Genomic DNA, 56,100 nt, shown 5'->3' with positions numbered 1-56,100 from the left:
CTGTTAAGTAGAGAGGTTATGAGTCTGAGGTAAAGACTGAAGAAGGTAATGATTATGGATTAGAGTCAAAGGGTTATGAGGTCAGGAGAGAATGAGAGGTAGAGAGAGCGTGGGGCCTTGAAGCAAAGGTTTGGTCATCAGTTGAAGGGAAGTAATTTGAGAGGTGTGAGACAGGGAGGGAGGTAAGCGAGGAAGACAAGAAACAGGTTGTTGTTTCAGGTCAAAGCCTCTATGACAGATGGCCTCATAGCTACGGTGGCCTCTGGTATACTGAACTCATTGTTTATTGATAAGCCTGTCAGAACCCTTCTTTTTATCTCAGCTTTCCATCCAGTGTGTGTATGTGTATTTACTATTTATATTTATTATTTGTGCTTGCACGATCGAGCTATTAGTTCTTGGACCCTGCCTTTCTAACCGTCAGTTATCTAATGTACTCTCTCCCGACCTATTTTTTTTTCTAGCATATCTACTACATATATTTCTTCCTAATGGACAAACACACACATACACCTATGGAAGAATTTTTTGGTGCCGTTATGGTGATGATTTTTTTGGTTAATCCTTGACCAAAGAGCCAAAGCTCAACCCCCGCAAGCACAAATAGGTGAGTACATCCCCAGGGATGCAGCCCGCAGCAGTTTACTAACTGCCAGGCACCTGTTTCCTGCTACATCAACACAGGCATCAGGTGAAGAAACACTATCTATTTGTTTCTGCCCTGACCAGGAGTCGAACTTGGGCCCTTAAAGCAAACATTCTTTTGTCTAGCTTGCTCTCACCCTTGGGGTGTGTGTGCGTGTGTCTACATCTTGCCCAACACCCTAGGTTGACCCAGCCATACCTTGACCCCAGCCTCCCCATTTCCACCCAGCTAACCCCCCACATTACCCTGTCTCACACTAAACCCCGCCTTTATCCACCCCTCGCCTCAATCCCCACCCCCTTCTCTCATTCACCCTACGCCACATGCTCCCCCCTTTTCTCATTCACCCCACGCCACATACTCCCCCCTCCCTCATTCACGCCACACCACATACCCCCCCCCCCCCTTCCCTCACGCCACCTCCCTTTACCTACCTTCCAACCTTCCTCCAAGCCTACGCGCTTTATCTTTCCGTCAATGATCCATTATCTCTTTTTTTTTCCCTGCTCCTCCGCACCCCACATCTTCAATTATTCTCAAATTTTCCCCCCTCTTTATCCCACATTTCATCCCTCTCTCCCTCTACTATTCCTCCACCCAGCAATCTCCATCACCACTACCTTCAATAGCTTGCCCCGCCTCCTTTCACATTTTTGACTTTCCTAAATTCGCCGTCATGTCAAAAATTGATTGTGTACGTGCAATTTTCCTTTCATCGTGCAGTGAATGTTTAGTAATTTTTTTAATAAAGATTTCTTCAGCCATTTTTTTTTTTGACTGGTCGATTGGCAGGAGAGTTATTGGCAGTCAGCTGACAGTATATTTTGTATCAAATAGGCTGAGGGTAAGTATGTTTCTTTAAAGTGTGGATTACAGTCTGGTAAATGATTGACAGGCATATTTGGTGCACCCTACTTCGCTCTCTGGTGAACCTGACAGCTCCCATGAGTCAAACATCCAGACTCAAATGGCACCCAAATTTAACTGTCAATTTCAATGTTAGTAATGTGTCGCACTTTTGGAGGCTGTATATAGGCACCTGCACGCCAGCCCCCTCACCCGTCCGTCACCTGCCATACCTTCCACTCCCGTGACACGTGTCATATCTGCCACACCTTCTACAGCAGTGACGTTTGCCACATCTGCCACTCCCGTAACATTTGCACACTAAATATTTACCAAAAAACTATAAGATCTATAATCATACGAATAAAAAAACGAGTAAATGACAGACTACCCATTAATATTAATAGGACAATGTCACGCAGAAGACACCAAACACGGCAAACTGTCAAGGATAAAACTCTACAACCCATCAGTCGCCTTATCCCACATTTATAGAGGTTTGTTTAGTGTGTGTTTGGTTATGTAAACCACATCCCATAAGCTACTGCTGACTGTCGCCGGCACCTGCGTTCACTCGGTCATGTTGGGGGAAGAGCAACGAATATTAATGGGTATCTCTACCTCTTTTATAACTTATATATGAGCACAATCCAGGTAACATCTACAGTCAACATCATCATCATCACAGTCATCAATAGTGCCATCATCATCAGTATCATCATTGTAGCCATCATCATTATCACCATTATCGTAACACACCGTATCGTCAGACCCAGCACAGTGACTGTTTTATTATCATCTCTCATACCATCATATGATCATTGCATTAATCACTCACTATCATCATCATCATAGAAACCATCATCATGAGCGTGTCAACGCACTCTTGGAGAATCTCATCTCACTCTGCTGACCTCTTGTTCTTTGTCTCAGTCTCTTTCTCACATTTACATAATTCGAGATTCAGGCAGTATGTTTTTAATTCTTTCTCCGAAACGCGATATAAATTGTTTATTTTCAATTTCGACGGCATACGATATATAGGGCAGTGAATTCCCTGACTAACAACCGGAGGCCTCAGATTAGTCAAATTACCTCAGAAGTCTGACATATTTCAGGCTTCTGAAATACATATTTCATATATATATATATATATATATATATATATATATATATATATATATATATATATATATATATATATATATATATATATATATATATATATATATATATATATGCTTGTTCGTCAGAAAATGCTCACCAAATTGATGGCTTCTTCAATAACGAATTGCAAAAACAATTATAACAGGAATATTATTGAATCTGCTTTAATACAGATTACAACAGAAAGTAATTTGAACATCAGCAGTGGTTTATATAACTTAGATTCATTTTTGATAGATCAATTAAAGGGCGATTTGAGTAGGATCATTGATACACATTTGTCTCACTAATTCTTTGTAAATACTTACTATCTTATGCTATTATTATCCATATGTGGGCCTGTTGGTGGGTATGAATAGGAGCTGCATCGTATGGGCCAATAGGCCTTCTGCAGTTCTTATGCGGCTCTTATTTGTATCCACCTAATTCCCATTCATTTTTTCATTGTACCTCACCTCACTTCACCTTTCTCTCCTGCCTATATATGTCCTATACTTGACCTGTAAATCATTCCTTCTGAAGATGTATTAATATACGAAAGTACTTAAGGAAATTCCTGTTTCAATTCTTCCTCCGTGGTCTGAAACTGTCATATATATATATATATATATATATATATATATATATATATATATATATATATATATATATATATATATATATATATATATATATATATATATATATATATATATACACACACACACACACACGCACGCAGTCATTATATTAACCATCAAAATGCTCGAAAGACTGGAGCTAAGAACTGACGTTCGGCCTTACAAGTACATTTACGTAAGTACATACTGTATATACAAACAAATACACACGAGAATGACCAGTCGGACAGTACACAATAAAGGGCAACTGCCTTCTTGTAACGACTAGAGAAAAATTCCTGGGCGTAGATATAACATCAAACCTAATTTCGGAGGCTCATGTAAATAGGATAACCTCAGCAGTATGTTTCACACTAGCAGAAACTCAGAACATCTTTCAGGAACCTAAACAAAGAGGCATTGCGCCCCCTGTACACTGCCTACGTGAGACCAGTCTCAGAGTATGCTACCTATCATGAAACCTAATCTCATAAACACACAAGAAAACAATAAATGCTTCAGAGGTTTGCTACGAGACTCCTCCCAGAATTACCTAAGGGATGGGTGACGAAGACTAAAAGAAGTAGACCAGACGTCTCTAGAAAAGATGAGAGAGGGAAATAATAGAGACGTCTACGGATTTTAAGGAGAATTGACAGAATGGAAAGAAAGACATGTTCGCAAAAAAATAATAGAGCAAGAGAGCATGGATGGAAAGTTGAGAAATAGACAAGTCGTAGAGATGTTAGAAAGTTTTCTTTTAGGTGTAAGAGTAGTGGTAACAGACAATCAGAGACATAAAAAGACATAAAATGGGAAGGAGAGAGAGAGAGAGAGAGAGAGAGAGAGAGAGAGAGAGAGAGAGAGAGAGAGAGAGAGAGAGAGAGAGAGAGAGAGACAGAGACATAGAGCTGATGTAGGATAACAGCTCTTGCTTTTAGTTTCACTAGGTACATCAAAGACCGTCCTAATGAACCCCTAGCCTTAGTTAAAGATAGAGAGAACACAAATATATAAATAATAAATTCATCACTACTTCCTCCCTCTCTCGGTGCGTAAAGGTTTACTGCTTCATCTTTCACCTCCCTCCCCTCCCTCCACCCCCTCTCATCTTCACCCACCCACCAGCTCTCCCTCCACCCCACCAACAACCTCTCCCTCCACCCCACCAACAACCTCTCCCTCCACCCCACCAACAACCTCTCCCTCCACCCCACCAACAACCTCTCCCTCCACCCCACCAACAACCTCTCCTTCCACCCCACCCCACTCAATTTCCATACTTGACATCCCTTCACCCGACCTACTCAATCTCCATTTTTGCCATCCCCCTCACCCACTCCACTCATTGCCTCATTCCCTCTCCAGTCATTCCCCTTTCCTACCTCATCGTGGTCGCCCACTCTGCTCATCATGCTCACCTCCCCTTTAGTCATCTTCCTTCTCCTTCCCCTCGTTGTCTCCCCTTCCCGATCCCACATTCCCCACCCCTCGTTCTCCTTCCTCCTATTATCCGCAATACCAAACTTTCTTCCTGTTCCTTCCCCCCTCTGTCTCCTCTCTCACCCTCTCCCTTCTCTCTTCCCCTGACTCGCCCTCACCTGTCTTTCTTCCCCTCCCCGCCCTCTCCCCTTTACTCGGCTCCAGCCAGGCGATGGAACCTTTAGCCATTTTTATAAAGAAAAAATTGCGTTGGTGGTGACTTTGTTCCCCAGCCACCATCTCTCAGTAATGGGCGGCCGGGTAGAGGAGCTGCAGGAGAAGCGGCCAGGGGAGCTGGTAGAGGAGCTGGTGGAGGAGCTGGTAGAGGAGCTGGTAGAGGAGCTGGTGGAGGAGCGGGCAGGGGAGCTGGTAGAGGAGCTGGTGGAGGAGCCGGTAGTGGAGCTGGTAGAGGAGCTGCAGGAGAAGCGGGCAGGGGAGCTGGTAGAGGAGCTGGTGGAGGAGGTGGTAATGGAGCTGGTAGAGGAGCTGTAGGAGAAGCGGGCAGGGGAGCTGGTAGAGGAGCTGGAGGAGGAGCTGGTAGTGGAGCTGGTAGAGGAGCTGGTAGAGGAGCTGTAGGAGAAGCGGGCAGGGGAGCTGGTAGAGGAGCTGGTGGAGGAGCTGGTAGAGGAGCTGTAGGAGAAGCGGGCAGGGGAGCTGGTAGAGGAGCTGGTGGAGGAGCCTGTAGTGGAGCTGGTAGAGGAGCTGCAGGAGAAGCGGGCAGGGGAGCTGGTAGAGGAGCTGGTGGAGGAGGTGGTAATGGAGCTGGTAGAGGAGCTGTAGGAGAAGCGGGCAGGGGAGCTGGTAGAGGAGCTGGTGGAGGAGCTGGTAGAAGAGCTGGTAGAGGAGCTGGTAGAAGAGCTGGTAGAGGAGCTGATAGAGGAGCTGGTAGAGGAACTGGTAGAGGAGCTGCAGGAGAAGCGGGCAGGGGAGCTGGTAGAGGAGCTGCAGGAGAAGCGGGTAGAGGAGCTGGTAGAGGAGCTGCAGGAGAAGCGGGTAGAGGAGCTGCAGGAGAAGCGGGCAGGGGAGCTTGTAGAGGAGCTGGTAGAGGAGCTGCAGGAGAAGCGGGTAGAGGAGCTGCAGGAGAAGCGGGCAGGGGAGCTGGTAGAGGAGCTGGTAAAGGAGCTGGTAGAGGAGCTGCAGGAGAAGCGGGCAGGGGAGCCGGTAGAGGAGCTGGTAAAGGAGAGGGAAGAAGAGTGAATACAGGAGTATAGAGAGGAACAAATATACTGGTGAATATAGGAGATGATAGAACAGAAGAGAGCATGTGAGGGAGAGGCTATGAATGTGGATGGATAAAGGGAGTGATGAATATCAGAGCAGACAGAGAAAGGGAATGAATGGGGCGAGGATGGAAGGTCAGTGAACATAAAGAAAGCGAGGGGTAGTGACGAACCTCGCGGACAGTAGAGTTGCAAACACGAAGATGGAACAGGAATATAGAGGAAATTTTAAAATAATAACAATAAAGCTTGGCTTTAAGTTTGGTGCTGGGCCAGAAGCCTATCAGTCTCAGAAATGATATTACGGCCTCCACTATTTGCTGACAGAACAACCAGCCAGAATACATTAGTCCTGAACATTGTCCAGGACTAAACCAAACTCTGTATATATATATATATATATATATATATATATATATATATATATATATATATATATATATATATATACACTGAGATGCTAGGTACACCTATCGGTGTGTATATATCACGTTGTTTAAAGCTTTTAGAACTAACGCTTCTAGATATGACTACTGGTACCTTATTGACCTTTTGGTGGGGCTAAATCCTTGCTACTCATGACTCCAAGAGCCCTTCACTATTTTTAATTAATTTTGTGCCTCTTTAAGTCGTCTCGCAACGATTCTGCGCCTTCATCTAAGTTTGTTATCCGACATAATTTTCTACGCCATTTGAGCTCTGTAATGTTGAAGCTTGTGTGCTCCACTTGGGTGGAGAGAGAGAGAGAGAGAGAGAGAGAGAGAGAGAGAGAGAGAGAGAGAGAGAGAGAGAGAGAGAGAGAGAGAGAGAGAGAGAGAGAGAGAGAGAGAGAGAGAGAGAGAGAGAGAGAGAGAGAGAGAGAGAGAGAGAGAGAGAGAGAGAGAGAGAGAGAGAGAGAGACAGACAGAGAGAGAACAGATGAAATCCTACATGGGGGTTCGAATAAAATATAAAAATTTGGGTGGTAGAGTTTTCCCATGAGCGGCGTTCAGCGAAGAATAGAGCTTGATGTTTACGAGCTGTAAGCCGTAAGGGAAGGTCTCAGGCTGTGATTACGAACGGGGAATTTTAATTAGGTCAGGTAATTAGGGGGAGAGATTAACAGCAGGTGACAGGTGCGGTGTTATTAACTGGTGAAGGGAGTTGAACCACGTTGTTAGAGGCTGATAGAGAAACCTTATTTGCAAAGGGGTTAGACGGAGCGGAAAAAGAAAACAAGTCTACCTGCATGATATAATTATTGGATGGGGGGGGGGGCGGTGAGTTAAATTATCTGTTTATAAAGACGATTCACAACATGATATAATTAGTGGATGGGTTAGTTAAATAATTATATATTTCAAAGATGATTCACAAATTATTTTAAAGAACTATTGTTTACAGAATAAAAAACTTTGTAGTTGTCAACGCATCCGTAGACGCAATCAATCGGCTAATTAAAGATGCGTTGAGAGAGAGAGAGAGAGAGAGAGAGAGAGAGAGAGAGAGAGAGAGAGAGAGAGAGAGAGAGAGAGAGAGAGAGAGAGAGAGAGAGAGAGAGACGAAGAGAGAGAGAGAGAGAGAGAGAGAGAGAGAGAGAGAGAGAGAGAGAGAGAGAGAGAGAGAGAGAGAGAGAGAGAGAGAGAGAGAGAGAGAGAGAGAGACGAAGAGAGAGAGAGAGAGAGAGAGAGAGAGAGAGAGAGAGAGAGAGAGAGAGAGACAGACAGAGAGGTCGTGAGGAATGATAACAGAACGAGTGGAGGTAAAAATATCAACTTAATGGGTACCAATCCTTAACTGTTCGCTCCAGTACGCCCAGCGGTGATTGCGAATCTGGTTGTAATTCACTTGGCGGATCAAGAAACCACGTAGAGTAAATCTTAAAATGAGTCGCGGGATTTATGTTAACTTGTTAACATAAATCAGAAGTACTGTTCTCCTGTACCCTCCAAGGTCAACATTAGTCAGAAGTCATCTCCTGTACCCGCCAGGGTTAAGAGTCACAGGTCATCTCCTGTGGGCTCCTCCAGGGTAAGATAAGACAGACACGGAGGAGGGGGGGAAGACATCACTTCCCGTTGAGACGTGGCAGCATCAACAACAGAACGCGATCTTGTCAACTCAAAGTCAAGAACGTCTGACGTCACAGTAACTGCTTGACCTGCCTGAAACGCTACGGGTTTTAGTGGTTTTACAGCAATGTAAAAACATCAATGCTATGTTCTCTCATAAACCCAATGTACATTTTAGTATATAAATAAATAAACGAAATAAATAAAATAAATAAATATATATATATATATATATATATATATATATATATATATATATATATATATATATATATATATATATATATATATATAAATAAAATAAATAAATTGTCCTCCTCAGTAAAATAACGCGCTAATTTACCAGTCTGTGAATGACAAACTATAACATACCTACATTTAAGATCACACTTCATTGTAAGATAATCATCAGGAAAGTACATAGAGAGTATAATCAGCTACGGTAAACTCTATAACACGTGATAGGTAAACTAGATTATTCTCGATTGTTTACGATATTCAACAAATTCTGAGCTTACTCTTAGTGGGTCAGGCTCTCTATCCTCAACACCTTGGACGATGTATGGGATGGCTATCCCTATGTATGGGCTAGCCATCACTATGTATGGGCTGGCTATCACTACGTATGGGCTGGCCATCCCTATGAACTATGTAACTGTTCCAACAATTAGATAACAAGTGGTAATAATATTATGACTGAAGGTCTCCTGCTATACATCTTCAATAAGTTGTGAACGTTAAATTAACTCAATATACATTTGGACATTAACTAAGAGACAGCAGAGTCGCAAGTAAAAATTTTAGACACTTGGCTTATGTTCTCTTTTCGACGATATGAGAAGGTAAGAGCATTGTTCTTAACTGCTGCGAGGATGAGTTACTTATTGACTCACTAGACAGTAAAATGTAGACAGACATATATCAACATAAAACATGCATACAAAAAATATATACAGGCATAATAAAAATCGACATACAACATAGGCATAAAACATTTATACATAAATATAAGACATAAAACATTTATACAAATACATAATACGTAAAACATTTATACAAATACATAATACGTAAAACATTTATACAAATACATAATACGTAAAACATTTATACAAATACATAATACGTAAAACATTTATACAAGGGGTCAAAAGTCATAAACATTTGATGTCAGATAAAAATGTATGCCATAGATATGAAGCATTTAGATATTAAATACACACACACACACACACACACACACAGGAAGGAAGGACTGGAGTTTTGATGAGATGGAAATTCCGGGCTGAGACGGATTCAGAGATTACATAACAGGAACTATAACAATGGGTGGACCTAAGATAATAGTGACAGTCATTTACAACCCTCCCCTAAATGACAGAAGACCTAGACAGGAGTTTGATAGGAACAACATGGCAACTATTAATATAATAGAGAGAGCAGCTTCAGTTGCCTGCAGGAATGGCTCAAGACTCTTAATCATGGGTGATTTCAACCATGGAAAGATAGACTGGGAGAATGGGGACCCACATGGTGGTGCAGATACGTGGCGAGCTAAACTCTTGGAAGTGGCAACAAGGAATTTTCTGAGCCAGCATGTCAAGGAACCCACAAGAATGAGAGGCAATGATGAACTAGCTAGACTCGACTTAATATTCACCCTAAATGAGTCAGAAATAAGGGAAGTCAAAGTTGAAGCCCCCATAGGAATGAGTGACCACAGTGTACTGACCTTTGAGTACTTGGTGGAGGTAGGGATAACCTATCCAAGGATGGGAGTGGAGGGGAAAAGACTGAATTACCGAAGAGGAAAATATGACGAGATGAGGAACTTCCTAATGGGAATACCATGGGAAACAGAACTTAGAGACAAGAATGTGCAGGTCATGATGGATATTGTCACCCAAAAGTGCCAGGAAGCTGCAGACAGGTTTATCCCCGTCCAAAAGGAGAAAAACGAAAAACAACAGAAAAACCCATGGTTCAACCAGGAATGTAAGGTAGCGAAACAACTGAGTAAAAGAACATAGAGAAACTACAGAAATAACAGAACACCAGAGAGCAGGGAGAGGTACCAGAGGGCCAGAAATGAGTACATCAGAGTGAGGAGGGAAGCAGAGAGACAGTTTGAAAATGACATCGCGAGTAAAGCCAAGACCCAACCAAAGCTGCTCCACAGCCATATCAGGAGGAAAACAGCAGTGAAGGAACAAGTGATGAAGCTGCGGAAAGGGGAGAACAGATACACAGAGAATGACAAGGAGGTGTGTGAAGAACTCAACAAGAGATTCCAGGAGGTCTTCACAATAGAACAAGGAGAAGCCCCTGCACTAAATGAGGAGGCGGCAACCTTGGAAACCTTGGAGGAATTTGACCTCACCAGTGATGAGGTCAAAAGGTGTCTGCTGGAGCTAGATGTGACAAAGGCTGTTGGGCCTGATAGAATCTCACCATGGATACTAAAGGAAGGTGCAGAAGCACTAAGTGTGCCACTCTCTATGGTGTATAACAGGTCACTGGAAACAGGAGACTTACCAGAAAGTTGGAAGACAGCTAACGTGGTCCCAATATACAAAAAGGGTGACAGGCAAGAGGCACTGAATTACAGGCCAGTTTCCTTAACTTGTATACCATGCAAGGTGCTGGAGAAGATCGTGAGGAAAAGGCTCGTAGAGCATCTGGAGGGAAATAACTTTGTAACGCACCACCAACATGGGTTCAGAGATGGTAAATCGTGCCTCACAGGGTTAATAGAATTTTATGACCAGGCAACGAAAATTAGGCAGGAAAGAGAAGGGTGGGCCGACTGCATTTTCCTGGATTGCCAAAAAGCCTTCGACACAGTACCCCATAAAAGGCTGTTAAAAAAGTTGGAGCAACAGGCAGGAGTAAAAGGGAAGGTGCTCCAGTGGATAAGGGAGTACTTAAGCAACAGGAAACAGCGAGTAACGGTGAGGGGGAAGACATCAGAGTGGCGAGATGTCACCAGCGGAGTCCCACAGGGCTCAGTACTTGGACCCATCCTGTTTCTAATATATGTGAACGATCTTCCAGAGGGTATAGACTCATTCCTCTCGATGTTTGCTGATGATGCAAAAATTATGAGAAGAATCAAGACGGATGAAGATAGACAGAGACTACAGGATGACCTGGATAAACTGGAGGAATGGTCTAGAAAATGGCTGCTGAAGTTCAACTCTGGAAAGTGTAAGGTGATGAAATTAGGCGAAGGGAGCAGGAGGCTGAACACAAGGTATCATCTGGGAGGGGAAATCCTGCAAGAATCAAATAGAGAGAAGGATCTGGGGGTTGATATCACACCGAACCTGTCCCCAGAGGCCCACATCAAAAGAATATCATCAGCGGCATATGCTAGACTGGCCAACATAAGAACTGCCTTCAGAAACTTGTGTAAGGAATCTTTCAGAACCCTGTATACCACTTATGTAAGACCAATCCTGGAGTATGCAGCTCCAGCCTGGAGTCCATACCTAGTTAAACACAAGACAAAGTTAGAGAAGATTCAGCGGTATGCCACCAGGCTCGTCCCGGAACTGAGAGGATTGAGCTACGAGGAAAGGCTAAAGGAGCTGAACCTCACATCCCTGGAAAACAGAAGAGTAAGGGGAGACATGATAACCACCTACAAAATTCTCAGGGGAATTGACAGGGTGGACAAAGACAAACTCTTCAGCACGGGTGGGACACGAACAAGGGGACACAGGTGGAAACTTAGTACCCAGATGAGCCACAGAGACGTTAGAAAGAATTTTTTCAGTGTCAGAGTAGTTAATAAATGGAATGCACTAGGAAGTGATGTGGTGGAGGCTGACTCCATACACAGTTTCAAATGTAGGTATGATAGAGCCCAGTAGGCTCAGGAATCTGTACACCAGTTGATTGACAGTTGAGAGGCGGGACCAAAGAGCCAAAGCTCAACCCCCGCAAGCACAATTAGGTGAGTACACACACACACACACACACACACACACACACACACACACACACACACATACACACACACACACACACACACACACACACACATACACACACACACACACACATATATATATATATATATATATATATATATATATATATATATATATATATATATACATATATATATATATACATATATATATATAAATATATATATATATATATATATATATATATATATATATATATATATATATATATATATATATATATAATATATATACACAAATCCAACATTCACAGAAAGAAAACCAAACCGCGAGACAAAGATATACAAAGGAAAACAAAATATTCAAAAACACAATTCGCGAGAGAAATATAAAAAAGAAACAAAGACAGGAACACAATATCAGGAACGACGTAATTTGCGAACACGTTTCTGTCCGGTCATGTGACCCCGGTTCTCTCCTGTCTGATCGCAATGCCTGTCTCCCGTTCTCGCTTAGGTGTGCTCCAAGTGTATGTGTCCCCCGTTTTCTATCCTGTATGCTCCCACTGCATGTTTCTTCCGTTTTCTCTCCACAATACTCAACTGCATATGTCCCGCATTTTTGCCATTTATATAGTCCCCATTGTCAGACCTACTGACTTCCATGCGAAGGAAAATGTTCCTAAAGAAAAGGAAAATTCTCCTTAACACACGGAACAATATCCTTAAGACAAGGATCAGTCCCCTTAACTACTCGTTAAATCTTTACATGTAAAAGTCAGCAGAGCATAAAATAAATACAGTTCTTTACCAACCAAACATAAGCACGGAAGTGAGACGCAGCTTACGCTATTAAAGTACACATGTGGGGAACAGGGTCTGTAAATTTGCATACGAATGGCAACAGTGAAGAGATTGCTCCGTGCAGGCCTTAGGTGTGAGCGGCTTACCAAAGGGGATTTTGCCAAAGCTCGCCTGAATGTCAAATTTATATATTCATTTGTCTCTGAGTGTGGAATGTGTGTGCAGCTGTGATGACGCTGCAGCAATTTGCAAAATGTGCCAGAGAAGACGAGAGAAGCATTTGACTAGAAGTGCGCTCGACGCTGGAGCCGCATTCTCCAGGATTGGTCTGACATACAAGACCAATATTCACTATACAAGGTATACTAGATTTCGAATAATTATTTTCACAAGTTCTATAGGCAGTTCTTATGTTGGCCAACCTTGCATATGCCCTTGATGATATTTTTTTGATGAGGCTTCGGAGGGGGGGGGGGGGAGGGGGGTCAGGTTCGGTGTGATATCTACCCCCAGATTTTTCTACCTGATTCTTGAAGGATATCACTTCCCAGTTGGTATCTTGTGCCCGGCCTTCTACTCCCTATACATATTTTTATTGCCCAGCACCACCCAGAATCTTTCACCACCCAACAATCTTCACCGTCTAGCACCTTCACCACCCAACAATCTTCACCATCTAACACCTTCACCACCCAACAATCTTCACCATCTAGCACCTTCACCACCCAACAATCTTCACCATCTAGCACCTTCACCACCCAGCACCTTCACTACTCAGCACCTTCACCACCCAGCACCTTCACCACCCAGCACCCTTCACCATCCAACACCCCTTCACCAAACAGGATCGTCACCATCTCCCTAGTTCTCCTTTCAGTAAATAATTTCATAAAACTGTGGTCATCGATGTGTTTTTCGTCGCGATTACGACCCCAAATAACACGTCCAGACTTGACCAGGCGTCACCTTCCGCTAACTATGCGACTAATCGTCTGCGCTAATTGGTAGTTACACTGGCTAATTACACCATCGCCCTGGCTTGCGTCGCTCGACTGCCACGCCTTCCATTATTAATTACGCGATAAATAATATTCCAAAATGTTAATTAAATCTTGGGAACAACACGAACTTGCATCCGCCTTCTGTTCGTATCCCCAGCTCTCACCCTCTCTCTCTCTCTCTCTCTCTCTCTCTCTCTCTCTCTCTCTCTCTCTCTCTCTCTCTCTCTCACACACACACACACAATAAAAGTATGAAACTAAGAAATTTACAAAAGTCAGTTCGACAAAGGAATCTGGAAGTAGACATGACAGCGAACCTGTCTCCCAAGGCACATTAATAGAATCATATTTAGCAATATAAGCTAAATTGAGGAACATCAAGACAGCTTCACGAATCAAGACAGTGATGCTTTCAAAACGCTATATATATCGTATGTCCGAACGTTGCTAGAGTATGCAAAGATAACGACGGATCCCCACTTCTAAAAACACAAAACGAAAATTGAAAAGCACAGAAGTTTGATGCAAGATTATTCCCAGAACTGTGAGACTGGGCAACATAGACAGACTGAGGGAATTGAACCCTCAATTCCTTATGGATGGATATGATTCAGACGTACAAAAATACTTAAGATCAATAAATTAAACACAGACAATGTGTAAGCCATTGTGGAACGAAATAGAACGGGGGAAATAGTAGAACCGAATTCTGTCCACGGTTTTCAAGCCAGATATACCATGAGTCAAATTAGTCGAGTCATATGTTTAGACGGCTGACAGTTGGAAAGACAAGGCCCAGGAGCTGAAGCTCAATCCTGCAAATTCTGTTAGATATGAGGTAAAAACACACACGCGTGGAGGCAGACTCTATACACAGTTTCAAATGTATACAGAATAGATCCCAGTAGGCTCAGGAATCTGTTCATCAGTAGATTGACAGTTGAGAGGCGGGACCAAAGAGCCAGAGCGCTACCCCCGCATGCACAACTAGGTGAATAGAACTAGGTGAGTACACACACAACACGAGCAATCGCAAGGGATGAAGGACGTCTTAGCTCAGGAAGCTCAACTCTAAAGTTATTTTAAGTCATGACGGCAAAAATAATCCGGAAACGTCCAAAAGTCTGAACAAATATTAAAATCTGAAAAATCCCAAGGCAATGATCTCTGGGAATAAACTTTCCAAACGAACGTGTTCGTAGAAGGAACATCCCAAGACCAAGTTTTCAGATAAGAAATGTACCAAACCGGTGCTTGGGAAATAGACATCCCAAGCCAAAGTGTTTGGGAAACTATTCCAAGCAAATTTTTTTTTGTGGGGGGGGGGGGGGAATATACACGTTTCGGCCACGTGTAAATGATTTAGTTACGCAACATCCGGACCCGAAACGTTCAGAGGCGTAATCGGACTTTGTTGAAAAGCCAATAATTCTAAGTCTTAATCGTTAGCATGCTTAAGTGTTAGTGAGCTTCGATAGGGTAAAACTTTCGGGAGGCTAAAATCTTTGAACAAAACGAATAGGTCGAATAGTTAGTGAGACAAAACATTATGACAGAAATACTTTCAACGCCGAAACGATTAGTGGTTCGAGAGATTTAAAAGCCCGAAATGAGAGAAACAAAATTTAGAGACAGAAATGTTTGTGAGTCTAAACGTTCTGTTATATATAAACGTGTATTTGCTGGAAAAAAAAACCGGTCAGCAATATCAAGGCTTTATCGGATTCCAGGGAGAATCAGCAAGCATCGGCAGCTATCAACGGAAGCAACGGACATGGGTTAATACCCGTTGATAATCTTACTTCCGTCGACGTCTCTTCCCCCCTTCATCAACACCGATACATTAATTAACGACAATTAAATAATAAAATATGACTAATAATTAAAATGAATGTAATAATCTTACAGCGGCAATAACTGTGCTTTGATTAACCAGCCTGTTATTATCTGGCGTGTTCAAGGTAGCAATAATCGCCCTCCGATCAATACAGCTCTCTCATAAATAATTTAATGAGGAGGCCCACAATAAATAATTGTCAGGTTGGTATAATGAGTTTGTGGGGGATTATGTTGTCGGTTTGCGGTCAATTTGGCTGCCTCCAGTCAGATGGTAGTTGATGGTGAGGTAGTCGACCAGCCAGACGGTCGTTGATGGTGAGGTAGTCGACCAGCCAGACGGTAGTTGATGGTGAGGTAGTCGACCAGCCAGACGGTCGTTGATGGTGAGGTAGTCGACCAGCCAGACGGTAGTTGATGGTAAGGTAGTCGACCAGCCAGACGGTAGTTGATGGTGAGGTAGTCGACCAGCCAGACGGTAGTTGATGGTACGGTAGTCGACCAGCCAGACGGTAGTTGATGGTGAGGTAGTCGACCAGCCAGACGGTAGTTGATGGTACGGTAGTCGACCAGCCAGACGGTAGTTGATGGTGAGGTAGTCGACCAGCCAGATGGTAGTTGATGGTGAGGTAGTCGACCAGCCAGATGGTAGTTGATGGTGAGGTAGTCGACCAGCCAGACGGTAGTTGATGGTGAGGTAGTCGACCAGCCAGACGGTAGTTGATGGTGAGGTAGTCGACCAGCCAGACGGTAGTTGATGGTGAGGTAGTCGACCAGCCAGATAGATGGTAGTTGATGGTGAGGTAGTCGACCAGTCAGACGGTAGTTGATGGTGAGGTAGTCGACCAGTCAGACGGTAGTTGATGGTAAGGTAGTCGACCAGCCAGACGGTCGTTGATGGTGAGGTAGTCGACCAGCCAGACGGTAGTTGATGGTAAGGTAGTCGACCAGCCAGACGGTCGTTGATGGTGAGGTAGTCGACCAGCCAGACGGTAGTTCATGGTGAGGTAGTCGACCAGCCAGACGGTAGTTCATGGTGAGGTAGTCGACCAGCCAGACGGTCGTTGATGGTGAGGTAGTCGACCAGCCAGACGGTAGTTGATGGTGAGGTAGTCGACCAGCCAGACGGTAGTTGATGGTGAGGTAGTCGACCAGCCAGACGGTAGTTGATGATGAGGTAGTCGACCAGCCAGACGGTAGTTGATGGTGAGGTAGTCGACCAGCCAGACGGTAGTTGATGGTGAGGTAGTCGACCAGCCAGACGGTAGTTGATGATGAGGTAGTCGACCAGCCAGACGGTAGTTGATGGTGAGGTAGTCGACCAGCCAGACGGTAGTTGATGGTGAGGTAGTCGACCAGCCAGACGGTAGTTGATGGTGAGGTAGTCGACCAGCCAGACGGTAGTTCATGGTGAGGTAGTCGACCAGCCAGACGGTAGTTGATGGTGAGGTAGTCGACCAGCCAGACGGTAGTTGATGGTGAGGTAGTCGACCAGCCAGACGGTAGTTGATGGTGAGGTAGTCGACCAGCCAGACGGTAGTTGATGATGAGGTAGTCGACCAGCCAGACGGTAGTTGATGATGAGGTAGTCGACCAGCCAGACGGTAGTTGATGGTGAGGTAGTCGACCAGCCAGACAGTAGTTGATGGTGAGGTAGTCGACCAGCCAGACGGTAGTTGATGATGAGGTAGTCGACCAGCCAGACAGTAGTTGATGGTGAGGTAGTCGACCAGCCAGACGGTAGTTCATGGTGAGGTAGTCGACCAGCCAGACGGTAGTTCATGGTGAGGTAGTCGACCAGCCAGACGGTAGTTGATGGTGAGGTAGTCGACCAGCCAGACGGTAGTTGATGGTGAGGTAGTCGACCAGCCAGACGGTAGTTGATGATGAGGTAGTCGACCAGCCAGACGGTAGTTGATGGTGAAGTAGTCGACCAGCCAGACGGTAGTTGATGATGAGGTAGTCGACCAGCCAGACGGTAGTTGATGGTGAGGTAGTCGACCAGCCAGACGGTAGTTGATGATGAGGTAGTCGACCAGCCAGACGGTAGTTGATGGTGAGGTAGTCGACCAGCCAGACGGTAGTTGATGATGAGGTAGTCGACCAGCCAGACGGTAGTTGATGGTGAGGTAGTCGACCAGCCAGACGGTAGTTGATGGTGAGGTAGTCGACCAGCCAGACGGTAGTTGATGATGAGGTAGTCGACCAGCCAGACGGTAGTTGATGGTGAGGTAGTCGACCAGCCAGACGGTAGTTGATGGTGAGGTAGTCGACCAGCCAGACGGTAGTTGATGATGAGGTAGTCGACCAGCCAAACGGTAGTTGATGGTGAGGTAGTCGACCAGCCAGACGGTAGTTGATGGTGAGGTAGTCGACCAGCCAGACGGTAGTTGATGGTGAGGTAGTCGACCAGCCAGACGGTAGTTGATGGTGAGGTAGTCGACCAGCCAGACGGTAGTTGATGATGAGGTAGTCGACCAGCCAGACGGTAGTTGATGGTGAGGTAGTCGACCAGCCAGACGGTAGTTGATGATGAGGTAGTCGACCAGCCAGACGGTAGTTGATGGTGAGGTAGTCGACCAGCCAGACGGTAGTTGATGGTGAGGTAGTCGACCAGCCAGACGGTAGTTGATGGTGAGGTAGTCGACCAGTCAGACGGTCGTTGATGGTGAAGTAGTCGACCAGCCAGACGGTAGTTGATGGTGAGGTAGTCGACCAGCCAGACGGTAGTTGATGGTGAGGTAGTCGACCAGCCAAACGGTAGTTGATGGTGAGGTAGTCGACCAGCCAGACGGTAGTTGATGGTGAGGTAGTCGACCAGCCAAACGGTAGTTGATGGTGAGGTAGTCGACCAGCCAGACGGTAGTTGATGGTGAGGTAGTCGACCAGCCAAACGGTAGTTGATGGTGAGGTAGTCGACCAGCCAGACGGTAGTTGATGGTGAGGTAGTCGACCAGCCAAACGGTAGTTGATGGTGAGGTAGTCGACCAGCCAGACGGTAGTTGATGATGAGGTAGTCGACCAGCCAGACGGTAGTTGATGGTGAGGTAGTCGACCAGCCAGACGGTAGTTGATGGTGAGGTAGTCGACCAGCCAGACGGTCGTTTATTATCAACGAAGCTAATTTTATCAAGTAAAAATCCAAGAAAAAAGTAGTATGCAAATGATCAACAAAATGTGGTAAGACGAGCACCTCGCCCGAAGACTCTGGTCTGTGGGAGCCACTGAGGCGACTGACACGATGACACTGAGTGACACATTAACACATTGCCTCACACACTGACACGCAAGCATACACTGGCACAACACAAATACAATGACTGACATTCATAACATCATGTCAGGCAGACACACACAATGTCATTGACTCGAATTCTAACTGACTGACACACACACTCACACACACACACACACACACACACACACACACACACACACACACACACGCACACTTTGCGGGCCCAAAGAGCCAGAGCTCAACCCCCGTAAGCACAATTAGGTGAGTACACACACACACACATACACACACACACACACACACACACACACACACACACACACACACACACACACACACTTACACACACACATACATCGATTATGAATGGAAGCGAAACTTTTCCTCGTGTTAATGCCTAATTTCAGGAAATAGTATACAATAGTTACTGAGAATTTTGCCAGATTTAACAAAATCTAATCAGAAAATATAACCGATATATGTATCGGTTTGTCATCAAAATAACAGTCACAGATATTCACAAGCTAGGGCGATAGCAGACTCAGACGCTGGGGGCGATAGCAGACTCAGACGCTGGGGGCTATAGCAGACTCAGACGCTGGGGGCGATAGCAGACTCAGACGCTGGGGGCTATAGCAGACTCAGACGCTGGGGGCGATAGCAGACTCAGACGCTGGGGGCGATAGCAGACTCAGACGCTGGGGGCTATAGCAGACTCAGACGCTGGGGGCGATAGCAGACTCAGACGCTGGGGGCGATAGCAGACTCAGACGCTGGGGGCGATAGCAGACTCAGACGCTGGGGGCGATAGCAGACTCAGACGCTGGGGGCGATAGCAGACTCAGACGCTGGGGGCGATAATAATAATAATACTCACAAACGTTCAAACGCTGGACAGATAACACTCACAAACGTTCAAACGCTGGACAGATAACACTAACAAACGTTCAAACGCTGGACAGATAACACTCACAAACGTTCAGACGCTGGACCGATAACACACAGACAGATAAAACAGTCATATTTGCCATGTTCGTGTTGTTCAACGCGGGGAACACATATTTGTATTCCACTCTCAAAGTCAAGTTTCTTTTACCACTTAATTTGTTCTGCTTATTCTATCAGTAACATATTCCCGCCAGCAGGGGCAAGACCTTGGGAAAGAGAACGCGTAACGAGGAAAATATACGAGCCAATACCGCCGTGTTTGGAGGTGTCATTTTCGCGGGTGGCACGCCTGTTTATGCTGTAATTCCACGCACCGCGCCTGATAACACACACACACGCAACCAGCATATAATTATATCATTATGAAGAGGATCACACGTGCTAGGAAGCGAGAGTGATGTTTCATGTACTGTTAGCTGGGTGGTATATGTTAACTTGAGTGTACAGGTCAAGTTGCTAGCACAATCTTGACAGTTCTGGTCAGGTTGAGAGAACAAACTTGACAGTACAGGTCAGGTTGAGAGAACAAACTTGACAGTTCAGGTGAGGTTGAGAGAACAAACTTGACAGTACAGGTCAGGTTGAGAGAACAAACTTGACAGTTCAGGTGAGGTTGAGAGAACAAACTTGACAGTACAGGTCAGGTTGAGAGAACAAACTTGACAGTTCAGGTGAGGTTGAGAGAACAAACTTGACAGTACAGGTGAGGTTGAGAGAACAAACTTGACAGTTCAGGTGAGGTTGAGAGAACAAACTTGACAGTACAGGTCAGGTTGAGAAAGCAAGACACAGAAGAGGACAGTATTATACAGAAGATCCACAAGTCTCAGCCCCGCTCCTGTGCCAGGTAAGTCCACTACGGGCTCACCATAGCCCGTGCTACTTGGAACTTGTTCAGAGTAGCTGAATCTATAACAACAACAACAACAACCCACAAGTATAGACGGCACTAGCGACCAGCCTCGCGGTACACACCACATTATAACTCTTCATATTACTGTGGTAGCCTGACCCACCTGGCGGAAGATATCAAATACACTTGAATGTAAATGAACACCAGGCTGCAATAGCTGTTATCATTATTATTGTTTCAACTATAATTACATTTTGAATCACCACCAAAGCGCCTGGGCAGAACGACTGTATGTGTCATGTATATGTATGACGGGGGGAGGGGGGGGGGAGAGGTCTGAGGGGACCACGCCTGTATCCACTAACAACGATTTACGAAACATGAACAAGGCGTTACGACCAAAACAGCTGACTTCTCTCCATTCACAAAGCAAGATAAGTAGTCGAGTAAAGTACAACATATCGACACTTAAAAGAAGTGGACACATTCAGTGAAAGGCAGAACAAGATAATAAATACCGAGGGACGGATATAAACTGGACGAAGGGTGTATAAAATCTCATTAATGTGGAAATGGAACTCATTAGAATAAAATACTGCAGATGTATTTGTTCCAGGCGAGTGTGAGCAAATCTGGCTGGATAAATGTATTTTGAACCTGGGCTTCCCAACGCTGCCATAAATCAGGGAGAGGGGGAATTTTACACGTAAAAAAATGTGTTCGATACAAGAATGATTAAAATAGTGTACATGGCAAGGAACGTGGGAGCTGCTGGGTTATATGGTTATATTCCCGGACCAGTGTTGAATGTCGATATACTTTGTCCCAGCATGAATACTGGTATACTTTGTACTGTCATCAATATTGGTATACCCTGTACTGGAATGAATGACGGTATAACTGGTCCTCAAATGAAGGTTGAAATACCTTGTCATCAAATGAGTGATGGTATACCTGGTCCAGAAATGAATGTTGGTATGTCTTGTTAAAAATGAAAGTATACCAACCCATTGACTTCCAAGAGAATCCCAATAATCTTCCCTGTAACCCCGAGGCCATCTTCGAGCGGTGGAGGTGATATCCACCAAGATTCAAATGGATCCATCAATTCAACAAGCTATGCCGATAAATTATGAGATAAAACACCCTCATAGCTGGCTGCATAAAGTGAATATCCGGCTGAGTCACGTCAACACCCGGCTGAGTCACGTCAACACCCAGCTGAGTCACGTCAACACCCGGCTGAGTCACGTCAACACCCGGCTGGGGTCACGTCAACACCCGGCTGGGTCACGTCAACACCCGGCTGAGTCACGTCAACACCCAGCTGAGTCACGTCAACACCCGGCTGAGTCACGTCAACACCCGGCTGAGTCACGTCAACACCCAGCTGAGTCACGTCAACACCCGGCTGAGTCACGTCAACACCCGGCTGGGTCACGTCAACACCCAGCTGAGTCACGTCAACACCCGGCTGGGTCACGTCAACACCCGGCTGAGTCACGTCAACACCCAGCTGAGTCACGTCAACACCCAGCTGAGTCACGTCAACACCCGGCTGAGTCACGTCAACACCCGGCTGAGTCACGTCAACACCCAGCTGAGTCACGTCGACACCCGGCTGGGTCACGTCAACACCCAGCTGAGTCACGTCAACACCCAGCTGAGTCACGTCAACACCCAGCTGAGTCACGTCAACACCCGGCTGAGTCACGTCAACATCCGGCTGAGTCACGTCAACACCCGGCTGAGTCACGTCAACACCCAGCTGAGTCACGTCAACACCCAGCTGAGTCACGTCAACACCCAGCTGAGTCACGTCAACACCCGGCTGAGTCACGTCAACACCCAGCTGAGTCACGTCAACACCCGGCTGAGTCACGTCAACACCCGGCTGAGTCACGTCAACACCCGGCTGAGTCACGTCAACACCCGGCTGAGTCACGTCAACACCCGGCTGAGTCACGTCAACACCCGGCTGGGTCACGTCAACACCCGGCTGAGTCACGTCAACACCCAGCTGAGTCACGTCAACACCCAGCTGAGTCACGTCAACACCCGGCTGAGTCACGTCAACACCCGGCTGAGTCACGTCAACACCCAGCTGTATAACTAAACAACAAAGCCTGGTGAGTTTAGGAGAGAAAATTCGCAATTAGCCCAAAAATATCGGCAGGAATGGCCTCAGGAAAACGAAGGTGATGAAAAGAATAATCAAATTAGGGCGTGAGGAGGGTGAGGAGAATGATTGTGGGACGAGAGCCGAGAGTTGTCAAGGGCGGCCAACTTTGTCGGGACTAACGAAGACTAATGGCAGGGAAAACAAGCGCCAACCCTTAACTGTAGCTGACAAGTTGGCATCGTCAGGCTACGGGTTCCATGGTACAGCAGGTTGGGGGGGGATGGGGTCCATGGTAATGCAGCAAGAGGGTGCAAGTCCCATGGTAATACAGCAAGAGTGTGCAAGTCCCATGGTAATACAGCAAGAGTGTGCAAGTCCCATGGTAATGCAGCAAGAGGGTGCAAGTCCCATGGTAATGCAGCAAGAGGGTGCAAGTCCCATGGTAATGCAGCAAGAGGGTGCAAGTCCCATGGTAATGCAGCAAGAGGGTGCAAGTCCCATGGTAATACAGCAAGAGGGTGCAAGTCCCATGGTAATACAGCAAGAGTGTGCAAGTCCCATGGTAATACAGCAAGAGTGTGCAAGTCCCATGGTAATGCAGCAAGAGGGTGCAAGTCCCATGGTAATGCAGCAAGAGGGTGCAAGTCCCATGGTAATGCAGCAAGAGGGTGCAAGTCCCATGGTAATGCAGCAAGAGGGTGCAAGTCCCATGGTAATACAGCAAGAGGGTGCAAGTCCCATGGTAATACAGCAAGAGGGTGCAAGTCCCATGGTAATGCAGCAAGAGGGTGCAAGTCCCATGGTAATGCAGCAAGAGGGTGCAAGTCCCATGGTAATGCAGCAAGAGGGTGCAAGTCCCATGGTAATGCAGCAAGAGGGTGCAAGTCCCATGGTAATGCAGCAAGAGGATGCAAGTCCCATGGTAATGCAGCAAGAGGGTGCAAGTCCCATGGTAATGCAGCAAGAGGGTGCAAGTCCCATGGTAATGCAGCAAGAGGATGCAAGTCCCATGGTAATGCTGTACTATACACGAATATATGCACAAATTGACTTAAAACAATGAGGGAGAAGATGGTTGCGCTGGCCAGGATGGGAGGCGGTGTAAATATTAATGAAAGAGGTGAAGCGTGGGAGGGCTGGCCAGAATATTAACACGTTAGGCAACCCGGTAAAAGACGCCTCTGCCACACCTGAATAATAATCTTACCTTGATATGGGCCAACAAGGGCTGTTGACCCCGCCGCCTATACCAGCACATCCCACAGTACAACATTATCCTCGCCTCCTATACCCCCGCATCCCACAGTACAACATTATCCTCGCCTCCTATACCCCCGCATCCCACAGTACAACATTATCCTCGCCTCCTATACCCCCGCATCCCACAGTACAGCATTATCCTCGCCTCCTATACCTCCGCATCCCACAGTACAATATTATCCTCGCCTCCTATACCCCCGCATCCCACAGTACAACATTATCCTCGCCTCCTATACCCCCGCATCCCACAGTACAGCATTATCCTCGCCTCCTATACCTCCGCATCCCACAGTACAACATTATCCTCGCCTCCTATACCCCCGCATCCCACAGTACAGCATTATCCTCGCCTCCTATACCCCCGCATCCCACAGTACAATATTATCCTCGCCTCCTATACCCCCGCATCCCACAGTACAATATTATCCTCGCCTCCTATACCCCCGCATCCCACAGTACAATATTATCCTCGCCTCCTATACCCCCGCATCCCACAGTACAACATTATCCTCGCCTCCTATACCCCCGCATCCCACAGTACAGCATTATCCTCGCCTCCTATACCTCCGCATCCCACAGTACAATATTATCCTCGCCTCCTATACCCCCGCATCCCACAGTACAACATTATCCTCGCCTCCTATACCCCCGCATCCCACAGTACAATATTATCCTCGCCTCCTATACCCCCGCATCCCACAGTACAGCATTATCCTCGCCTCCTATACCTCCGCATCCCACAGTACAATATTATCCTCGCCTCCTATACCCCCGCATCCCACAGTACAACATTATCCTCGCCTCCTATACCCCCGCATCCCACAGTACAACATTATGGCATATAATTTTGAAAAATATAAATCCATTAATTCTTCCTCTCCTTATCTCTTGCTGAGCGACGACAAGTCTTTCTATATACACAAATTACATAATGTTCAACAAAATTATAAGCAATACGAGATATACATGTGTATATTCATAAAAAATAAATGTATACCTCAAATTACTTAAAATTCTTAAAGTTATTAAAGAATGTTTGAACTCGCCTGACCAACTCACCTTTCACACCAAAATACTAAATGTGTATTAACTGAAATTCATTGTGAAATTTAATGTATTTTTGACAATTGTTGTTAACTAAATTGAAAATCTGTGATACTGTTCATTATGCAGACTGATTATTGGATGATTCAAAGTTCCCGTTAATTTGAAATCGTTATCTCTACATGCATATATTTATACATTTTGAAGGATTTATATCCTTCTGGAGATGTATTATTAAATACGAAAGTACTTAAGGAAATTCCTGTTCCAATTCTTCCTTCGTGGTCTGACACTGTCACATTTTTCATCACGTGTTAATTTTGGTAATTTACACAAATATTTATACATATATGTTCTACCTAATAGGCCGAGTTGCCTAACAAACTCAGTTTTCTTGAGATTGTATATATTTTTTTTCGAATGATAAAGTTTTCCATTGTTACATATGATTTAATTTGTGTTAATTTGAATTAAAACTAATAGAAACTTGATCAAACCTTGCCCAATCTACCTTACCCAACCAAACCTAATCTATCCTAACCTAACATAACTAAGTCAGTAATTTATGTTCATAATATAATATAATATTACGAACAGAAATCACAATAGCGTGCTGCATCAAATGAACAAATCCACAAGGGCCGTGATGAGGGTTCGAACCTACGTCGGAGAGGATCCCAGACGCGGTTCGAAGTCTCGTCACGGCCCTTGTGGATTTGTTCATAATATAATTTTAATTGAAATCAAGCCATTTGTAAAATAAATATTTGAAAATAACGAAAATCACTCTGCCTGTCAGGCTAATCAGCCTTCCATACTATGCAAAGTAATTCAGTAGGAATATATGAATATATATATATATATATATATATATATATATATATATATATATATATATATATATATATATATATATATATATATATATATATATATATATAAATGCATTCATTCTTCAATATATATAATGTATCCATATCTTTCACGTGTTCTACGAGATAAATATTGCTATAGAGAATGCAAGCATTAACGTATGCTGGTAATAAGAGAAAGCCCTTATTCCCCGTGGTAATGAAAGACTACCGTAAATTTAGAAGGAGAGTTTCCACAGTACTCGCAGGAGCTGGTGCAGCGTTGAAGACTTACCCCGACCCTCTTGTGTTGAGGCGGCTGGCCGCTGAATATTTAATACTCTGTAAAAGGTTTTAACATTACACACCACCACTGTGTACAGGTATCTCTTTGTAAACGAGATGGGAAGGAAAGATTCTCTCTCTCTCTCTCTCTCTCTCTCTCTCTCTCTCTCTCTCTCTCTCTCTCTCTATCTCTCTCTCTCTCTCTCTCTCTCTCTCTCTCTCTCTCTCACTGCCCAGTGTTACCTCAGTGGTCCAGCTAACATAGTGTTACCTTAATGGTCGTGCTGACTGTTACTGAAATGGTCTTGAATACAAAGACAGCCGGTAGTGTTTAATACCATGTATTCCTCCAACTGCCCTGCACACCCCGATGATCCAATACCCGTAAGAGCTGACCGAACATGCTGTATTTAAGCAGACTTTGACACCATTTTCACAAAACACAGAAGCAAAATTCTGAAAGATCAACAAAATGTTGATTTTGTGGAAATAAGGCCCGTTAGGAGATGGGTGGAAGTCTATCAGTATCTATCAAACAAGGATACGGTATTTCTGAAGAATTCTGACATATCCAGTTAACCAACAATTCTGCAGAACATAGCAATATTTTGCACCATAACAATTTGTGTACAAAGTTAACTAACATCACCAATATTTACAAAACGTTCAGTACCACATAATTCCACTCAGTATGTCCCTCCAAGCTGTTTCTCATCTCTGCAACACCCAAGAAGTTTCTTCTCTGTAGCATCCAATAAGTTTCACATTCATGCAACACCCAAGAAGTTTTTTCTCTGTAGCATCCAATAAGTTTCACATTCATGCAACATCCAAGAAATTCCACATTCCTGCCACGCCTACAAATATTTCTGCAACACACACAGACTGCATTTTTGCACCAACCACCAGCATTTCTACAACGACTTCATCCCCCCTCCCCCACCCACCCCAACCACCGACACGGAAATTTACCATATATACAATTTCCTCCAGCCTGGTCTGAAGCAAGTCCATTCCCCCAGCGCGAATTATTGCTATCTAGCCACTTCCTCCCGGTAATAGAACGTAATATCTGCATTTTTACATTCTCAGTCAAAATTCCTCTTCATTGCATATACCTTTGTCTCTTCGAATTCAGAGACACGCTTTCTCCAAGCATAGATTATATATATAGATTATATATAAGTTACACATATAAGCATATCCACAATTAGGTTGGTAGATAGGTATCCAAATCTAAAGATTTTACCTGTGTAATAAAGCGTACTAATACACTATTACGCTTTAAATTAAAAGCTTCTTTGATTACAGAGATAAATCTTTAAATTTGCATACTTATCTGCAAATCTACTTGTTGATATATTAATATATCTAACTTGTATGATATATTATATATACTGGTTATGACTGATGCATATATATCTACCTATGTTCGTATCTATTGTATATATATCTACCTGCCAATCAACTGACTCTTTGTACTATCTCCTCACCAGGAATAAACAGTTTCTTCCCTTCCAAGAGTGATGTTCTCAGGCAGAGAAGCGACTTAAACGCGCACAAGAACACCTCCTTTGAGGTGTTCTATTAAGTCTATTAAGAGGCGAAGTCTATTAAGACTTCAATTCAGTCTTAAAGAGCTCAGTATTGTAATCACGTTGTGTCGAAACTGCGTGTTGAAAAAGGTCCAACCATGAGGTCATCTTGACGTCGCACATACCCAACCATGAGGTCATCTTGACGTCGCACATGTCCAACCATGAGGTCATCTTGACGTTGCACATGCCCAACCATGAGGTTATCTTGACGTCGCACATGTCCAACCATGAGGTTATCTTGACGTCGCACATGTCCAACCATGAGGTCATCTTGACGTCGCACATGCCCAACCATGAGGTTATCTTGACGTCGCACATGTCCAACCATGAGGTCATCTTGACGTCGCACATGCCCAACCATGAGGTTATCTTGACGTCGCACATGCCCAACCATGAGGTTATCTTGACGTCGCACATGCCCAACCATGAAGTCATCTTGACGTCGCACATGCCCAACCATGAAGTCATCTTGACGTCGCACATGCCCAACCATGAAGTCATCTTGACGTCGCACATGCCCAACCATGAGGTTATCTTGACGTCGCACATGCCCAACCATGAGGTTATCTTGACGTCGCACATGCCCAACCATGAGGTTATCTTGACGTCGCACATGCCCAACCATGAAGTCATCTTGACGTCGCACATGCCCAACCATGAAGTCATCTTGACGTCGCACATGCCCAACCATGAGGTCATCTTGACGTCGCACATGCCCAACCATGAGGTTATCTTGACGTCGCACATGCCCAACCATGAGGTTATCTTGACGTCGCACATGCCCAACCATGAAGTCATCTTGACGTCGCACATGCCCAACCATGAAGTCATCTTGACGTCGCACATGCCCAACCATGAGGTCATCTTGACGTCGCACATGCCCAACCATGAGGTTATCTTGACGTCGCACATGCCCAACCATGAGGTTATCTTGACGTCGCACATGCCCAACCATGAGGTCATCTTGACGTCGCACATGCCCAACCATGAGGTTATCTTGACGTCGCACATGCCCAACCATGAGGTTATCTTGACGTCGCACATGCCCAACCATGAGGTCATCTTGACGTCGCACATGCCCAACCATGAGGTTATCTTGACGTCGCACATGCCCAACCATGAGGTCATCTTGACGTCGCACATGCCCAACCATGAGGTTATCTTGACGTCGCACATGCCCAACCATGAGGTTATCTTGACGTCGCACATGCCCAACCATGAAGTCATCTTGACGTCGCACATGCCCAACCATGAGGTTATCTTGACGACGCACATGACCAACCATGAGGTCATCTTGACGTCGCACATGCCCAACCATGAGGTCATCTTGACGTCGCACATGCCCAACCATGAGGTTATCTTGACGTCGCACATGCCCAACCATGAAGTCATCTTGACGTCGCACATGCCCAACCATGAGGTTATCTTGACGTCGCACATGCCCAACCATGAGGTTATCTTGACGTCGCACATGCCCAACCATGAGGTTATCTTGACGTCGCACATGCCCAACACGTTCATGAAGTCTTGTGTTATGTGATTGTTGCTGGTGTTATCGACGCGGCAGGCATGCTTCTCTTCATAAACCCTCACAGCTAACATTTTGGATTTTTCCCCTCCGAATATATACTTTGTGTATAACTTGTATACATAGCATATATATATACACATATATACCATGTGTGCGTTGTGTAAAACGCATACATAGCAATCAGACATACGTTTTTACTGGATTTTTATTTTATGTAATTATATATATAAAACTAAATAAAAAAATTGCATGAAAATGCGCTTTTACTGAGCAAGTTTTTTTGTCGAGCGAAGCGGCATAATATTGAGGAACACAACCTGACGTGTAGATGTGTGGGCGACCAAGAGAGCACTGAGGACGGGGAGAAGGGGGCTATGGAACAATGTCAAGAGGGAATATTCCACCTCAAGATCACACTAAATAACTTCGTGCGTAATGCGCACTTTTATTGCTTCTGTTATGATGCAAGGTCCTCTGTGGGACCTGCATGCCTGCGATATAAGCAGGAAGACAAATAAAAGAAGACATCATCAAATATGCTTGATGATGTCTTACCAATATTCAAAAAGTCGATTTGTTTTGGTCTTGAATGGGAATCAAACCCGGGTCCGTGGACTGGGAATCCAGAACGCTGTCCGTTTGGCCGCGAGATCCTCGGTATGTGTGTGTACTTACCTAGTTGTGCTTGCGGGGGTTGAGCTCTGGCTCTTTCGTCCCGCCTCTCAACTGTCAATCAACTGATGTACAGATTCCCGAGTCTACTGGGCTCTATCATATCTACATTTGAAACTGTGTATGAAGTCAGCCTCCACCACATCATTACTTAATGCATTCCATTTGTTAACTACTCTGACACTGAAAAAATTCTAATGTCTCTGTGGCTCATCTGGGTACTAAGTTTCCACCTGTGTCCCCTTGTGCGTGAACTCACCTAGTTGTGCTTGAGGGGGTTGAGATCTAGCTCTTTGGTGTGTGTGTGTGTGTGTGTACTCACCTAGTTGTGCTTGCGGAGGTTGAGCTTCGGCTCTTTGGTCCCGCCTCTCACTGTCAAATTCATTAGATCATTAACTTAATTTTCTACATAATAATAATTAAAAAAAACTTTAAAATTTAAGAGAAAGAATAATTGAAAATAATTGCAGTAATTCTGTGTGCACTAGAGTGCTAGTCCAAACCAGCAGAAGAGGATAGCGTGACCCGCGGCTCGTTTATCATAGCCGGGCTCAAGGTCGTCTGACGCCGCCTCGGCAACAATACTGTTCTGCCAAAACATGTGAATTACCGGAATACGTTTCCTTGGATGACCCGGGTGGTGGATAAGCCCCCCCGAGGGAATCTTTACACCCGAACATGCAAATACCAGCCTTAGATATCGCCTATCTCCGTTGTCAGCTGCCTCTACCATGACTCTCTTGCTGTGAAGTTCCTCTAACATCGCCTCTACGACACAACACAACACCGGAGACACGTAACAGACTAGGGCAAAGGTTTATTATTATTATTATTATTATTATCTATTTCAGACGTCAACCTGCATATATACATTTTCTTCCGTCCTCCATGGATAGTGTTAGAGATCTGTTAAACATATAATTCAGTGATTTACTGAACAATCGGACGTGGCAGCACAACTCCACTAGGAAGTGGAAGGGGCTGGCTGGGAGGGGAGGGAAGGGGCTGGCTGGGAGGGGTGGGAAGGGGCTGGCTGGGAGGGGTGGGAATGGGGCGGGAGAGGGCGGAAGGGGGCCAACACGATTTAGAGCTGTGCTCCAGCAAAAGTATCGCGACAATAAATCGCGAAGGACTGTAGTGATAAACTGCAGGTAATGCTACGTCTGTGTGCTCGGGCCTCGGCTTTGATACATTGTCATAACTTAGGAAATACAACTGAAGGTACATCCCTCGAATGATTCAGACACGCGATACACCACAAGCGCAGCAGCCAACACCAGGGGCAGTAACTACTGTCCCGCCAACACCAGGGGCAGTAACTACTGTCCCGCCAACACCAGGGGCAGTAACTACTGTCCCGCCAACACCAGGGGCAGTAACTACTGTCCCGCCAACACCAGGGGCAGTAACTACTGTCCCGCCAACACCAGGGGCAGTAACTACTGTCCCGCCAACACCAGGGGCAGTAACTACTGTCCCACCAACACCAGGGGCAGTAACTACTGTCCCGCCAACACCAGGGGCAGTAACTACTGTCCCCACCAACACCAGGGGCAGTAACTACTGTCCCACCAACACCAGGGGCAGTAACTACTGTCCCCACCAACACCAGGAGCAGTAACTACTGTCCCCACCAACATCAGGGGCAGTAACTACTGTCCCACCAACACCAGGGGCAGTACCTACTGTCCCACCAACACCAGGGACAGTACCTACTGTCCCACCAACACCAGGGGCAGTAACTACTGTCCTACCAACACCAGGGGCAGTAACTACTGTCCCTCCAACACCAGGGGCAGTAACTACTGTCCCCACCAACACCAGGAGCAGTAACTACTGTCCTACCAACACCAGGGGCAGTAACTACTGTCCCACCAACACCAGGGGCAGTACCTACTGTCCCACCAACACCAGGGGCAGTAACTACTGTCCCACCAACACCTGGGGCAGTAACTACTGTCCCACCAACACCAGGGGCAGTACCTACTGTCCCACCAACACCAGGGGCAGTAACTACTGTCCCACCAACACCAGGGGCAGTACCTACTGTCCCACCAACACCAGGGGCAGTAACTACTGTCCCACCAACACCAGGAACAGTAACTACTGTCCCACCAACACCAGGGGCAGTGACTACTGTCCCCAACACCAGGAACAGTAACTACCGTCCCTCCAACACCAGGGGCAGTAACTACTGTCCCACCAACACCAGGAGCAGTAACTACTGTCCCACCAGCACCAGGGACAGTAACTACTGTCCCACCAACACCAGGGGCAGTAACTACTGTCCCACCAACACCAGGGGCAGTAACTACTGTCCCACCAACACCAGGAGCAGTAACTACTGTCCCACCAGCACCAGGGACAGTAACTACTGTCCCATCAACACCAGGGGTAGTAACTACTGTCCCACCAACACCAGGAGCAGTAACTACTGTCCTACCTTCACCAGGGACAGTAACTACTGTCCCACCAACACCAGGGGCAGTAACTACTGTCCCACCAACACCAGGGGCAGTACCTACTGTCCTACCAACACCAGGGGCAGTAACTACTGTCCCACCAACACCAGGAACAGTAACTACTGTCCCACCAACACCAGGGGCAGTAACTACTGTCCCACCAACACCAGGAGCAGTGACTACTGTCACCAACACCAGGGGCAGTGACTACTGTCCCCAACACCAGGGGCAGTAACTACTGTCCCTCCAACACCAGGGGCAGTATCTACTGTCCCACCAACACCAGGGGCAGTACCTACTGTCCTACCAACACCAGGGGCAGTAACTACTGTCCCACCAACACCAGGAACAGTAACTACTGTCCCACCAACACCAGGAACAGTGACTACTGTCCCCAACACCAGGGGCAGTGACTACTGCCCCCAACACCAGGGGCAGTAACTACTGTCCCTCCAACACCAGGGGCAGTATCTACTGTCCCACCAACACCAGGGGCAGTACCTACTGTCCTACCAACACCAGGGGCAGTAACTACTGTCCCACCAACACCAGGAACAGTAACTACTGTCCCACCAACACCAGGAACAGTAACTACTGTCCTACCAACACCAGGGGCAGTAACTACTGTCCCACCAACACCAGGAACAGTAACTACTGTCCCACCAAGACCAGGGGCAGTAACTATACTGTCCCACCAACACCAGGAGCAGTGACTACTGTCCCCAACACCAGGGGCAGTGACTACTGCCCCCAACACCAGGGGCAGTAACTACTGTCCTACCAACACCAGGGGCAGTAACTACTGTCCCACCAACACCAGGAACAGTAACTACTGTCCCACCAACACCAGGGGCAGTAACTACTGTCCCACCAACACCAGGAGCAGTGACTACTGTCCCCAACACCAGGGGCAGTGACTACTGCCCCCAACACCAGGGGCAGTAACTACTGTCCCTCCAACACCAGGGGCAGTATCTACTGTCCCACCAACACCAGGAGCAGTGACTACTGTCCCCAACACCAGGGGCAGTGACTACTGTCCCCAACACCAGGGGCAGTAACTACTGTCCCTCCAACACCAGGGGCAGTAACTACTGTCCCACCAACACCAGGAGCAGTGACTACTGTCCCCAACACCAGGGGCAGTGACTACTGTCCCCAACACCAGGGGCAGTAACTACTGTCCCTCCAACACCAGGGGCAGTATCTACTGTCCCACCAACACAAGGGGCAGTAACTACTGTCCCACCAACACCAGGGGCAGTAACTACTGTCCCGCCAACACCAGGGGCAGTAACTACTGTCCCACCAACACCAGGGGCAGTAACTACTGTCCCACCAACACCAGGAGCAGTGACTACTGTCCCCAACACCAGGGGCAGTAACTACTGTCCCCAACACCAGAAGCAGTAACTACTGTCCCACCAACACCAGGGGCAGTAACTACTGTCCCACCAACACCAGGGGCAGTAACTACTGTCCCACCAACACCAGGGGCAGTAACTACTGTCCCACCAACACCAGGGGCAGTAACTACTGTCCCACCAACACCAGGAGCAGTAACTACTGTCTCACCAACACCAGGGGCAGTAACTACTGTCTCACCAACACCAGGGGCAGTAACTACTGTCTCACCAACACCAGGGGCAGTAACTACTGTCCCTCCAACACCAGGGGCAGTAACTACTGTCCCACCAACACCAGGGGCAGTAACTACTGTCCCACCAACACCAGGGGCAGTAACTACTGTCCCACCAACACCAGGAGCAGTAACTACTGTCTCACCAACACCAGGGGCAGTAACTACTGTCTCACCAACACCAGGGGCAGTAACTACTGTCCCTCCAACACCAGGGGCAGTAACTACTGTCCCACCAACACCAGGGGCAGTAACTACTGTCCCACCAACACCAGGGGCAGTAACTACTGTCCCACCAACACCAGGGGCAGTAACTACTGTCCCACCAACACCAGGAGCAGTAACTACTGTCCCACCAACACCAGGGGCAGTAACTACTGTCCCACCAACACCAGGAGCAGTAACTACTGTCCCACCAACACCAGGGGCAGTAACTACTGTCCCATCAACACCAGGACCAAGAGCTAAAGTATATCATGTATGAAACATGACCTCAGGTGCGGCCTGAACCTTCATGCATTTATTAACAGTTCTTCACTGTATTAGTCAGGCGTCACCTTTTCTTCCCCTCTTCTTCCTTTATCTCTTCCTATTGCAATTCTTCCTCCCCTTCTTACTGTGTTCCTTTCTCCTCTTCGAAACTGTAAAAAAGGCAGATTCACACGGGAGGATTATAGTTTGTTTCTGATGTCGAAGAATCACGGGAAAAAGAGTAATTAAAATTCAATTTTTGGTTTGAAGCAAGAAATACAATTTTGGATTCGTGACGCTAAAAGCGTGAGATAAAGATCTGGGTCCGTTAACCTGGGGCGGGATTCATCAAGCAGTTGCGCAAGTATTTACCAACCTGTATATCTTTCCTCAATCTTTGGCGGCTTTGTTTACATTTATTTAAGTTTACAAGCATTACAACTTCACATTCAAATGATGTTATCGTTATAAACAGACTCCTGGTGCTTCAGGGCTCATAAACTATTTAATAAATAGAAACACCCGTCAAAGATAAATAAAATAGACGAACAGGTTGGTAATTACTTGCGAAATTACTTGATGAATCCAGGTACTGGTTATCATGACATAACGGCCAACCATACAGCGTGCATCAGGTCTCCCTACTCACTGATGTCTGTCGGAGCTCCTCATTGTCCATCTTAACCTTGATATCATTTGATATCAAGTTACATTCTAAATGGACTAGAGATAATTCTGCATATGTCTGAAGTAAGGTATCTTCGATAGCTTGAACAATGTATCTGTGAACATCTGCGTAAATCTTACCGTAGAGGTTTGTCTTCGTTTGTGTTGTGTGCCTAGGTTGGTTGCGTGTTTGTACACAACGCTTAGGCAGGTTACGTACACTACTATACGTGATCGCCGGAACGAAGAGTCACCCACTCACTCACAGCGATTGTACTCACTTCCAGTCCTTCCTTGCATCACCTTAACGGCTTGGAATCCATTCATATTGTTAGAATGACTCAAGCCGAACAACGCAAGAGTCGTCGACTCCGTTGTTTACACATAAATATCCAACCAATTGTCACGAATAACTGTCAAATGTTCGTTAATACTGCCGCGACCCCGCCCGCTGATGACTGAAGAACATATTACACAAGGCTGGGCATGCTCTGACTTTTCTTGAACAGTGTTTCGTTCTCTTCCCGTGTTCCATACGCACCTCCTTAAATGTTCAACTCACAGAACCAAAATACCTAATCTGGATGATGTATGGGGGGGGGGGTCATCGATAAGCCTAACTGGTTTCTTATTCCAGACACAGGTAAATGTACGACCAGGCTAGAGTCGTGTCTTCATACACAGGACTGACGAGAGGCTGTATACAGCATCAGCATGAAGGCATTCACTCATCTGCTACATTGAATACTCATGTGTTTCAAGCGGCGATAATAAAGGTTTCCCAGGCTGGCTCTATCTTCCTCTTCCTCAAAAGCTGATAATTATATATATATTATATATATATATATTATATATATATTATATATATATATTATATATATATTATATATATATATATTATATATATAATATATATACGCATATTATATATATATATATATATATATATATATATATATATATATATATTATATATATATATATATATATATATATATATATATATATATATATATATATATATATATATATATGTCGTACCTAGTAGCCAGAACGCACTTCTCAGCCTACTATGCAATGCCCGATTTGCCTAATAAGCCAAGTTTTCCTGAATTAATAAAATTTCTCAATTTTTTTTCTTATGAAATGATGAAGCTACCCATTTCATTATGTATGAGGTCAATTTTTTTTTATTGGAGTTAAAACTAATGTATATATATGACCGAACCTAACCAACCCTACCTAACCTAACCTATCTTTATAGGTTAGGTTAGGTTAGGTAGCCGAAAAAGTTAGGTTAGGTTAGGTTAGGTTGGTTAGGTAGTCGAAAAACAATTAATTCATGAAAACTTGGCCTATTAGGCAAATCGTGCCTTGCATAGTAGGCTGAGAAGTGCGTTCTGGCTACTAGGTACGACATATATATATATATATATATATATATATATATATATATATATATATATATATATATATATATATATATATATATATATATATATATATATATTTATATATATATATTACTCCAGTACGCACACAAGTCCAATTATCAAAGGAAAGTAAAGCTTTTGATGATGAAATATTGCTTTCCTCTTGAATATGTGTGTGGCCGCAACTCTGTGCTCGCTCTGTCAACGTCACACAGAGCGGGGGATACTGAGCGCTTCTAAAGGCTTCTCGCTCCTATTCTCACAACAACGCTCTCCATATTATCTTTTTGGGATTCCCGTGTTGCTTCTATTTCATCACACTCTATTTACAATTAGCATTACAAATATTTGTAATGTTACCCAATACTAATGTTATTTTATTTGCTTTATATGTCTGACGCTTGAACGCGTTTCGTAATAACTTATTATATTTTCAAAGACTTTAGTTTACACACACAACTGTAACCTGTAAACACACATAATACATCCATACTTATACTCGCTTTGGGTGAGGTGATATGGTACAAAAGTTTTGGGTGAGGTGATTGACATTGGCACATGATAGAACACGTACCAATGGGTATAAAAACATAAGAATGGAAGTAACTGCAGAAGGCCTATTGGCCCATACTTCCTCTTGATGCTTCTATATTGGTTCGGGGTCTTGAAGTGGGTAGAATATAGTTGTTCATTAATTGGCTGTTGATTGCTGGTGTTGACTCTTTGATGTCTAGTGCCTCGCTGATGTCGAGCCTACTGCTGTCGCTGTATCTATCGATGATTTCTGTGTTGTTAAGATTTCTCTGGTGATGGTCTGGTTATGAGAAGAAAATATGTTCCTTGATAAAGTCCTGTTGTTTATGCATTGTTAATCGCCTGGAAAGAGACGTTGTTGTCATGCCTATATGCTGAGTTCTTTGGGGCTTACGGTCCCCAAGTGGGCATTTGAAGGCATAGACGACGTTGGTTTCCTTCAAGGCGTTCTGCTTCGTGTCTGGAGAGTTTTTGATGAGTAGTTTGGCCGTTTTTTTGGTTTTATAGTATATTGTCAATTGTATTTTCTGATTTTTGTCTGTAGGGATAACGTTCCTATCAACAATATCTTTCAGGACCCTTTCCTCCGTTTTATGAGCCGTCGAAAAGAAGTTCCTGTAAAATAGTCTAATAGGGGGTAGATGTGTTGCGTTAGTTGACTCTTCAGAAGAGTCAACTAACACAACACATCTAGCTGGAGAGGTCAGCAGGCCACATGAAGACAATTGCAGGCTACAGGCTTTCAACAAATTATAATTCTAAATAACGAAATCACTTATTAGTCTCGGATAACGCATTATCTAGCACATTTATAATAAATAATTCCCTGAAACATTTAGGTGGACACGGCCACTACAAGACTGCCAGGCCAGACAAAGAACATCAAATATTGTCATCAAATTTAACATCGAATGAACAATTTAAAGTTTAACAGTAAACATATGTTTAGTTTCTAATCTTTCATTAACATTATTGGGTTTTGTTATTTCAGTGAAGTACAAGTGGAATGAAGAAACCAGATGGTTATAATCTCCGGTCTCTGCTACCTGGATGAACAATAGTAATATATATCAAGTGCAATTACCAATGTTCCACCTGTCCTTCGCGCTTCCGTCCCCATCTTGTCCGTCATGCAAACTCTCTACACTCGAACCGCGACCTTCCACCCAGTTGTCGAGCACCGAAAATAATTCAGCTGACAAGAACAAAAAATATCCGAGAATTATCCTCACTACATGCGGACCAGGAAAAAGCGAAGCCTTACTGACCAGAATTTGTGCTGATTCTCGTGAGAAAGAACCTGAGCATTATCGTGAATCGATGCAGAATGGTACATGTTAAGGGATGTTGGAGAGGTCTGGCTCACAGTGTGACGGTGTCTGTACCGGATGTTAAGGGATGCTGGAGAGGTCTGGCATACAGTGTGAAGGTGTCTGTACCGGATGTTAAGGGATGCTGGAGAGGTCTGGCTCACAGTGTGAAGGTGTCTGTACCGGATGTTAAGGGATGCTGGAGAGGTCTGGCTCACAGTGTGACGGTGTCTGTACCGGATGTTAAGGGATGCTGGAGAGGTCTGGCTCACAGTGTGACGGTGTCTGTACCGGATGTTAAGGGATGCTGGAGAGGTCTGGCTCAGTGTGACGGTGGCTGTACCGGATGTTAAGGGATGCTGGAGAGGTCTGGCTCACAGTGTGGCTGTACCAGATGTTAAGGGATGCTGGAGAGGTCTGGCTCACAGTGTGAAGGTGGCTGTACCGGATGTTAAGGGATGCTGGAGAGGTCTAGCTCACAGTGTGACGGTGTCTGTACCGGATGTTAAGGGATGCTGGAGAGGTCTGGCTCACAGTGTGACGGTGTCTGTACCGGATGTTAAGGGATGCTGGAGAGGTCTGGCTCACAGTGTGACGGTGGCTCTACCGGATGTTAATAAGGGATGCTGGAGAGGTCTGGCTCACAGTGTGACGGTGGCTGTACCGGATGTTAAGGGATGCTGGAGAGGTCTGGCTCACAGTGTGGCTGTACCAGATGTTAAGGGATGCTGGAGAGGTCTGGCTCACAGTGTGGCTGTACCGGTGTGTCTCGCTTCATACCCCTGAGCTACGGACTGATGATTGTTGGAGCGTGATGATGATAACTGGATGATGGGTATCCGTGCCTAGAGTTTCCTCAGTACAAATATCGGGGTAACTGACAAATGGGTATCCGTTAATATTTTCCTTGCAACGCGTCGTTATAACTAAGTACCACTCGGACTGGAGGTTATTCAACACCACAAGTCTGCCTTACAGTCTCGCGTGGATTTAAGGGTCCATTCCTGTTAATCATTCGTTGTATAACCGTCCTTAAAGGAATTATTAGTAAATAAAGTGATAACGGTCATATACAACCATTTGACGCGCCGAACACAATACTTTCAGAAACAATGTCTTGTTTGCTTTAGAGTCCCGTCGCAAGATCATTTCAAACCTGCTACATTTAAAACGAAGGAAAGTCCAAATACTGAATATGTTATTTCCATTTCTAGATGTAGACGCGATGCAACTAAACTAACAATCAACTAATGCTCGGTATACTAGTGGAAATGAACTTGGCAAGCTCTATGAAGTCATGTGTCATTTAATAACTGAAAGTGCTTGTAACCCTAGGATATGTTGAATAGGGATAGAGCGGGAGGAAGGGATAGGGAGGGACGGAGATGAAGGGAGGGGCTGCAAAATGAAGTGAGGGAGGGAGATGAAGAGAGGGACTGCAAGATGAAGTGAGAGGGGAAGGGTAGAAGTGAGGGAGGAAGGATATAGAGAGGGATAGATGGAGGGAGGACAGGATCGACATTGGGAGGGAAAATAACAGGGCGGGGGAAGGAGAGAAGCGGATGTTTGATCCTTTACAGAAAATATTCCTTAAAAGTTTGATGATAATACATCCGACGTGTGATATCAATTGTTATTCATTATAATATTAATGCTTATACATCATTACGGCCCTTGTGGATTTGTTCATTAATGCTTATATTTTCATATATACATATTTAAACCTATGTATATGTGAACATTTACAGAAATGTTAAATAATTCCGACCCCAAATTGGATGAAGCAAGTTACCACTTACACACTCACCTGGTCAGGGGTCCACTGTCCTGTTGTCACTTGAAGTTATCACACACTCACCTGGTCAGGGCTCCATTTTCCTGTGGAAGCACTTAACATTTTAATATTTAAAATAGATATAGTTACACACAGAAATCACAATAGCTTGATACATCAAATGAACAAATCCACAAGGACCGTGATGAAGGGTTCGAACCTACGTCCGGGATGATCCCAAACGCGCCTTAGTCGATTACGCTTCGTCATGGTCAAAATAATTGCAACCGGGAGTACTACTGCCCCTCACACGGATCCCGCAGCTTCTCCGAGACACTGGAGTTTTACACAATTTTCCCCATGCACCCGGACTCTGTCAACAAGCTGTTCTACCTCTTCGCCCTTACTTCAATATACACAGAAATCACAATAGTAGTTCGTTTGACTATGTCGCGGCGCAATCGACTAAAGTGCGTCTGGAATCATCCCGGACGTAGATTCGAACCCTCATCACGGCCCGTGTGGATTTGTTTACAGATATAGTTATTAATATTATTCCATAGCAACATTTTTGAGCAAGCACAATTGTACAATAATTTCAGTAAACTTATTGATTGTTTTCACAAGAGTCCGGTGATGTGTCATCAATAGACACAAGAGTATGTTCAACAATACAGGCTTGTTAGTCTCTGCTTGTCCACCAAAATAATGAACGTGGGAGGTCTGTCAGCTATGGTCAACAAGGGTATTTTAAAATAGTTCCTTTGGGCTGATCTAAAAGTCTTCTGAAGTGTTTACATTCCTCATAGCAGTCTTGTTTGGTGTTGAGCTTAAGACCTATCAACGCGGGAGTGTTATAAGGCCATCGTAAGAGTTTACACACCAACCAGTACATATACTAAAATCCTGAACATAGTCCAGAGCCAAAACAAACCTTCAGTGTATATATACACTTGAGAAGTGGAGTATACACAGCTTATAAGACAATCGATATTTATCGACAATCGACAATTATAAGCTTATAAGACAATCGACTTGAGAATGGTCCAGAACGGACCGAAACGTCGTCGTCCCTTCATTTTCTAGTGTGTGGTCTAGTAAATACATTTCAGCCACGTTATTGTCACTCATCATCTGCACAGCTTATAACCTTCACAAGCCGAGTACCGATGCCACTTGTAAACACGTAAAGGACTTAAAAAGCAAAGAGCAAACGGAAATGTTATGACAAATTATTACTTATATTTTTTTTTTTTCATAAACCAGAATTTTAGCTTATAAGCTTTACTGATACTGAATTTCAAATCCTGTTGTCGTGATAAATGTAAACATTACAAGTATTTGTGTACACACGTTACTTCTTTATTATTTATTGGCGCCATTATATGTCTTGCTTCTTAATTGTCAATTCTGGCTTGTGACAACAACCCAACTTGTAACTGGGGAGCCGGTCGGCCGAGCGGACAGCACGCTGGACTTGTGATCCTGTGGTCCTGGGTTCGATCCCAGGCGCCGGCGAGAAACAATGGGCAGAGTTTCTTTCACCCCTATGCCCCTGTTACCTAGCAGTAAAATAGGTACCTGGGTGTTAGTCAGCTGTCACGGGCTACTTCCTGGGGGTGGAGGCCTGGTCGAGGACCGGGCCGCGGGGACACTAAAGAAAGCAAAGAAATCATCTCAAGATAACCTCCTGAAACACTGTGTGTGTTGCTCCTGAGGACGAGGAGCAGTATTAGGAAGAGGATGGGAACAGAAGGAAGAGCGAATAAGCAGGAAGAAGATAAAAGAGGAGGAAGAGGATGTGAAAAATAGAGCACGAAAATGAGGAGGAGGAGTAGGGGGGAAAAGAAGGAGAAAGAAATCGCAAGGGTTAAGACGGAGGCTTGGAGCACCGGTCTGGTAACTCTCTTCCCTGCACAACACCCACTTGAGAGTCCCGGATAATGTATTCATGAACACTGGTGCGGTAAGTATCGGCACCAGGTCTCGAGGAAGGGACTAGTGGTCAAGGTGGCGAGTGATGATAGCTGGGGAGGGGGTGGTGGTGAGGAGTGCAGGTAGTAGGAGCGTGGTGGTGGAAAGTGGTGGTGGTGGTAGTTGAAGGGGTGGTGGTAACTGGAGTGGTGGCTGAGTGGTAGAACACTGCATAAACCACTACGTCAACATATACACTACATAACCAGTAGCACCTCATATGTTAACACAATGGCGTACAAATGCATGCCAAACAGCATCACAATACCCTATACCTTCTGTTATTCTCTCCAGTCCTTCCCTCTCCCCCTCACTACCCCCTCCTTTCCTACCTGCATCTCTCCCCACCTCCCTTACCCCCCCCCCATCCATCCTTCCTACCAATTGTACCCCCATTCCTCCCCCTCTCACCATCTCCATCTTCCCACGGAGGTTGCAATTACCACACCTAACGATGCGCCATCCCAAATGCCGCCAGGACTCGTTCCTCAGTTCTCAGATGGCCCGAGCACCACCAGCTGCTGTCCATGATACGCCTTGACGCTGCTTTACCGCCACCGCCCAACCTGGTGTAATGAGCGCCAGGGAATAAGGAATGAGGGGGGTGAAGAGAAAGGAAGAGGCAAAGAGAATGGTGTAGATACGAAACGAAGATTAAGAGGGGGGGAGAGCACTGAGATGAAGAATGAAGGAAGGTTAAAGTAGGTGAAGGAAAATGTAAAAAAGGGAAGGTGACCTAAGCATTTCCAGGAGGATGGAGGAAGTAAGAGTTCAAGGAAGATGGGATTGGGTTAGGAACAATGTAAGGAGTAAAGAGGAAGGAAGTGTTCAAGGAGGAAGAAGGAAGAATTCAAGGTGGAAGGAGGAAGTAGGAAGAATTCAAGGAGGAAAGAAAAGTAAGAATTCAAAGAGGAAAGAGATGGAAGAATTAAAAGAGGAAGGAGAAGGAAGAGCTCAAGAAGGAAGGGGAAGGAAGAGTTGAAGGAGGAAGAATCAAGAAATAAGGAGACGTGATGGAAGAAGGGTGCCAGTTACCCACTAAGTTATGTACATGTGTACAGCGATCATCTTTGTCAGCGTTCTTGAAGGATAACCGGACGTTTGCCAATATGGCATATGCTGCCATAGTTATTCTGCTGATGTGTGCCTCTGCTGATGTGTGCCTCTGCTGATGTGTGCCTCTGGTGATGTGTGCCTCTGCTGATGTGTGCCTCTGGTGATGTGTGCCTCTGGTGATGTGTGCCTCTGGTGATGTGTGCCTCTGGTGATGTGTGCCTCTGGTGATGTGTGCCTCTGCTGATGTGTACCTCTGCTGATGTGTGCCTCTGCTGATGTGTGCCTCTGGTGATGTGTGCCTCTGCTGATGTGTGCCTCTGGTGATGTGTGCCTCTGGTGATGTGTACCTCTGGTGATGTGTGCCTCTGGTGATGTGTGCCTCTGGTGATGTGTGCCTCTGGTGATGTGTGCCTCTGCTGATGTGTACCTCTGCTGATGTGTACCTCTGGTGATGTGTGCCTCTGCTGATGTGTACCTCTGCTGATGTGTGCCTCTGCTGATGTGTGCCTCTGCTGATGTGTACCTCTGGTGATGTGTGCCTCTGCTGATGTGTGTCTCTGCTGATGTGTACCTCTGCTGATGTGTACCTCTGGTGATGTGTGCCTCTGGTGATGTGTGTCTCTGGTGATGTGTGCCTCTGGTGATGTGTACCTCTGGTGATGTGTACCTCTGGTGATGTGTGCCTCTGGTGATGTGTACCTCTGGTGATGTGTGCCTCTGCTGATGTGTACCTCTGGTGATGTGTACCTCTGCTGATGTGTACCTCTGGTGATGTGTGCCTCTGGTGATGTGTGCCTCTGGTGATGTGTGCCTCTGGTGATGTGTACCTCTGGTGATGTGTACCTCTGGTGATGTGTGCCTCTGGTGATGTGTGCCTCTGGTGATGTGTGCCTCTGCTGATATGTACCTCTGGTGATGTGTACCTCTGGTGATGTGTGCCTCTGCTGATGTGTGCCTCTGCTGATGTGTACCTCTGCTGATGTGTACCTCTGCTGATGTGTACCTCTGCTGATGTGTGCCTCTGCTGATGTGTACCTCTGCTGATGTGTACCTCTGCTGATGTGTGCCTCTGCTGATGTGTACCTCTGGTGATGTGTGCCTCTGGTGATGTGTGTCTCTGGTGATGTGTACCTCTGCTGATGTGTGCCTCTGCTGATGTGTACCTCTGCTGATGTGTACCTCTGGTGATGTGTGCCTCTGCTGATGTGTGCCTCTGCTGATGTGTACCTCTGGTGATGTGTGCCTCTGGTGATGTGTGTCTCTGCTGATGTGTGCCTCTGGTGATGTGTGTCTCTGGTGATGTGTGCCTCTGCTGATGTGTGCCTCTGGTGATGTGTGCCTCTGCTGATAGATCTCGTGTCATGCATGTGTGTGTGTGTGTGTGTGTGTGTGTGTGTGTGTGTGTGTGTGTGTGTGTGTGTGTGTGTGTGTGTGTGTGTGTGTGTGTGTGTGTGTGCGTGCGTGCGTGCGAGTACAGTGGGAGGGGGACGAATAACGTTTACAGATTCAGTTAAATTCAATGGAAAAGGTGGAGTGAAGTAGACTATAAAAAAGCCTGAAGGGAAAAATATACAATATCTGATATCATGTTGAACCTCACTGCTATGTGGCGCCAGTCGCTAAAATTCTAAATGAATGCAAAAAATCGCTGTTGTTGCACTGCGTATTGCTGGGGTCACTGGTCGGGTTTAGTACAACGGTCAGCTGACAAGCTACAAGCGTCGAAAATCTATCCTTCGTCAATACTATCTTCGTCAATACCTTCAAGATCCTCTGGTGCTCTATAAACCCACGGTCCGGAAGCCAGTGAACTGGTGAAGGTATAACACAAGGAAAAGTGCCTCGTCCCTTGTTGTAAGATATCTATTTTCAGGTGAGAATAATTATTTTCGTTCATGAAGCCCAGGGGCCAGATTCACGAAGCAGTTACTCAAGCACTTACGAACGTGCACATCTTTCCTCAATCTTTAATGACTTTAGTTACATTTATTAAACTGTTTACAAGCATGAAAACTTAACAATCAACTGTTGTTATTGTTATAAACAGCCTCCTGGTGCTTCGGAGCTCATTAACTGTTTAATAATTGTAAACAAAGCCGCCAAAGATTGAGAAAAGATGGACAGGTTCGTAAGTGCTTGCGTAACTGATTTGTGAATCTAGCCCCAGATCTCGAGGGGCATCAGCCACTGACGTACAAGAGTACATCTGCCCAGAGTACAAGACAACAGGTAACATTTGCTGCTGACAGAACACACGCCGATGACACCTCGACAGCACGATGCTACTTCTGGCTCTTGTTTGAAGAGTCATGCAAGAATCTCTGTGTTCATTACTAAACAGAATATTCTGAAGGGAAAAATATGATTGCAGATATTGAAGAGAATCTACTTGCTGTACCTTGTGTGTAAGGCTGCTAGAACATGCAGCATCTGATTTCCTGTTGTCGGGGAAAGGAGGATTGTTAATAAGGGGTTAACGAGGCTTCGCATTGGCCATACGACTGATCTGCTCCTATAAGCAACCTACAACAGTTGTTAACTTCCAGGTGCGTACTGAAGGCTAGGTGAACACAGACATCCCGTTTAAGAAACGTACCGATACGTGTTGCTTACAGCACGTGAGCAGGCCGCACTTACAGCACGTGAGCAGGCCGCACTTACAGCACGTGAGCAGGCCGCACTTACAGCACGTGAGCAGGCCGCACTTACAGCACGTGAGCAGGCCGCACTTACAGATAAGTCATGAGGAAATGGCAGGTTAGGTTCATTTTGCCATACAAGCACCAGTAAACCAAACATGTAAAACAAATATAAAACTCTCATGCTAAAAATTTTCTATCTTGGACGGGCGGGTTAACAGATAAATTAATCGTACAAGTGACGAAAGACGTAAGTGTATGGAGAAAGAAAGAAATAAAGAGAGAGAGAGAGAGAGAGAGAGAGAGAGAGAGAGAGAGAGAGAGAGAGAGAGAGAGAGAGAGAGAGAGAGAGAGAGAGAGAGAGACAGAGAGAGAGAGAGCGTATTATAATAAATAGAAACAGTACAATAAGGTATAATATAATAAAGAAATCAAAGAGAACAGGTAATTGAAAAAGACGAGAGACGATGAACAAGGCAAGAAAACAAAAGTAAGTAGTGAGAGGAACATTTAAATGCATGAAGTGTGATCAAAGTCCTAAATTTTCCATTTCAGCTCGGAAAAGAAAAGTTTTATCTAGATAATCTGGTATAATTTATATAAAGAGTAAGAAAATAGGAGAGAGAAACATGAACACCTGTGCAAACACACACACACACACACACACACACACACACACACACATGTGTATGACAAGGACATGTGTATGACAAGGACACTGTGCTAGAATGACAAGGACAAAGCAGCAGTGAATGAAGTACTAAAGGCACTAGACATGGAAGGGGCTGAGCATAGCATTGAGAAGGTTTTCAGGCTAGGCCGGTACAACAAAGACCGAGACCGAATGATAAAGATAGTGTTTGCAAACGAGAACACAAAAGAGAAGATCCTATCAAGGAAGAGCTCCCTGAAAAACGTGGGAAAATTAAAAAATGTATTCCTCCAGAGAGACATGACAAGGGAGGAGAGAGCCGTGGCGGCAGAAGCAAGGAAGAGGCGCAGGGCGAGAGGGGAAAACCAGGAAGTCACAGCTCCCAGCACAACACCCCCAGAGGCGAAAGGGGAACCCACAACCAGCTACCCAGTAACACCAGAAGGGAGGACAACCCCGCCTCCCTCCTCTGCATAGAAAACCCCCCTACCCCAAACCCTCCCTGCCCCCACTCAAATGTTCAGCCAAATCTCCCTCCCCCCACACCCAATCCCCACCCTTCTACCCCTCCCCTCCTCCCGAGTCCTCCCTTCCCCCCTTTCCTTCCCGTCCTCCCTCCCCTTTCACCCCATACCCTCCCTGTCCCTCCCCCTTCACTGGATCCCCCGCCCCTCATCCCAGTATCCTCTGCGACCCTGTTATCCACCTCACAGGTCCTCACAACCATGGAACAGCCTCCCCCACCAGCAGAACACTCACCAAGGAGGCGATTTGAGAAGGGACAGAAGAAAGTGAGCCTCAAAGCGATGTACACTAACATAGATGGAATTACAAATAAAGCAAATGAGAACTGGTACTAGAGGAAAACCCAGACATAATAGCCCTCACAGAAACAAAGATCACGAAAACGATAACAAATGCAGTGTTCCCACAGGACTATTATGTTATGAGGAAAGAGAGGGAAGGAAGAGGTGGGGGTGGTGTAGCTCTGCTGGTAAGAAAAGGCTGGGATTTTGAGGAGATGGATATTCAGGGCTGTGAAGGTTTCAGTGACTACATAGCAGGTACTGTAACAAATGGAGGGAAAAAAATTATAGTCGCAGTCATATATAATCCACCACCAAATGACAGAAGACCTAGACAGGAATATGATAGAAACAACATGGCCACCATTAACATAATAGAAAGAGCAGCTTCTGTTGCTAGCAGGAATGGATATGGACTACTAATTATGGGAGACTTCAACCATGGGAAGATAGATTGGAAGAACAGAGACCCGCATGGAGGACCAGAAACATGGAGAGCTAAGCTGCTGGACGTGGCAACAAGAAACTTTCTAAGCCAGCACACCAAAGAACCAACAAGAATGAGAGGAGAAGATGAACCAGCAATGCTTGATTTGATATTTACCCTAAATGAATGGGATATAAGGGAAGTTAAGATGGAAGCGCCCTTGGGAATGAGTGACCACAGTGTATTGAACTTTGAGTACTTGGTAGAGCTAGGACTTATCTCCCCCAAAAAAGAACTAGGAATCAAAAGGCTGGCATACCGAAAGGGGAAATATGAACAGATGAGAAGTTTCCTAAGTGAAATAAATTGGGACACAAACCTCAGAGACAAGTCTGTACAGGGTATGATGGACTATGTTACCCAAAAGTGTCAGGAGGCAGTAAACAGGTTCATCCCGGCCCAAAGGGAAAAATCCGAGAAGCAACAGAAGAATCCATGGTATAATAGGGAATGTATCGAAGCGAAGAAACTGAACAAAAAGGCGTGGAGGAACTTCCGGAATAACAGAACACCAGAAAGCAGAGAGAGATACCAGAGAACCAGGAATGAGTACGTCAGGGTGAGATGAGAAGCAGAGAAAAATTTTGAAAATGATATAGCAAACAAAGCCAAGACTGAACCAAAGCTACTCCACAGTCACATCAGAAGGAAAACAACAGTGAAAGAACAGGTATTGAAACTTAGAACAGGCGAGGACAGGTATACAGAGAATGACAGAGAGGTGTGTGAGGAACTCAACAAGAGGTTCCAGGAGGTCTTCACAATAGAACAGGGTGAGGTCACTGTGCTAGGAGAAAGGGAGGTAAACCAGGCGGCCTTGGAGGAGTTCGAAATTACGAGAGAGGTCAAGAGACACCTGCTGGATCTGGATGTTAGAAAGGCTGTTGGTCCAGATGGGATCTCACCATGGGTACTGAAAGAGTGTGCAGAGGCACTTTGCTTGCCACTCTCCATAGTGTATAGTAAGTCACTAGAGACGGGAGACCTACCAGAAATATGGAAGACGGCGAATGTGGTCCCAATATACAAAAAGGGCGACAGACAAGAGGCACTGAACTACAGGCCAGTGTCCTTGACTTGTATACCATGCAAGGTGATGGAGAAGATCGTGAGAAAAAACCTGGTAACACATCTGGAGAGAAGGGACTTCGTGACAAATCGCCAACATGGATTCAGGGAGGGTAAATCTTGCCTTACAGGCTTGATAGAATTCTACGATCAGGTGACACAGATTAAGCAAGAAAGAGAGGGCTGGGCGGACTGCATTTTCTTGGATTGTCGGAAAGCCTTTGACACAGTACCGCATAAGAGGCTGGTACATAAGCTGGAGAGACAGGCAGGTGTAGCTGGTAAGGTGCTCCAGTGGATAAGGGAGTATCTAAGCAATAGGAAGCAGAGAGTTACGGTGAGGGGTGAGACCTCCGATTGGCGTGAAGTCACCAGTGGAGTCCCACAGGGCTCTGTACTCGGTCCTATCTTGTTTCTGATATATGTAAATGATCTCCCGGAGGGTATCGATTCATTTCTCTCAATGTTTGCGGACGATGCTAAAATTATGAGAAGGATTAAAACAGAAGAGGACTGTTTGAGGCTTCAAGAAGACCTAGACAAGCTGAAGGAATGGTCGAACAAATGGTTGTTAGAGTTTAACCCAACCAAATGTAATGTAATGAAGATAGGTGTAGGGAGCAGGAGGCCAGATACAAGGTATCATCTGGGAGAGGAAATTCTTCAGGAGTCAGAGAAGGAAAAAGACTTGGGGGTTGATATCACGCCAGACCTGTCTCCTGCAGCACATATCAAGCGGATAACATCAGCGGCATATGCCAGGCTGGCCAACATACGAACGGCATTCAGAAACTTGTGTAAAGAATCATTCAGAACTTTGTATACCACATATGTCCGGCCAATCCTGGAGTATGCAGCCCCAGCATGGAGTCCATATCTAGTCAAGGATAAGACTAAACTGGAAAAGGTTCAAAGGTTTGCCACCAGACTAGTACCCGAGCTGAGAGGTATGAGCTACGAGGAGAGACTACGGGAATTAAACCTCACTTCGCTGGAAGACAGAAGAGTTAGGGGGGACATGATCACCACATTCAAGATTCTGAAGGGGATTGATAGGGTAGATAAAGACAGTCTATTTAACACAAGGGGAACACGCACAAGGGGACACAGGTGGAAACTGAGTGCCCAAATGAGCCACAGAGATATTAGAAAGAACTTTTTTAGTGTCAGAGTGGTTGACAAATGGAATGCATTAGGGGGTGATGTGGTGGAGGCTGACTCCATACACAGTTTCAAGTGTAGATATGACAGAGCCCGATAGGCTCAGGAATCTGTACACCTGTTGATTGACGGTTGAGAGGCGGGACCAAAGAGCCAGAGCTCAACCCCCGCAAACACAACTAGGTGAGTACAACTAGGTGAGTACACACACACACACACACACACACACACATATTTTATATATATATATATATATATATATATATATATATATATATATATATATATATGTCGTACCTAATAGCCAGAACGCACTTCTCAGCCTACTATTCAAGGCCCGATTTGCCTAATAAGCCAAGTTTTCATGAATTAATGTTTTTTCGTCTACCTAACCTACCTAACCTAACCTAACCAAGCTTTTTTTGGCTACCTAACCTAACCTTACCTATAAATATAGGTTAGGTTAGGTTAGGTAGGGTTGGTTAGGTTCGGTCATATATCTACGTTAATTTTAACTCCAATAAAAAAAAATTGACCTCATACATAGAGAAAAGGGTTGCTTTATCATTTCATAAGAAAAAAATTATAGTAAATACATTAATTCAGGAAAACTAGGCTTATTAGGCAAATCGGGCCTTGAATAGTAGGCTGAAAAGTGAGTTCTGGCTACTAGGTACGACATATATATATATATATATATATAAAAATATGTATTAAATAGGGAAGGGAGTACCACCTCTGGCTGGAAGAAGGGGGACCCATAGCCTCGGAGGAAACCACACATAACGCATTGGAGGGAATGTGGGTCCCCTCCAATACAGTTTCTGTGTGCTTTTCTCCTACCACCCCCTTCCCTTTTTTTTTTTTTTTCCTTTATTGTGTATTTAAAGGTTACAAAACATACAAGACAAATGCCTAAAGGTTATGGATCTCTTGAAGCTCCTCCGCTTCTGGACAGGAACCGAGGACGCAGCAAGCATTTCCCTTCTGGATCGCCACACTGAGACGCTGAAATAAAAAACTGGAAGCCCTTGGGTCTCTGGTGACGTCAATGAGCTTGGAGCTTATATATAATATATATATATATAAATATATATATATATATATATAAATATATATATATATATATATATATATAAATATATATATATAAAAATATATATATATTTATATATATATATATATATATATATATAAATATATATATATATAAATATATATATATATATATATATATATATATATATATATATATATATATATATATATATATATATCAGTTGCATATAGTCCTGGGGACAATTCAGGCTTGTTCGCATATATATATATATATATATATATATATATATATATATATATATATATATATATATATATATATATATATATATATATATATGTATTAGTATATTTTGGTAGCAGTCTTTCCTGTAGACATATATTATTAAATATGACCGAAAAAGTAAGATTAATAATTCTAACACGAATTTTCTCAATATTTCTTATATTTCTTTTCACTGTTGATGGTAATTGAAAAATATATTCTCCAAAATTCATTTTTATTTCTAGTCTGACGCGGCACTTGAACGTGTTTCGTAATAACTTATTACATTTTCAAAGACTTTAGTTTACACACACACAACTATAACTTGCAAACACTAAACAGAGTTTAAACAGCTTCGATTTTATACCTGCATTTGGGTGAGGTGATATGTTACAACAGTTTTGGATGAGGTGAAAACAAACTTTCAACACAAGACAGAACACAAAACAATGGGTATAATATTTTGTAAGTTACTGGGAAGAATGGAAGTAACTGCAAAGGGCCTATTGGCCCATATTTCTTGATGCTTCTATATTGGTGCGGAGTCTTGAAGTGGGTAGAATATAGTTGTGCATTAATTGGCTGTTGATTGCTGGTGTCGACTTCTTAATGTGTAGTGCCTCGCAGATATCAAGCCGCCTGCTATCGCTGTATCTATCGATGATTTCCGTGTTTTTTGTTAAGACTTCTCTGGTGATGGTCTGGTTGTGGGAAGAGATTATATGTTCCTTAATGGAGCCCTGTTGCTTATGCATCGTTAATCGCCTGGAAAGAGATGTTGTTGTCTTGCCTATATACTGAATTCTTTGAGGCTTACAGTCCCCAAGTGGGCATTTGAAGGCATAGACGACATTGGTATCTTTTAAAGCGTTCTGCTTTGTGTCTGGAGAGTTTCTCATGAGTAGGTTGACCGTTTTCTTGGTTTTATAGTAAATCGTCAATTGTATCTTCTGATTTTTGTCTGCAGGGATAACGTTCCTATTAACAATATCTTTCAGGACCCTTTCCTCCGATTTATGAGCAGTGGAAAAGAAATTCCTGTAAAATAGTCTAATAGGGGGTACAGGTGTTGTGTTAGTTGTCTCTTCAGAGGTTGCATGGCGTTTCACCTTCCTTCTTATGATGTCTTCAACGAAACCATTGGAGAAGCTGTTGTTGACTAGGACCTGCCTTACCCTACAGAGTTCTTCATCGACTTGCTTCCATCCTGAGCTGTGGCTGAGAGCACGGTCGACATAAGCGTTAACGACACTCCTTTTGTACCTGTCTGAGCAGTCACTGTTGGCATTGAGGCACATTTCTATGTTTGTTTCCTTAGTGTAGACTGCAGTGTGGAAACCTCCGCTCCTTTCCATGACTGTTACATCTAGAAAGGGCAGCTTCCCATCCTTCTCCATCTCGTAAGTGAAACGCAACACAGAATTCCGCTCAAATGCCTCCTTCAGCTCCTGCAGATGTCTGACATCAGGTACCTGTGTAAAAATGTCGTCAACATACCTGCAGTATATGGCCGGTTTCAAGTTCATGTCGACTAAGACCTTTTGTTCGATGGTACCCATGTAGAAGTTCGCAAACAGGACACCTAGGGGAGAACCCATGGCGACCCCATCTACTTGCTTATACATGTGCCCATCCGGGCTCAAGAAGGGTGCCTTCTTGATGAAGGCATAAAAATGAATTTTGGAAAATTGATTTTTCAATTACCATCGACAGTGAAAAGAAACATAAGAAATATTGAGAAAATTCATGTTAGAATTATTAATCTTACTTTTTCGGTCATATTTAATAATCTATATATATATAAATATATATATATATATATATATATATATATATATATATATATATATATATATATATATATATATATATATATATATCAGCCGTGGAGTTGTTTACTTGTTTATCTCTAAAAATATTAGCATGGAGAAAACAAACAGGATTTTGTTTGCTGTGATACAATTGTCAAAAAACACCTCTTTATACGAAAACACAACAGCATTTTTATTGCATTATGATTTAAGCTGAAATAATCAACTTTAATGTGTGTTCATACATCAGCCTGGGAAGCGTAACTGCAGCGTGTAATTCCCATATAAATCTACAAAAATGCATCAACAGTAAAATATTAATGACAAAAAACAGACTACCAGTTGACCCTATTTTTGGGGAATGTGTATAGCAAGGTCGCATTTTTGGGGCCTTTCAAACATTGTGTTACGTGATATTAATACGATGTATCAAATTTAATGTTGCACTAGACACATTAGATGAGGGAACCGTTATATTGTACACCGGTATATAGGACACTGTTAAATATGGGCACCACTGCATAAGACACCATTGCAATTATACAAGACACCATTACACAGGACAAAGTTCCAAAGGACACCATTATAATTGTCAGGGTACATGACTGAGTATTATGGATGAGCGGTACACTAACAAGGGAACACATGCACAAACTAGGTAAGCAAATGAGCCACAGAAACATTAATAAGAACGTGTTCAGTGTGAGAACGAAAACAATGAATTTAGCTGCAAAGCGGAGTAGTAAGACAGACGCCAAACACAGCCACAAAAGTAGACACAATAGGGCCCAAAAGGCTAGGGGAGAAAACCTGAGCATCAGCCAGTCGATTGATGGTTGAGTGGCGGGACCAAAGAGATGAACCTCAACCCCCGCAAACATAGATTAGAACAATTCGGTTACTACATATACGAAGAATACACAAATAAACAAACGCAATAGAACATTTCACGCAAGTTCAGCTCTTTGAAATGAAACACACACACACACATGCTAACTTTTATAAACACTTGAAGGGTCCATCGCGAGGGGAAGAACATTGTATCCGAGTATATTCTCGACACTTTACTGTTAACATATTTATCTCTATATAATCGAGTTTAAGTCCTTGGACCCCCACCTTTCTAGAAGCCAGTTGTTTAGTGCATTAACAATCATATCTACTTTTTATATTATAATTGGAGTTAGTAAACAAGCTTGTTTACTCGTTTACAATTCTGCCAATTACCTTAAGTAGTTTATGTCTATAATATCTCCGCTACTATCTTCTAGCGACGTCAAGTCCAGCTTTCTGTTTTGGTTCTATATTCCACGTTATTCAAGGACGAGCATCTTGGCAAACCTCCAGACCCTTTCAGGTTTCCATACACTTTTTTTTATAATGTAAAAAGGTGCAGTTCACGATAGAGCTGCAAAGTACACGGCTTGTCAAAGGTAGGCGGCATACAGTAATGTGAATATCTTCTTCTTGAGGAGTCTGATAGCTGTTCGCCAGGGTACAGTACGCTGCTGACGGTATCCTACGTCTATGTGTCTCTGAAGTCACGCCTACTCCCAGGGGACCAGATTCACGAAGCAGTTACGCAAACACTTATGAACCTGTACATCTTTTCTCAGTCTATGGCGGCTTTGTGTACAATTATTAAACAGTTAATGAGCTCCGAAGCACCAGGAGCTGTTTATAACAATAACAACAGTTGATTGGGAAGTTTTCATGCTTGTAAACTGTTTAATAAATGTAACTAAAGCCGTCAAAGATTGAGGAAAGATGTCCAGGTTCGTAAGTACTTGCGTAACAGCTTCGTGAATTTGGCCCCAGGTCTTTTCTCACACGTTTCATGGAGGTAGCTGCCCACCACTTTGTACTCTCCTGTTCGTGTCTTTCACGTGTTCCAGTTTTCATCACCTAACACTTACTAAGTTTTTTTTATGATTGAGTAATTGCCCAAGCATAATTACCAAAGCCTAAAGAGATGAGCTAAGATTGTCCCGTCAATTTGTAATATGACGCTTTGAAACTCCTGGCGGTTTTGGCCTCCACCACCTTCTTATTTAACTTGCCTTAACTGTCTACCACTCTGCAAAAGTGAACCTTCTAATATTTTTTTCTGATAATTTGATTTCCTTGGCATGAATCTATGACCTACTGTCATTAAAGTTCCAGTAGTAAAGAATTCTTTTGTCGATTCCAATTACTATTTTGTATGTAGTGATCACGTCACCACTTTTTATTCTATTTTCTCGCTTTCGTATATTTAACACCTCTAGCTTTCCCTCGTAGCTCTTTCTTCTCAGATCACGAAGTCATTTAGTTGCAGGTCTTTGCACTTTTTTCTGAGTACTGATGTGTTTATTATTTGAGCCTGCAGGTTCGAGCTGTTAGCTCTTGGACTCTGCCTTTCTAACCGTCCGTTATCCATTATACTGTCCCTATCTACTACATCTCTCTCTCTCTCTCTCCGACTTCTTCTTTTGCTCACCAAACTCCAACACATTTTATTTCAACATTTTTACTCAGAATACTTTACACCTCACCATCATCACCACACGCTGCACCATATACACCACCATACTCCATCAATATCATCACAATCCACGACAACTATACTCTTCCACTCAACCATTACACTATATGACCGCACTCCGCCACCATAATCCACCATCACCATGCGCACTATTAAACACTATTAACACCTCTTACTACCATTATTATAACCCCCCCCCCACCACAGTCCACCACTACACTCAACCACCAGAGTCGAACACATACAGCCAATGTGTGGCGAATACTAGAACATGTAGTAGCACCCATATGGAATCCGCTCTTAATAAAACACAAACCCAAA

General features: G+C 44.5%; 4 protein-coding genes across 4 annotated transcripts; 2 read left to right on the top strand and 2 right to left on the bottom strand.

Annotated features, from left to right (window-relative positions):
- Positions 1-4,989: 4,989 nt before the first annotated feature.
- On the top strand, positions 4,990-5,937 carry LOC138368271 (ring-infected erythrocyte surface antigen-like). The gene is made up of 2 exons (XM_069330821.1): positions 4,990-5,205; positions 5,521-5,937. Exons 1-2 carry the CDS (start codon positions 4,990-4,992, stop codon positions 5,935-5,937), a joined length of 633 nt encoding a protein of 210 aa, XP_069186922.1.
- Positions 5,938-21,877: 15,940 nt separating this feature from the next.
- Positions 21,878-22,986, bottom strand: LOC138368270 (50 kDa spicule matrix protein-like). Its single transcript, XM_069330820.1, has 2 exons — positions 22,960-22,986; positions 21,878-22,708 (listed from the first exon to the last, which is right to left on the bottom strand). The coding sequence occupies exons 1-2, from the start codon at positions 22,984-22,986 to the stop codon at positions 21,878-21,880; spliced, it is 858 nt and encodes a 285-aa protein (XP_069186921.1).
- Positions 22,987-23,036: 50 nt separating this feature from the next.
- On the top strand, positions 23,037-23,810 carry LOC138368268 (involucrin-like). The gene has a single exon (XM_069330819.1). The coding sequence runs from the start codon at positions 23,037-23,039 to the stop codon at positions 23,808-23,810; it is 774 nt and encodes a 257-aa protein (XP_069186920.1).
- A 4,030-nt stretch (positions 23,811-27,840) lies between these two features.
- LOC138368267 (microtubule-associated protein 6-like) lies at positions 27,841-29,268 on the bottom strand. Its single transcript, XM_069330818.1, has one exon. The coding sequence runs from the start codon at positions 29,266-29,268 to the stop codon at positions 27,841-27,843; it is 1,428 nt and encodes a 475-aa protein (XP_069186919.1).
- Positions 29,269-56,100: the final 26,832 nt, after the last annotated feature.

The sequence above is a fragment of the Procambarus clarkii genome, chromosome 24, assembly GCF_040958095.1.
Source record: "Procambarus clarkii isolate CNS0578487 chromosome 24, FALCON_Pclarkii_2.0, whole genome shotgun sequence".
Lineage (NCBI taxonomy): Eukaryota > Metazoa > Arthropoda > Malacostraca > Decapoda > Cambaridae > Procambarus > Procambarus clarkii.
Note: the sequence above shows the minus strand (reverse complement) of the source record. Positions and strands in the feature narration are given on the sequence as shown.

What these genes read in the sequence shown, in the direction of transcription:
- LOC138368271 (XM_069330821.1), top strand. Translation starts at nt 4,990, where the DNA reads ATGGGCGGCCGGGTAGAGGAGCTGCAGGAGAAGCGGCCAGGGGAGCTG. An exon ending in AGGAGCTGGTGGAGGAGGTG is followed by an intron (nt 5,206 to 5,520) that starts GTAATGGAGCTG and finishes GAGGAGCTGTAG; the next exon opens with GAGAAGCGGGCAGGGGAGCT.
- LOC138368270 (XM_069330820.1), bottom strand. Translation starts at nt 22,986, where the DNA reads ATGCCAACTTGTCAGCTACAGTTAAGG. An exon ending in CTTGTCAGCTACAGTTAAGG is followed by an intron (nt 22,709 to 22,959) that starts GTTGGCGCTTGT and finishes GACGTGACTCAG; the next exon opens with CCGGGTGTTGACGTGACTCA.
- LOC138368267 (XM_069330818.1), bottom strand. Translation starts at nt 29,268, where the DNA reads ATGGTTGGGCATGTGCGACGTCAAGATAACCTCATGGTTGGGCATGTG.
- LOC138368268 (XM_069330819.1), top strand. Translation starts at nt 23,037, where the DNA reads ATGGTAATGCAGCAAGAGGGTGCAAGTCCCATGGTAATACAGCAAGAG.